At 42.6% G+C, this 72,089-nt stretch overlaps 2 protein-coding genes and 1 long non-coding RNA gene across 5 annotated transcripts; all 3 read left to right on the forward strand.

Moving 5' to 3' along the window:
* Positions 1 to 9,184: 9,184 nt before the first annotated feature.
* LOC117562412 lies at positions 9,185 to 25,342 on the forward strand. Its single transcript, XR_004571534.1, has 6 exons — positions 9,185 to 9,248; positions 18,080 to 18,219; positions 18,324 to 18,400; positions 18,508 to 18,879; positions 19,008 to 19,103; positions 25,082 to 25,342. It is a non-coding gene; the product is annotated as an uncharacterized LOC117562412 (long non-coding RNA).
* Positions 19,524 to 22,303, forward strand: LOC117562410. 3 transcript variants are annotated; one of them, XR_004571533.1, is made up of 3 exons: positions 19,524 to 19,624; positions 20,813 to 21,065; positions 21,179 to 21,664. XR_004571533.1 is itself a non-coding variant. In XM_034240241.1 (3 exons), exons 1-3 carry the CDS (start codon positions 20,647 to 20,649, stop codon positions 22,183 to 22,185), a joined length of 450 nt encoding a protein of 149 aa, XP_034096132.1. In that variant the 5' UTR covers positions 20,562 to 20,646; the 3' UTR covers positions 22,186 to 22,303. The 3 variants fall into 3 exon arrangements, 2 of the variants coding, with proteins under 2 accessions (XP_034096132.1, XP_034096131.1); XM_034240241.1 differs by lacking the exons at positions 19,524 to 19,624; positions 21,179 to 21,664 and adding exons at positions 20,562 to 20,667; positions 22,010 to 22,303; XM_034240240.1 differs by lacking the exon at positions 19,524 to 19,624 and adding an exon at positions 20,562 to 20,667.
* A 2,036-nt stretch (positions 25,343 to 27,378) lies between the features above and the next one.
* Positions 27,379 to 28,373, forward strand: LOC117562411. Its single transcript, XM_034240242.1, has 2 exons — positions 27,379 to 27,751; positions 27,909 to 28,373. The coding sequence occupies exons 1-2, from the start codon at positions 27,404 to 27,406 to the stop codon at positions 28,176 to 28,178; spliced, it is 618 nt and encodes a 205-aa protein (XP_034096133.1). The 5' UTR covers positions 27,379 to 27,403; the 3' UTR covers positions 28,179 to 28,373.
* The last annotated feature ends 43,716 nt before the right edge of the window (positions 28,374 to 72,089 follow it).

Consider the following 72,089-nt stretch of genomic DNA (forward strand, 5'->3'; position numbering starts at 1 on the left):
GCGGGGAAGTTGTGACGTTGACCCTATATATGTGTGTGAGTTGGGGTGTAGAGTGTGTGTGTGAGGATAAACCTACAACCTGTACATGTAACCTGTGTCCGTGTGTGAACAAATTAGTTAATAAACCCTCCATAACTTGAAGCCTGTTTCCGACTCCCTTTGTCGAACGTTACAATACTTTCACATGTGAAACACATGCTCTTTAATTTACACGTTGTGTTTAAACCACATGTATGTATTTTCTTATCTCTGTAAATTATAAATGGTGTGCTTATTATTTCTAATATTAATGTTTTCTAAATTAATTGTAGACCCCCTAATTGTCCAGTGCAGCCTCAGAATCTTAATACTTGGCCTTTGCCAATCCCAGCAAAAATACAACTCCAACATCTTTAGGTGAACTAAATAACATATTTCAATAGCTCTGAATTTCTGATGAGCATCTGTGTTTTTCTTAAATCAAATCCTTGAAATCCTATTTAAAATCTAAATATAATAATGATCTACTCATGTTTCTGGTAAAGACATACACTAATGTTATGGATTCAAAAACAACTAAAATCATGATACTGTCAAAATGAATGATTTCCTTGGTGAATCTGTCCTGTAAGGTACGTCATTCTCTGCTTGGATCGTGTGCAGAAATCCCATCAAGTGCACCTGGCAATACTGCTTCTAGCTATCAGTGCTTAGATATTATCAAGCTGAAAAAATTCATACATAATTCCAACATACTGTCATCAAATGTCTTTCTATTATGAATTTCAATTGCCCTTGTGAAACTAGTCTTAAATTCATTGCTATCCCCATAATGACCTAACAAATGTAATCTAGGGCTTTTAAAACTAATTATTTACCAGGCTAGAGACAGGATGTTGTGTAAATTAAATTCCTTCTCATTACATTACTATGTTTTAGATTAATTTAACTAATATGTTTGTTCTACATTTCAAACCCCACATACTCTAATATCTGTTAAAATATCCACATTACAAAATTGTTTCAATATCACAGGTCAACTTTTTTGGTATTCCCATTCTGGAATTACATCTCTCACAGTAGCCCCTTGGTCACTGCTTCTGCATCTGTGTTACCCGTTATAATTCAATCAATATTTAGAAACATGTCAACATTCATCAAACAGTATCTTATAGACATGGAGCAGGTTTATTCTAAAACTTTCATTCAATGCTCAGTTTGAACATCTGGGTTAGGGCGGCAGGTTTCTTTCAATCCCTAAATGAAAAATGTAAGTTTTTGACAGCCATGTTGACATTATACATTATACACACACTCCCCCTTTTTACACATGAAATCCTGTATGGGAAGAAAACCTTCAGGTAATCATTGATTATAAGAAAATACCAAACATTATTCACAAATTTACATCCATAATTTTTCCACTGTAAACACTCCAGTGAAAGGAAATGTTTCTCTCCATCTTTCAGTCCTAAAATAAACAGAATTTTTTTGCAAACCGCCACCTCCTGTGGGAGTAAAATAGCATCAAGTAGATTAGAAACGGGTCACATGTGCGGTTTTCCAATTTTGTGGAATTTTAGGAAACTTGTCGTTTCCCACAGAGCCCCAGCATAATGTGTTAGTTCAAAAACATGCTTGGTTAGTTATTGTTTTAGAATCATGCAGTTACACTGATCACATGCCGGCATTCATTCACACTCTCTCTGGTTGTCAAGTTTGGTCAGGTTCACCCCGGAGTCTTTGGGTGTTTCTCAATGTCAAGTACGCTTGCTTGGTAGCACATGTCTTCCGAGTCACTTGCTTCAGAACATTTCACTTCCTTATAGTACTACTACTGCAGTTTATTAACACCTAATCTATATTAAAATGTCTAATATATCTACTTCAGAAATCTACTTCACGCTACTGCACATAATAATCTGCGAAGCTCTGCCATGTAATTCATAATTCATTATATTAATTTATCTTCAATTCTGGTCCACTTAAAGAAAAATGTTTAACCTCCTTAACAGTGTGTGGAACCATGGGTGTCCGAACATGTAACAATTACTCCTCCTTCAAGGATTTAAAAACAGAAGTAATTTCATCAATGGTTTGTAGTTGAATTTAGAAGTTATCACTTATAGCAGGTATGTTTTTAATAAATTACATCTCTAAATTTCAGGTCATTACTAATTAAATGGATGACCATTAGGAGGTGGTGACGCTTGTCTTTTAAACTCATAATCTGGTGCCGTGCACTCCCTTTGAAGCTGCAAGTAAGATTTTTTTTAAAACAACTGCAGGATGGGTTGAGTGACCCATTCTCCCTATTGGTCGTCAATAATATGCCCCTTTACAATAGGTGATCCAAGGCCTCACATATTTTCCAATTATATTGCTTTTTCAAAATTAAATGTTGCTGTTTTTTTATATTAAACTCTACATCTTAAACAACAGTTATTTCCACATTTAAAGTTCTCCTATAGTAATGTAACTGCTACAATGGTGAAATCAATACTTCAGATAGAGATACTATATTTGGCTTGGTACTAGCTTTCCCTTTAACATTATCCATACAAATAAAGATGTGTCTGATCTCATAGAGTGGTTACTACCAGTCTGTGGTGGCCAGTGTGCTCTTCTTTGCCGTGGTGTGCTGGGGTGGAAATCACAAACACTAGGGACACTGGCAGGCTGAACAAGCTCGTGAGGAAGGCTAGCTCTGTAGTTGGAGTACAACTGGACAATCTGGAGGAGGTGGCAGAGGGGAGGACGAGGAGGAAGCTCGACAGCATCCTAGAGAACCCCTCCCACCCACTCCATGCAGAGCTAGTGAAGATGAGGAGTACGTTGAGCCACAGACTCATCCCTCCACGACACAGCACCAAGCTCCTCGGACAGTCCTTTGTGCCAGTAGCCATCAGGCTGCACAACAAGGGGTCAATATTGTAAAAAATCACTGGACATAAGTATACACGACAACACATGTTAATATATTAGTAGTAGACCAAATATGTAGATAGATATGTCACTATATGTACAGATGTCCATTTTCACTTTTCACTTGTCACTTTAACTAATTTCGTACTTCATAATTTAGATGACCAAATATATATATAGACAGTTATTTTACTCTTATTTTTACTCATCTCCTATTTCAGTCTTTTATTATTATCATTATTATTTAAAAAAAATTCTTGATTTTATTTTTGATTTTATTAATCTGTGAATCTGTGCTGTCCTGTTTTTTCACGCTTACCCAGTTGCTGCTTGTACAACTGAATTTCCCCACGGGGATTAATAAAGGTCCATTTTATCTTATCTTACTAAAACTCTCCCTTTAAACTGTAGATCAATATTTTAACAAATTAAAACACTACCAAATTCCCACATGAATAAAAAGCTCTAAAATAATAATTTGTCCATATGATGAAAAGATTGAAGAATATTTTCTACTCTGTACTCCAAAACACCCACTGCTTAAAGTGTAGTGAATATTTCCATCATATCTCTCCCCCTTTATCCCAATATACCTTCAGTGTGTTTAGGTTTATTTTCTCAATTTACTTTAATAGTTTCCTCTTTACTGCTATTTTTTATTTACCAATTGATTAATTTATGGGTATTAAAATTTGTTATCGTTACATATTTATCAAGTCAATTCAATTTCTTTACATTTGGTGTTTTGTCAGAGCCTGAGAAATGCAATTCAACATCTGGCTCCAGTCCAGCAGGTGGAGACAGGGAGCCTAGGGTCTGTGATTCCACTGAGAATGTGGTGCAAAGGAAGAGTGTGAGCCTCCTATTTAATGAGCTTAATGCAACGCACCTGTGAATGCACACTCGCAGCAGAGGACAAACATTTCCCTGTGAGAGAGGAGAAGAGACTCAAAGATTCGACCAAGGGTGCTGGTGGTATATTTTTGTAAATGTATTAATCTGTTTGAACCATGTTTGATTAGATGTTATTAGATATTATTTCTAGTCTTATGAGGTAAGAAGCTAAAATATAAGATGCTAGAATATAATTTACTTTGTCGAGATGCATTTACTTTTGATTAAATGTTAAGTTGTAATTTGATTATGGAGCAGAAATGAAAGTGCTTGTTAAAGGATGGCATGTTTTTCATTGAAATGTTAATTTACCTAAAGTTAATGAAAGTATGTTTTGTGTTAAAGGTTTTCAACCTATATGATGCATCGGGAGGCTAACAAGAGGCTGAATGAAGCAAAAAGGAATCTGCAATAAACTCAAAAGATTCAAATTTGAGTTGTCCTTTTGGAGTGAATCAAGCCATTTTCAAGTTTAGGCAGGAGTCAATCAAACAAACCAAATCACAACTTGACATTTGGTCCTTTTCATATGCGTTTGTGAATAAGTGTGTTTATGTGCAAACTCACTCATTCCGATTCCCTTCCCGTCTCCTCTGGTTTATCTCGAGCCGTGACCCCGGCCTCCTCACATTCTGCTCGACCAACTCCTCTGATTCTGACTTCTCCCCCTTTAACAGCTCTTAGGCGCATTCACACTGCGGTACTTTTCCCACAAAGGTTCATGTGAACTTAGTTCATGTGAACTATTTAGTTCGCATGAACTAAGTACAGATCGCGTTCACACTGGAAAAAGTCCGTGGGGGTGGATTAGGCAAATTAAGCCGCTGACGTCACTTCTTCTTCTTCTGCTTTGGGTTTACTGGCAGGCCGCAAACCACTTCACGGCGTATACTGCCGCCCAAAGTCCCCGGCCGGAAGTCCCCGGAGTTGGGGACTGGCTTCAGTAGAAGCTGCTGGGACTCCCAGCAGCTTCTACTGAAGCCTTTCGAGTAAATCGCCAGAACGCCGACACCTCCTCATCTCCACCGCTCCCATGTTTTATTTTGTGTTGCCATAAGTTAGTCTCTCTGCGTTTCTGCGCTGGGCTAATGCTAATAATGCTAATGCGAGGATAATAAAATGTCGGCTTCACAAAACTTTTTGGGAGTTTTACGGGGCGTGGTTTGCAATCCGCCCAGCCAATCAGAAATATAGCTCTTTTCTCACGAGAGCCGCACGACAGTCCCTGCTCTCTAGCAGGGACTTTCGTGGGGGTAAAAAGGTTCACATGAACTAATTTTAGTACCGGCTCTTTTTGGTGAACGCGATAAAAGAGTTCACATGAACTAAGTTCAAATGAACCTTTGTGGGAAAAGTACCGCAGTGTGAATGCGCCTCTTGAATCCATCCGCTGTAACTCTTTGAGGCAGCCATCTGCCCAGTTACATCTGCAGCCCCCATCATGCCACTGTTCTTGCACTGCTTTGCATTTCATCTCCTCCTTTACAGTCTCTTTGCTGTTTTATGGAGGGCGGACTCCGCTCTCATGTCCCACACTTTGCTCTTGTGCCAAATCTCATGGCTCAGCTTGGAACTGCGTGCCCTATCTGAGGGGCTGATGATAGTAGATCTCTGTCTGTCAGCATGCTGTTTGGTTCTGGCTGCCACAGGTGGAGATAGTGCTGGATGCAGTCTTGTTGTTGTTGGTTCAGCTCTGGTTCTCTGTCTGTTCAATGGAGAAGCAGCAGTCTCCTGCTTGGGTTAGGTCTTTGTTTGCTCAGGCGGATTGGGGTCTTAGCCGTCTGACAGGGAGAGAGTCCAGGTCTCCGGACGCATTACCTATAGAAATTATTGCACACTGAGGTTAAATAAATCCCACCCTTTCCCCTCTGTCTTTTTCTAATCATACTATCTGTCTTAGTTGTTAAATGCCATCTTAACAACAAAATGAATGTCTCCTAATGATATTGCAGAACTCCTTTTTAAAAATGTGTTCAACCATATTTACTCAAAGTAACTCTTTCAGTAAACAATTTTCTCCTATAAATTGAAATAATCACATGTTACAAACACCATATATTGCCCGTTTAAATCCCACTGTTACTTAGAACAACAGTAAAAACCAGCAGAGCATACTAACGGATAACAAATGTAAATTGACTCAAGAGTAGGCCTATGTTTATACTCATTACTTTTCGTGGACATTTATTTGTTATCTAAATGCCTTGTCCATGATCCAGATATGCAAATTGTTTGAGTGTAAACAGTAGCTAGCCTACTTAGCTTATTCCTATCGTTCAGAACAAAAAAGCAAGCAGCAAAGGTTAAGATGAAAGTGATTAAAATAATATACATTATATTTCAACAACAAAAATATGCTAGCCCGACGCTAACGTCTGACAGTCAGTAGAGGCTTCTCAATACTCAAATTTCCCCTCCTCGACTCCTCGGTCCTCCGGTAGTGACCCGGAAATTAATTTCAGCGCGCCATGTTGAAGGACATCTAATTTCTCTAAATGCACACCGAGGACCGAGCATCGATGAGGCTCTCTGGAGGAGCTCTAATCGAGGATACACTGATGGGTCCTCCACGGCTCCTCCGGATGCATTTCCGGGAACAGTGAGGTCCGTGCAGAAAGCAGAGCAGTGTGTATAATATATATCACTCAGTATAACAGGCCTACTCTCTTTATTTGCTTTAGTTTAGTAGATATCTACAAAGGGTCGATATTTTTATAATACCATTTAGTGCTTCACATAATAAAATACAACAACGGCTGTAGCCTGATTATGCTTTAGGAGCGTGTGTGTTGTACAGTGCGTAGATGCGGCGGACAGACGGGTCTCAGTTGGTTTGGTGTCCTATGCTTACTTTTAATATTTGTAAATACAACTTTTGGCCCGTAATTTCAATTCCCCATGGGGGGGGGGGGGATATATCCAGTCTCTGATTGTGTTACGTTATTATGAGAGTGCTCTCATACTTTAAATCGTATATATTTGTGTGTGTCCGCATCTGTATTCTGTAGCCTGTTATTGTCTTATTATACCGCACTCTCAATGAATTCAAAGTAAATATGTGGGGGAACAATGTTCAGCTGATCTAACAGAGATTATAAAATACCGCGCTATGACAAAACACTCAACAGCTGATGCAGCTGTTGCCACGTAATAATGAACGGACGTCGCTTTAATATGACCGCTCAGAGGAGAGGAGTTCTCATTTATTTAAACGTCTGCTGCTTCCCCTCCTCTCTCATCGGTCCTCCGCTCGCATCTCCTGTGGGCGGGACTAAGTCTCGAGGAGGGGAAATGTAAGAATTGAGAAGCCTCTAGTGTCATCATTACTTTCAGGAACTTCTTATGGTCACCTTTCCTTTACAATTCCACCCTCCGTCATCAATAAAGTTTCAGCCTATTCCTGGTGTGGGCTGGATAGGGTGGGGGTGGAGAGTTGACTGTCAGGATATTTCACAGTGTGTCTAGTTAGTCATGCTGGTGACAGTCTAATCCCACTCTATCCTCCTCATTCCTCCTTTCTTTATTATTTCTGTCTGTCCCCCAGACTGAAAAACTGCCTACTGACAATTCTCTATTTCAGATGCACAGATTAAATCAGGGCCATGGCTTTCCACAAACACTCTGTCCACAACATGTCATTCAGAGTAAAGCGAGAATGGAACAAAATAGTATAAACTCTCCTTGGCCTTCATGCTGGCTCTTTTGCAGCTCTCTCCAGATTAAGTGCTGCACCCTGACCTTTAAAACATCCCCTATTGAGCTCAGGGTAGCTCACAGGGGCGTGATGCGTTCAATAGCGCTTATTTCATCATCCCAGCGCCAAAGGGCAGAGAGTTAGTCAGTCCAAATTATCCCACTTTCTATAGTACATTTCCTCTGGCCTATGCTCTGCAAATGTGCTGAACTGTACCAATACTGCTGATTTTGAGATTGTAGCTATACATAACAAATGCTTAACTGCATTGAATACATTAATATACAATACATGTTTTTAAATTGAATTCTACCTTGCCTTCTAAATATGTATTTAAGGGCTGTCAGCGTTAACATGTTAACACCCTAGAGCAGTGGTTCCCAAACGGTGTGCCGTGGGATTTTGTGACAACCATACGCTATTATTGCAATATACAACTACACAAAAATAATTATTTTTTAATTTACTATATCAGTAATTTGTAGGTTTATATGTACGTAATCTGCGCGACTTGTGCGTCCACATCTCCACGTGCAGTGCTGCATAAACATGGCTGAGTCAGCGATAACTTTCGAGGGGTATGCCCATTATTTTGAGTTTGTCCGAAGAATAGACAGAAATGTGACGGTGAGGTGCAAACTGTGTCCAGGGGGGTATACTACGAAGCAGGATTTTCGCTTAGCCGGCTAACTTCAGGGAAAACTCGGGGTTTTCGGTCCTACGAAGCTGGTTCTCTTTTTAGCAGGCTAGATCTCCATGGTAACTTATGCTGTGCGGCTAACCTGGTCGGGACCAGGTTAGAGTTGCAGGCTAAGAGCTCAACTCAGTGAAAGCACTGCCTGCTGACCAATCAGAGCTCAGTGTGCGGAGTTTAAAGCGATCAAGTCATATTACAGGAAAAGCTGGCGTTGCAGGAAAGACGGCCGGCAAAAATCACCGACTGTGTGAACGTGAACATTAATAGAATATCACCTCCATCTTCAGAGCAATCTGACTATTATAACATTAGCGTTAAGAAAGCTTACTTAAATATCTGCCACAACATAAGTAACCGGATCAGAGTAACATTAAGTACAGTCCGCGGCATATCACATCATAATGTATCATATATTTCCTTATCTGAGTCAGCTGAGCCGTATCTGGCCGTGCAACACTCACAGTGTCACATACTGTATGCAGAAGTATTATTTTAAGCAACACATTAAGTTGACAAAACACTCGAGACAAATGTAATTAAAGTCAGATCGTGTTTTAGACGGGGCAGTGATATCATAAACCTGTTAATGTACGCATTCAAACACTTTTTTCTTTTACCAGCTGTATTCACCTTGCAGGTGTAGCTATGTGGCTTTTATCCTGGATAAAGTGTTTGAGTCATGGATGTTTAAAGTTTAACTTCTTCATATGTCTAATATTATAGTTGACTTTTCGTTCAGGAAGTATGACGTTGCGCTGTCAGTACGCTTCTCCATGTTTGTGATTGGTCGAATGCTCCAAATACCACCCCTTTCATGTGAACGCGCACCTAACTAGATAGGACACGACTGGTTTGAGCGATCCACTTGATAACCCGCGTCGTAGTACAGTTTAGCGAGAGCGCGTATGTTTTGGATTAGGCCAACCGGCTAACTCAAACATATCCAGGTTAGGTTGAACCAGCTTCATAGTACAGGCCCCAGGCCAGAAGCTGTTATCCACTGCTGGAAACACCACGTGGTCAAACCTCAACAAACACCTGCAAAGAACACATGCTAAGGTGAAGCTACCGCACACGCTATTTGTTGTTTGTTGATATCACGTAGTCTGTTCTTCTTCTCTGTCTTCCGGTTGTTGCCTGTTTTGAATGACAAATACACACTACCGCCGCCTGCTGGTAAGGAAAGTTATTGCAACTCACGCATGCGCAGTTCGTACGTGCTCGGCGAATAAAGTAACAAGTAAAGTAACGAGTTACTTTATGTAGATAGTAACGAAGTAGTGTAATATATTACTTTTTAAAAGTAATATATTACTTTTTTTTAGTAACGACCCCATCTCTGGAGTTGGCGTTCTCTACTCTGATTTACATGAAGAACAACAGGAGGTCACGGCTCTCAGTTGAACAGGACTTGCGAGTGGCCCGCTCCTCAGTGCCACCAAGGATTAAAAAATGATGCGCGCCCCGACAGGCACATGTATCTCACTAATTTGTAAGTCGGCAAAATATTTACAATAGCACATGTTTCAATGCTGATTGCTGAAATGTTACATTTATAATTTTAGTTCAGGACCATGGACAATGCAGCTTCCTTGCATTGACAGTTCTCTGTGCTGAATTTCTGCTGAGTTTCCTTTGCCTCATTTTTTATTTTGTGACCTGTCTGGTTTAAATGAGTGTGTTGCTGCTTTGATGAAGCCTAATTTGGTAAAGTTTCAAATTAATTTCTGAGATATTTCGTTAATAAATATTTCATGAGTAATATAGTTGTCTTTGTCACATTGTATTTGGCATTAGGAAATAATTATGTACATTTACAGATATTTTACATGATATGAGTGATAACACGTGTTATAAGGGCTATTTTGCACAATAGGTGTGCCTTGAGATTTTTACTTGTCCTTTGGTGTGCCTTGGGCACAAAAAGTTTGGGAACCACTGCCCTAGAGCAGTGTTTTTCAAAGGCGGCCACCAGGGGGGTCACGCAAAGTTTGCGGGAAAGGGGATTTTTTTTTTTTTAAAGTTACATTTTTTTTTTTTAGATGTTATTAATAACTGCATATCTATCAATCTGTTTAATTTGATGCCAATATTTTAATATATTAATTTATTAATATTGTATTTGTTTTTTAAATCACACGACCGCTCTTCAAGCCAATCAGAATCGAGCTGCCACTTCTGAGAGTGAAACTGAAGAGGCTTCTCAATACTCAAATTTCCCCTCCTCAACTCCCCTCCTCGGTTCCCCTCCTCGAGACTTAGACCCGCCCACAGGAGATGCGAGCGGAGGACCGAGGAGGGGAACCGAGGAGAGAGGAGGGGAAGCAGCAGATGTTTAAAGAAATGAGAACTCCTCTCCTCTGAGCGGTCATTTTAAAGAGACGTCCGTTCATTATTACGTGGCAACAGCTGCATCAGCTGTCGAGTGTTTTGTCATAGCACTGTATCTCTGTTAGATCAGCTGAACATGGTTCCCCCACATATTTACTTTGAATTCATTGAGAGTGCGGTATAATGAGACAATAACAGGCTACAGATGCGGACACACACACACAAATATATTTATATAAATATATACAATTTTTAAAGTATGAGAGCACTCTCATAATAACGTAACACAATCAGAGACTGGATATATCCCCCCCTCTCTCTGGTCGCTGAAATGGGGAATTTAAATTACGGGCCAAAAGTTGTATTTACAAGTATTAAAAGTAAGCAGAGGACACCAAACCAACTGAGACCCGTCTGTCCGCCGCATTTACGCACTGTACCACACACACCTACAGCTCCTAAAGCATAAGCCGTTGTATATTTTATTATGTGAAGCAATGGTCTTAGAAAAATATCGACTCTTTGTTTGTAGATATCTACTAAACTAAAGCAAATAAAGAGAGTAAGCCTGTTATACTGAGTGATATATATTATACACACTGCTCTGCTTTCTGCACGGACCTTACAGCTGTTCTCTCTGGAAACATCGCGACGCGATGAGAGCAGTTTCTAAAATAATATCCACGGGATGCATGCATAGCTGTCATTGGCTGAGATAAGTCCGGCCGTGCGTCACGCCTCCACCGTTCCCGGAAATGCATCCGTGGAGGAACCATCAGTGTATCCTCGGTTATAGCTCCTCCAGAGAGCCTCCTCGACGCTCGATGCTCGGTCCTCGGTGTGCATAGAGAAATGAGACGTCCTTCAAAATGGCGCTCTGAAATTCATTTCCGGGTCACTACCGGAGGACCGAGGAGTCGAGCAGTCGAGGAGGGGAAATTTGAGTATTGAGAAGCCTCTTGAGTATCTGCTCAGCTTTTGGAGCAAGTGAGAGCTAGTGAATATTTCGCTCTGCAGCTGGATGAGAGCACGGGTGTAGCAAATACTGTTGTTTATATATATATATATGAATATAAATGTTTATTTTTAATATTACTGTTGAATATTATTAAGGCATAAGTAGCTTTAAAAAATGCTAAACATATGTTAATTGTTCATTACTGTTCAAAATGATATAATATTATAAAGACAAATCACTTGAAAAATGCTTTAAAAATATATTTACTGTTGATATTACTGTTTAATATTGTGTTAAGAATGTTTATAACAGAAGACTAAGGCTGTCAGTCGATTAATCGCATGATTGTCCATAGTTAATCTTAAATTAATCGCACATTTTTTATCTGTTTTAAATGCACCTTAGAGGAATATTTTTCAAGTTTTTAATACTCTTATCAACATATGAGTGGACAAATATGCTTTATGCTAATGTTTATTATCATTTGGACAATGACAAATATTCTCATGAATATTAAACACAACAACCTCTGAACAATAGAAAGTGTGTGTGTGTGTGTGTGTGTGTGTGTGTGTGTGTGTGTGTGTGTGTGTGTGTGTGTGTGTGTGTGTGTGTGTGTGTGTGTGTGTGTGTGTGTGTGTGGTGTGTGTGTGTGTGTGTGTGTGTGTGTGTGTGTGTGTGTGTGTGTGGTGTGTGTGTGGTGTGTGTGTGTGTGTGTGTGTGTGTGTGTGTGTGTGTGTGTGTGTGTGTGTGTGTGTGTGTGTGTGTGTGTGTGTGTGTGTGTGTGTGTGTGTGTGTGTGTGTGTGTGTGTGTGTGTGTGTGTGTGTGTGTGTGTGTGTGTGTGTGTGTGTGTGTGTGTGTGTGTGTGTGTGTGTGTGTGTGTGTGTGTGCTGTGTGTGTGTGTCCGCGCGTCCACAGCACCTCCGCTTTTAGGGTTGACGTAGACTAAAATGTGACCCGGAGGTCCCCCGGTGTTGTTGCGGGAGTAGCTGCACTAGCTAACTCTACATTAGCAAAACAAACGCTTATTTTGTTTGCAAAAGGTGCGGCGGGCTTCCAACACATTACTCTCCACTGGTTTCAACCAAGCACTAAATGCGATGTTTTCCAACCAAATACGGTTGAACTTACACTTCCCCATATTTATTTGTAAGTAGATTCGAAGATACCTATTTTCTGACTGTTGCTAGGTTACTAGCTGGGTTTTCTCCGATAAGGGGCCGGGGGAAACAAAGTTAGTGATTAATGGTTCCATGTTGATTTATTTCAATACAAATTGTTGGGGGGGAACTGAAAGGTAGCAGCCTTGCTCTTGTTGTTGGGCCTGGTGAAAATGGACTGCTGTGCATTTAGCTGTCCTTTCAGGCCCCTCACCTTTTGGGAGCGTAGGCGAGAATTAGGAGGGAATTCCGTCTCGTAGCGTTTGTGCACTGTTTTGAAATGCAGCTCCTAAATTACCCTTCTTCGATAAAGCCACGCTTGCATTGCAGATGAGACAGATGGACTTTGAATTGGAATAGATAACAAAATAATCATCCTCCCACTCGGAGTGAAAATTATATATTTTGGCCTTTTTTGCTTCTGCCATAATTGCGGTCTTGTGTGTGTGCGGACTGTCACTCCTGTTGACACGGACAACGTCAGCGAACTACTGCCCACTGCCCACGCCCCGACACATGGGGTCACGCCGGCCGATCACAAAGCTTTGATACGTTCAAGTGCATTATTCTGGCACAGGAAGATTATGTTATAGGACATTAACGATAAAACTGAATATTGTTGTTCTATTTTTAGACACATCTCGCGATCGACTGGGAATCTCCCGGGGCACCCCTGGGCTATACTGTACTGTATAAATATGAAAAGCAATTCAAGCTAGACGTTCTTCTGGAAATGTTCACATCAGGCACCTTCAAGTTAAACAATAATACAGTAAACAATTAACACAGTAAATTATGTGGATTAAACCACATTTATTTTGTTAAAAATAAACTAAATATGATTTTTTTTGAATGATTAAATGTATCTTATTCAATGCAGAATATGATTATATCCGTGACAGTGGGAATCAAAAACGATATGCTACAGTATAGTAATACAAGATAAATCCCACTTGTTGTACCATGGCAGAGCAAGAAACACTCCAGCCTTTTATTTAAACTTGTTTAAAACATATCTAAATACATATGTGTGTCCCGGGCCATAAATGTAAGTATGCTGTCAGATAAAGCCACGGCATCTCAATTCCCGTATTGCTTTCAACCCACCAGCTTTTATGGAGAAACTAAGTTCTATAATAATTAACCAGAGGCATGTTTCTCACTATTTTATGCATAGAAACAACAGGCTACTGTGTGTGTGAGGAATCAGCTGTTTATTTCATATGAATTTCATTGTGGCAGCGTCCATCACTGCTCTCCCTGGTTGCAATACACAAAAGCCGCGTTCACACCGCAGTACTTTTCCCACTTTAGTTCCGATATAGTTCCGAAATGATGATGATGTTCACACCAAAAAGAGCCGGAACTAACATTTGTTCATCAGAACCTTTTTTACCCCCTTTTCCGTCCCTGCTGGAGAGCAGGTACTTTCGTGGGAGAAAAAGGTTCCTATGTCTGATTGGCTGGGCGGAGTGCAAACCACGCCCCGTAAAACTCAAAAAAGGTTTTGTGAAGCCGCCGTTTTATTATCCTCGCATTAGCATTAGCCCAGCGCACAAACGCAGAGAGACTAACTTATGGCAACACAAAATAAAACATGGGAGTGGTAGAGATGTCGGAGTTCTGGCGATTTACTCGGAAGGCTTCAGTACTTCTTCTACTGAAGCCAGTCCCCAACTCCGGGGACTTCCGGCCGCGGACTTCGGGTGGCAGTATACGCCGAGAAGTTGTTAGCGGCCTGCCAGTAAACCCAAAACAGAAGAAGTGACGTCAGCGGCTTCATTTGCCTAATCCTTCCCCAGGAACTTATTCCGGTGTGAACGCGATCCGTACTTAGTTCATGAGAACTAAAGAGTTCTCATGAACTAAGTTCTCATGAACCTTTGTGGGAAAAGTACTGCGGTGTGAATGCGCCTAAAGACAGCTAACTGTAAGCTTGTCACTCAGAGGGGGGTGGGGGCCATGGCTGATGGGCCATTAGGTGTGTAACACACCTGATCACCTGAGAGCTGCCGTTTCATTCAGCCTATTTAAAAAAAGAAATTAAAAAAAAAAGGTCTGATTTTAACATTGCACAACAATGAATTCAATGTGTGATTATTATAGCAGTAATATTAAACACTAATAATACAGTAAACTATTAACAATAGTATAATATTATAGCCGTCTGCCCATGGTGAGGTGACGAGGCTTTTAGTGAATTACTGAGTTTGGGCAAGTTAATAACGTTTTAATGAAGTTGACTACAGTGTATTCATATTTGTTGGTGCTTTCATGTCAATTCAGCGAACATAAACATAAATGATCATGAAGATGATGATTAAATTAGGATTAAAAATCGGTAGTGAGAGCTGCTGCATTTCCTCCCGTCGGATGTGATATAAAAACAAACCGATTATTTTTGTAGTTGTAAACTCACGTGGATTAAACCACATTTATTAGTGCTTTCATGTAAATTCGGCAAACATATGATGATTAAATGATCGCGAGGATGATGATTACAAATCGTTTGTATGAGCCAGTCTGCATTTCCTGATGAAAAAACAAACCGATGGTTTTGTGTAGTACGCCAACGTGGATTAAACAACATTATTTTGTTAAATAAAAACATGGGGATGTTTTGTAAATGATTACATGTCTCTTATTTAGCACATAATATGATCCTATCCGTGACATATGGATCTTAACAAATATCCACTATATCAGATACCTGTACTGTAGATCTATCAGCTGTTTATTTCACATGAGTTCCAGTGTGGCAGCTTTTTAATCACTGCTCCCCCTGGTGGATCCATGATCCATTGCAGCTGGTTTCATTATAATTAAATATATTTATCAAGGGGGCGTATCAAGTCCTGCGGGGGGGTTTTCCTTTCAGCAGGGGCCCACCCCGTGCAGATCACGGACCCACATGGGTAGGGGCGTACAAAATGAGGTGCTACATCTGTATATCGCATCTACTGCGATTTCAGCAAATGGTAAATGGACGCATTTGTGCAGCGCTTTTCTAGACTCTGTCACCCCAAAAAGCGCTTTTACATATACAAGTCATCATTCACACACATTCATAGAGAGAGAGAGAGGCTGCCATACATGGTGGGGTCTGCTCAGGGAGACTAAAATTCACACATCGTTGGCGATGCCATGTCGAGCAATTTGGGGTTAGGCATCTTGCCCAAGGAAACGTTTACTGCAAGGGCTGATGATTGGAACAAAGACCTACCAAACGTTGGACGACCAACGAGGGTTAGTCAGAGGGTGCGATGGTGAATACAAAAGCTGGACAGAAGTACTGCAGCTGCCTGATTACAAAGTGGAAACCTTGATAGAGCGCCATGATAACTTCACAGAGTGTTGAACAGCTCATGACCGGAGTATGGGCAAACAGTTGACAGTGTTACTGATGCATCTGCACTCCCAGACTAACCATTCTGTTGGCTGTCTGTGTAAATGGAGACATAGACATACACTATGTTAACCAAAAGTCACATGTTGGAAGTTGTTTACTGAGATGAGTCTTTCTTCAACATGTTTGTATACCTCTTGAACTCTTTGGCAGTTTTTGAATCTTTTTTATCATCCCTTCTTCATACTATTACACTTTAAAATCTGGTTGTTTTATGAGGGAAAGGATATAATTCAGCTAATTAACAGCTCTGTTTTTAGTGCAAAGCCTTTTAATACATCCATCTCCTATTTCTACTTCCAGAAAGCAAGCTGTACTATTCCACATTCAAATATTGATGAAACACATTGCTTCTTTGGGAGGTCCAATTCATAACTGCGAAAAAAAATATGCATGGGATGAATCTATCAAACATGAAAATCAACATTCCTTTTAAGGACGTTTTTTCACCTGTAACTGTTTGTAATTTTCCATCTTGGGAGTAAATGGAACAACACATGAAAACACCATCTGTTGGTTGAACGTCATGATTATTTGAATGTAGGCATAAAACATCCAAGAGCTGGCACTCCTTTTTCCCTTTTGCGTTCTCTTCATTTTCAATCTTAAAGGAACATCAAGTAGAGTAGTTACTCTGAAACCGCAGGTTTTTTCCTTCATATGTTATCCTTGCTTTTTTTTTTTCTTCTAGGGGTGAAACAATCTATTTGTTCTTGTGTGTACTTTTCAAGCATATTCCTCCAATAGTATATAGTATAATAGTAAGGAGCTGAGAGGCAGGGTAGTGGGAGGCACCTACGTTCCTAACAGGTGGCTCCACCCTCTCCCAATTAGCAGTATTGGGAGCAGGTGTGGAGACCCACACTCCTGGTGCTGATCACTCCCTCAAGGGAGACAAAGCCGACAGAGTTGTTCATTTAAAATTAGTCCTGAGACTATTTAATAAAATCTGGAGAAACTGAGTTTTGCCAAGTAGTTGGAAAATGCTACCATTTAATAAGCCAGGGAAGGATCCTTCTAATTCTAGTAACTACAGACCCATAGCATTAACATCACACTTGTGTAAATGGATGGAGAAGATGATAGTGCAAAGACTATCACACGTTTTAGAACAAAGAGGATTACTGAGTAATTTTCAGAGTGGTTTTCGTAAAGTCCACAATAGATGCTTTAGTTAGAGTAAGCAATGAGGTGGAAAATACACTGAAAATGAAAGAGGTTATGACAATAGTATATTTTGACATTGAAAAGGCTTATGACTCTATGTGGAGGGATGGGTTACTCATCAAATTAAGTGAAATGGGTATTGGAGGGAGAATGTTTAACTGGATCATGGCTTTTTTAACAGACAGGAAATTCAGAGTCCAAGTAGGGGCAGAGGTTTCGAAAGAGTTCAATATAGAAAATGGTATTCCCCAAGGGAGTTCAATCAGCCCGATATTGTTTAACATTATGATAAATGACATATTCACTAATTTGGACGGATGCATCAAATATGCGCTGTATGCAGATGACGGCTATATAGATGAGGGGAAGAAATGTACCATATGTGTTTGAGAAGATAGGCAAATCTATAAAGAAAGCGGAGAAGTGGTCATACAATTGGGGTTTCAAGCTGTCAGCAAGCAAATCTTGCTACATGACATTTACAAATAAACGTAAGATGGAGACTGAGAAGCTTACCTTATATGGAAAGCCGATATTTAATATTTAAATATCTGGGGTTATGGTTAGATAGTAAATGTACATGGAAAACCCATATTAAACATTTGGAAACAAATTCCAAAAAGGTTCTGAACCTATTAAGAGCGGTGACATGATGTGACTGGGGGACAGACAAACAGGCATTAATTGACATCTATAGGGCAATTATGAGTTTTAGGAAGTTCTTTAAATAGGCTACGTTTTAAAGTCCGGGCAGAAAGTCTCAGAAGCGATATTAGCAGTACAATTCATAATGAGATTATCATAATGTGTAGGTGATGATTTAAGTTTTAAGTAAATGTGTTCTGTGTCCTGATTATGATTTTAAAGGAGGATCAAAGTAAACCAACAGCAGGAGGGTCGCAAACAAGGACAGCACCAATGGTTTGGCCCTGAGGAGGACCATGACGGTCAACCAATGCCAAAAAGGAGGCGAACTGGAGATAAACGGAAGCGGAGTTCGGTCACTGGTTTGTGTTTTTATTTTGTTTGTTGTTTACATAAATTAATTGTAGATAAATAAATTCACATTTTCTTCAAGCAAGTTATTAAATGCATCTTCACTCTTTTGCAGGTGCTTCAAGAAGCGTAGATCTTGTATGTACTCTACTAGTTGTCAAGAGAGCGAGACTGGGACCATCCAAAGCTTAGGTATGTTTTTCCTATGCTTAATGATGATTGTTTCCCAACTTATCATGTAGTGGTTAGCTAGATTTACCCTTGCTTTATATATGTACTTTTTCTACTTCATTTTTAAGGCTCCTTCATACAAGAGGTACAAGAAGTTCTAGGAATTCCTAGTGAAGAACCTCCCTCTTCACAGTGGAAGGAACGACAAGCATCCACCTTGGAAAAGTGGACGGTGTTAAGGCCTTTTATGGTTAATCAGATATTATCTTCTGAGAAACCTAAAGAGGGGGTTTGCCAACACTGTCGACAAAAGGTTGCAGTCGTCACATGTCAAGATTGTTTGCCAAGACCTCTTTCCTGTACTGCCTGTGATGTTACCATACACCAATCGAGTGTACTCCACAACAGATCTTCTATGGTAGAAGGGTTCTTAAGGCCACTGTCACCATCCACTCACATCACAGAAGATGAGGGAGGAAAGTTCTCATACCATGAAAGAGGTACTTTTTAAACTACAAGTCACACAGGACTTTATAGTATATACTACTATTAGTAAATTAGGTTAAAAAAAACGCTAATAATAAATTACCTATAACTCTAATTGACTATTTCAATTGTTGCTTTCTAGAATGCTTCATACCGATAATGCATCCCTGCTGCGATTGTGCTACTGGGCAAACAAGTATTTCCAAAGGAAAGGAAGTAATTTTGATTGGAATTAATGGTAAGAACATTTCAAGACTTTTCTCTTTGTTTTTTGTGCTGTTATTTATTCCACTTTTGAGCCAGGGATTCAAATGCATTTTTAGCTCTTTGTCACACGTAATTTAAACTATCACCAATTAAATCAAAGAAATGCAAAGCTCTCAAGTCTCACGCATTTGGCGTGAGACACACGCATTTCACTCCATTCACACGCTCACACGCCACACCTTGTATTTCTCACGCAGAGATTTATTTCCAAGTTGCGCCGCAATTTTGTAAACAAACTAGTACATAATCACTGTAGCCACGCATCAACCAATCAAAAGAATGTAAGCTGTCGAATAGCCAATTAGAAAATAACATGGCTGTATCCGGGTAGGATTTAGACATTCCGCTACAACATTACATTCTGATTCCATTCCAATGATTAAGACGCTCGCTGAAGAGTAACCAAAGAGGACGGCTGTCACATAGTCACTCACTGACATTTTGCGTGGCTACAGACTGCTCGACGTGGGAGAAGACCATATTTTCAGTACAGTAAGTCATCTCATCATTGATTTCCGTTGTTATGGAATATATGTCCAGGGAGCTTTTAGCTAACAGTTTGACTGACTAGACTAGAGTATGCATGAACTAGCCTAGCTAGCCGGTTGAATCCCTGCTAGCTAATTTCAGCAGCTATTCTGACGCTTGTTTTCTTCGGAATTTTGCGCCTACACTAACTTATTATAATGATTATTATTGTTATTTATTATTATCATTGTTGTTATTGTTATTGTAGTAAGCACCAAGGCTATTTGCTCCCTTGTTGGACTGTCCCTGTGTCTCCTATTTTCCCGGTGTGTGCGCGCGCCAGGCCTGGAAATTAATTTTTCAAAACATTTGAATATTTACACAACACATGAACATTTACCAGCCACTGGGGAAAATCTACCAGCCATTCAGTAGTAAACCAATGGTACATTTGTATTATGTATTTAAAATCTACCAGCCACTGTTATGTTTTACCAGCATTTGGCTGATGGTTGGTGTTCATTTCCATCCCTGGCGTGAGTGTGTGTATATTTTATCAGAAAACAAAGCATATTAATAATTATTGCATTTGTCTTTCAAAGATGTCAGGAAAGAGGCAACTAAGCATTCTTTCATGCTTTGAAAACAATCAGCTCCCTAAAAGGTGACCAGGTCAGAGGACACTGTAGAGGAGGCAGTAGAGGAGGCAGTAGAGGAGACTGTGGAGGAGGCAGTAGAGGAGGCAGTGGAGGAGACTGGGGAGAACCCATTGGAAACAGAGAAAAGGAGAGGATTATGTGGAGCAGCCACATATAGGTGTTCCTTTTAAGAAGGAGTGGTCAACTCGATGGCCATTCATCACAATGGGAACCACCAGCTCCTTCTACTGGTGCTCAGTGTGCAGACAAGAGAACTCATGTGCTCATCAAGGCGTGAGGGACATAAGCAGGCATGTGGAAGGCAAGGGACATCGGGCCAAAGAACAGTCTCTAAACTCAGTCAGCAGTATTGCACAGTTCTACGTGCCAGAAACTTCTGTTGGAGGCATGAGTGTACAAGAGGCCAAGGTACATACAGTATAGTGTAGCACAGGAAAACTAAAAAGCTGGCGGCAATGTTTGATGAATTACATTTCTCTTCAAATTGATGGTCATATTACCTTGAAAACGTATTTAAGGTTATGAGGTATGTAATCAGTTGTTTCTGTTGCAGACCAGGAGGGCTGAGGTGAAGGTTGCTGTTGCAATGGTGCAGCACAATGTTCCCTTTGCCGTTGCTGACCATTTCAGCCCCTTGTACAAAGAATGTTTTAGAGACTCCCCTACAGCTCAGGGCTTTAAGAGCGCAAGCACAAAAACAACGTGCCTCATAAATGAAGCAGTGGCACCTCATTTTAAGAAGGAACTGGTGATGAAGATGAGAGAGAATCCCTTCACACTTGTCACAGATGGCTCGAATGATACTGGTATGTGCTTAACAACTTCTATCAGTAATTAGTACTTATTTTTTATCCATTTCTACATGCACTCATACAATTTGAACAACATATTGTTTTAGTTATGGTCCTTATTGTTACAGGTCTAGAGAAGATGAATCCTCTCACTGTCAGAATCTTTGACACCAACAAAGTTGTGCACAGGTTCCTTGATATGTGCACCACCAGTGGGCGGAGCTGTGGCACCGCTGAAGTGATCTACACAAAAATCAATGACACCTTGCAGGAAAATGACATCCCTTGGAGAAATTGTGTAGGTCTCTCTATTGACAATGCCCCTGTAAATACAGGTGCCAGAAATTCAATCTCAGCCAGAATGTTGAAGGAAAATGGCAGTATTTACATCCATGGATGCCCCTGTCATATCATCCACAACACTGCCAAACATGCGGGGCAGAAGTTTATGGAAGTAAGTTCAAACATGTACTCTCTATATTACCAATCCGTTAAGCCCAATGCCATGTAAAACAGTTTGCTGATAGTGTTGCAATAGATACTTGAATTCATGTATTGCAGATATCCGGATTTGATCCAGAGGATCTGACCGAGGATGTTGGGTACTGGTTTAAAGGAAGCACCAACCGTAAAGGTTACCTGGCAGGTTTGTGATTCAACCAGCTCTACTGTTATACAACAAAATGCAGACATTTTTAATTTGTTTACTGTTCATGTTATGTTTTATATTTTCCATAATGTTATGAATTCCATGAGAGCGAGTACATGGAAATGCTGCTGCACATTTCAGTGCGATGGTTAAGCCTGGAGAGGTGCATCAAACGAATTATGCGACAGTATGGGCCACTTACCAGCTATTTTAAGTCTTTAAGTATGTTGTTTGTTTCATTGACAGTAATACAGGTGCATTACACCAGACTAAATGTGTACTTTTAAGCACTGACTGTGTTTATTTACAGATGAGAAACAACCAAGATTTAGAAGGCTGGTGGATGCATTTTCCAACCCCCTGACTGAAGTCTACCTACTCTTCTATCAAGCGACGCTGCCAGTGTTCACCCTACTGAACCTCCTCTTCCAGAGAGAAAGGTCTTCCATCTTTCAGCTCCACGGAGAGGTAAAATGCAAGGGTTAGGCCATCCTGCTGCCAAATACAGTATGTCTGCTTGAATTGGCTGATATGTCCTTTTTCAAGTAATACATGGAAATGTTTTATGAACTACAAATTTGCAGATGACAAAGTTCATCAAGAAACTGTGTGCGTGGTTCATGAAGCCGTCAGCACTACAGGGCCGACAAGTCCATGACATCCTCTACAAGGACCCACTAAACCAACTGCCAGGTAAAAGTTTCATATGAGGAGATACACCTGTATTCTCATTGACCTCAAATATACTTTTTTGGGAAGATTGTTGTTATTGGGCGAGTTGGGTGATATCTCTGTTATGGCTGTTAAAAAGCATAAATGTGTGTAGGCATACCATGCTTGTGTAGTTTATGGGTAAAATGGTATGCTTACATAGAGGAATACCTTCAACCACTTGCACTTATTGTGCACATAGTGCTCAAAACTAGACAGACTGAATCTATACACTGACTGTTTGTCTAGTTTTGAGTTAAATTGCCAAGTGAAATCCCTGTCTCGACCTGATGCATATTGTTGAAACTACCTGGACTTAATTTGCTTCTCTATCTATTTCTGTCTGGTAGGAGAAAAACTAAATGTTGGCTTCACCACCAGAGCTACCCTCAATAGGTTCCTTGAGGCTGGAGACATCACACCTCAGGAGGTGCATCTATTCCAACAGGCAGCACTGGCATTTCTGGTCAGGGCTGTGGAGTATGGCATCAATAAACTCCCTCTGAAGGAGGCTCTTCTGAGGCATACAAGATTTGTGGATGTGCAGCAGAGGACTGAGTGTGGAGTGGAAGATGCCTTATACTTTATAGTAGGGATGTTCCGATCGCCAATTTCGGGGCCGGAATCAGTATCGGCCGATACCGATCGCCGATCCGATCGAGTGGGCGGGGCCTAAATGGAAGATTTAAACATCACTTTAAATCTTCCATTTAAAACTCAGTTAATGGGGCTCATTCACTGGAGCTTCCACAAACGACAATCAACTTAATTATTACATTCAAATGATGTACATTATTCAAGTTTACATTCACTTTGGATAATAACACGGGAGAAATTAGCGGAAGCGCTCTCTTTTCCTCTCTCCCTCCCCCCTCTCTCCCTCTCCTGACAGCCTGTCAGTATCTCATGCAGCTCACTGATCCAGTAATGAGTGACCCGACAATGAAGAATAAATATATTTATAATAACTAGTTTAGCTTGTTCCAGAGGTAGATAAAATAGCTACGTGTGTTAGGTCTAACTCTTACGGTACGTCCACACAGCAGCTTTTCAAAAATCTTGAAAATCTTGGAGCTGGGCGTGTCTGAAAGCTTGGGGATTTTTTGCGAGCAACGCGACCAACAACCAATCACATGAATCTCCCGCCCCCGACATACAAAGCAAAAAAACCCCGGGGATTTTATGCGAGCAATATATATATATATATAAACTCCCCAAACAGGTGAAAACTTACCAGTTTCACCCACTGTCTCTGCCACCTCCCTCCATGCCTGGTTCCTCCAGTTTGTATCCCGTTAATAGTTCTGGTCGTAAAGAACCGGGTGATTTGCTACCGTAATTTCTCATTTGGAATATGAGGAAATTAACTGCGGTCTGGTTCTCCCTGTGTGTGTGTTTCGCTGCGCTTACCTGTCCGGCGGGCGGAGCTGCAGGATTTCTGCTTCACACACGTTGCATACCGCTATTTTATTGTCTTTTTCGGACACCTTAAAATAATGCCAGACCGGTGAAGCCATTTTGGCGAGCTTGTTTTGCCGCACACAGAGAAAAGTGTCATGTATTTTACGTCATGCGATCGGCTCTCGCGATCGGCATGTTTAGAGAGCACCGATCGATCGGTAGAGAGTGAGTATCGGCCGATATCGATCGGTGACCGATCGATCGGAGCATCCCTACTTTATAGACAGGTAAGGGTTTCACATTTTCCAGGATTTCAATACTTTGATTGAATACATTAATCAGTTCTTTACACATGGTGCTCTTTTTAGATTTCAGGAACTACTATCCATGGGCCGGAGGAACAGGACAAGGTGTGTGAGGAGTTCCTGGAATATCAGCTGATGGATATCCCCATGCCCCAAGATCCCACCACCTTTAATGTTGAGGAGTTTTGGGGGAGTATGTCCTCAATCAAGTGCAAGGTAATAAATATTTGGCACCACATGACATACACATAATCAATTGAAATCAAAAGCAAAGCATTTGAGTAATAGAGTCTCTTGGTTCCTTGTTTTAAAGGTGACCGGTTTGAGCCAGTTTGGGAGGCTCACTAAAATAGCTCAACTTGCTCCCTCACTCTAATGCCGACGCGGAGAGGGTTTTCTCGATGTTTGGACTGAACAAGACAAAAACTAGGAACAGCTTGGCCCTAGATGGAACACTGTCCTCCATCATGACAGTGAAGATGGCAGGCCTGGAACCAAACTGTTTCAGATGGGAGCCACCAACCCCAGTGCTGAAGGCCTCAAAAACTGCCACCAACACCTACAACAAAAAACACTGACACACACACACACACACACACACACACACACACACACACACACACACACACACACACACACACACACACACACACACACACACACACACACACACACACACACACACACACACACACACACACACACACACACACACACACACACACACACACACACACAAAATGTGTGTCTTCACTAAGAATGAAATAAATATGTTTTTATTTGTATGAATTTATGTGTCATTTATCAGATAAGACCACCGTCCCCACCGCTGCCAAAATCTCACTCTGAACTCTGTTCAAAACTTGAGAGCCCTGTAAATGTATGAAACTACCATTCAATAGAAACCATTTATTGTTTGTAATTGATACTGTATCATAGTAATGATTTGTCTCTTTAAATTTCAGGGCGATACAATCTGTTCCTTCCACAACTAAACTGCACCTGTGGAAAGACTTGGTCGATAGGCAGAGGTGATCTGGTTGAAAGTGGCTGGTTGAAAGTGGCTATTGGCCAGCCACTGTCAATTTTGAGACCTTGTACGCAGTGGATTTGTTCACTACCTACGAAGATCTCAAGATCACTGCCCCTGGAACGCCATAGCAAGCTTTTGTCAGCATGCTTGAACATCGGACAAAGCTCTTCGGTCGGGTGAGTACAAGATGGAAGTTCAGTCAGACAACTCACGTGTTCTTAATATGTTTATTAGAAGCAGCATATAGTTTGGCGTCTAGGCTCGGGCCTCATCACTCCACAGATGTACAAAGAACATTGAGTGATGATTAGATAACTATCCCCGAGCCTACAGGTGGAAGCTGGGGTGGTGGTGGGGCAGGCAAGTAGCAGCAACATGAAACACAGCAGGAACATGACAATACAAACAATACATAACAATTACAAATAATTAGAAGTTCACAAAAGACAGCAGGAATTATAACAATATCCATAATATCTATATTAAAGCATGGGCTGGCTTGGTGAATAATGTGGGAATGCAAATAGTGGAAGAATAGGCTTTGTACATTTTCGTCTGAGTGTGGCGCTATTGGTTGGTATGTTTTATGGAATTTGGATCAAGCATCTGTCACAGTTCTGTTTAAAACTTTTAAAAATGTAATTGCATTCATCTTTAAAGGTGGGTAGGTAAGTTTGAGAAACCGGCTCGAGATATACTTTGTGTTATATTCCATGGAATGCTCTTAACATCCCGATAGCAATGAATATCTTAAATGCTTTGACAAAAAATCCATAAAGAAATGTCATCTGTGGAAGCCGTAGTACTGTAAAAAGCACGACCAATTATTTTAGCCGGCCCGGCTAAAGTAACTGGATGGCCTACCTGCCTGTCAGCCTTCCATCTGTGCACAAACTTATCTCGTGCCCTCATTGGTCATGTGCGCGTTCGTGTGTGTTGGAGGAGGGGCTCTGTAAGGAAGTGGCAGATTTTTTCCGGCTGTGTATTTTCAAATTCGAGCGCACTCGAGCTGGTTTCTCCAAAATTACCTACCCCACCTTTAAAAGACTACTTTTATTGAATGAGAGTTTTACCTAGCACAATGAGCCTGGGGTGGTGGGAAGGGAGAACTGACACAAAGCTACAACCCTCGATGTTGTAAGTAGTAGTAGTAGTAGTAGTAGTAGTAGTAAACACATACGTATATACAATATACAACAATACGCATAGTGCAATTAGCAGTACCAGTAATAAAATAACTGAATAAATAAATAACTAAAATGAATAGTGAATAAAGTGATATGTGAAAAGTAAAATTACAGTGAAATGAAATGACAGTGCGTTCCTCACCACTGCGATCTGGCTCCTCTGTCCTCTTGACTTGTGGGTCTGATTCCTCACGACTGACGTCTGCCTCTCTGCATGGGCCCTCTCTCCTTATTTCTTCTGCCTCACCCTGGCTCCTCTGTCAATCAATCAATGTTTATTTATATAGCCCAATATCACAAATGTTACATTTGTCTCAGTGGTCTTCACAGTTTGTACAGAATATCAGAATGACAATACGACACCCTCTGTCCTTAGACCCTCACATCGTACAAGGAAAAACTTCCGGAGAAAACCCATAGTTTAAAGGGAAAAATGGGAGAAACCTCAGGGAGAGCAACAGAGGAGGGATCCCTCTCCCAGGACGGACAGACGTGCAATAGATGCCGTGTGTAAATTGAAAAGATAATACATTTGCAACATAGGTAGTCCAAATGTTTGGAAATGCATGTGTGTATAATAGTAAGATGAATCCACGAGGATATCCATCCAGGACCTATGATCCAGGACCACAGCCACGACTCAAGATCCAGGGCTCGCGATCCAGGACACAGGGCCGCAGGATCATCCATGACTCCGGATCCCGGCGTATATAGACACCAAAAAGAAAGAAATTTGGGGAAGCTGGGTTAATCGGAACATGAGAGTACACAGGTATAGACAGAGAGAAGGAAGAAGTAAGATGTCCCCCGACAAACTAAGCCTATATCAGCAAAATTAAGGTCTGGATCTAATCAGCCCTAACTATAAGCTTTATCAAAAAGGAAGGTCTTAAGCGCACTCTTTAAAACGGATAGGGTGTCTGCCGCCCGAACACAAACTGGAAGCTGATTCCACAAATGTAGAGCTTGATAAGAAAAGGCTCTGGCTCCCATTGTACTTTTATGGCGCGTTTCCACTGCAGGCCTCGCTCGGCCTCGCTCGGTTTGGTTTAGCCCGGCTCACTTTAATGCTGCGTTTCCATTACAGTTTAGGAACTGGGGTAGTTACCATAGTAACGCAGTGTAGGCGGGGCGATCAACTTTTTGGCGGGCGGAGCGACGCTGCATACAACTGCCGTGATGTCATCTTCAATGCGACACAACTCACAAAACACACAACAACAATGGAGGATGTGGAAGCCATCGTGTCCTTGCTTCTTGGTATGTGGTTTTTTACCACAGCAAGAAGGACAACTTTGTTTCGGAAAAGGCTGCTTATAGCAAGACGTAATACAGAAGAAGCTGAGGGGAGACTTATGGCAATCGTACAACGCGGGAGAGACTACTCCAGGACGACTCAACGACAACGCTACTCGGTAAGCTAACGTTCGCTAACTAGCAATGTGTTTCACGCTCACTATACGACCAAAGTGTTTCACGCTCATTATATGACAAAAGTGTTTCAAGTATTTCATTAATGTAGCTACCACTTTTACGTATTAAAATATGTATGCTTTTGTTTGTGTATTTCAGAAGTTAGGTTGCCACCGCAGACCATGTGTTTGGATGCTTGACCGAGCAACCGAGTGGTGGGGTGTGATTGTTCCATCTTTCACACACACTCAGTGGGTGGAGAACTTCAGGATGTCTGAGGAAACCTACGTATACCTGTGCAACAAACTGCGGCCAGCGATGGAGAGACAGGACACAACATTCCGCGAGTGTATACCTCTAAAGAAGAGGGTGGCCATCGCACTGTGGAAGCTTGCGACCGGCTCAGAGTTTGATACGCTACCTGAATAGCTAAATATTCATTGTATACAGGAAACTTGAATGTTTTGGTAAATAACATCATGGTTCAGTAAGTTGATATACATTTCTTGTGTTTGTAATTATAAACACGACATTGAAAGATTGTGGGCCATTAAGGCTAGTGACGTTTTGTTTTTATTATTACTACATTGTATTGAACATAAATAAATCTATTTTTCTCTTTCACATATGTTTGTCAAATGATTTAAACAAAAAAATGTTATCAGAATTGACTATTTAGTAAATATTTGATTTTCAAGCACCAGTAAGTACTTCCCCATAATAAGAACATTTGAGCAAATATGAAAGTAAACATACATACAAATGATATCTTATCCCCCTTCTCTTCCAGTTTATTTGTAAAAGGAAATATTTTACTTTAAGTAATGTGTCAGTTACCAAATAATGTTTTAGAGGAGGACCTCAAGCAAGCAAACTCAATTTCTTGCTTTAAATCTCTTCTTAAAATTAACTTTTATCTTATGGGCTTTTTCCTAACTGATGGTGTTTCTTATTGCTTTATAAATGCATGTATGTTTATATCTAGATCTTAATTGGGCTATTTTTACAATTGTTTTTGAGTGATATTGTAGGCTTTTGTTTTTAAAGATCCACAAATATTATTAGTAATGGTATTAGTTGTAGCCTATTTTTATTTAGGACAAATATAGGCCTATAACTTCTGCCTCATGTGAATCTGAGTTTTTGTTCTGCTGATTTAAAGCCCTTTAATTGTACATTTCAGTTTATGATTGGATTCCAAAACTGTAATGTTGTGTGTGAGTGGCAACCCAGTGACTTTGTTTACATGCTCACGGAAATCAGTTTGTTAATCAGATTATGGCAGGAAATCAGATGATGCATTTAACAGTACTTTATTGAATCCCAATTTGGGAAGTGTTTTTTGTTGCAGCATAAAAAGGCATGGCATTGTATGTACAATAGAAATAAAAAAAATATATATATTTGTTGCAGCAGCATAAAAAGGCATGGCATTGTACAAATACAAAATAAAAAAATGTTTGTATTGCAGCAGCATAAAAAGATATGACATTATAAAAAAAAAAAAGGAAAGATAAGAAATAAACTGGAGGAACGTCGCAACTTCGTCAATCGACCACGGTATGTTTTTCTTTGCCATTTTCTTAGGTTTACAAAAATGCTGCAAGCGTCCCTTAATATATGCGACACTAGGGATTAAGTCGCGCGAGAATTGTGACGATTCTCTCTGACCAATCAGAGTCGTCACTAGTTTAGCATATTCCGCCCGGTTGTTGGCCCCGCTTGTTAGCCTCGATAGAACCACGATTTAGTCGGGCCAGAAAAAGGGTGAAAAAGTAGCCTCGGGCCAAAACTAGGCCAAGTGGAAACGCAACCAAAAACGGGCCCCGCACGGCTCGGCGCGCTTAAAGCGAGCTACCCGCTGCAGTGGAAACGCGCCATTAGAGACTCTAGGAACAACCAACAACCCTGCATTCTTAGAACGCAATGCCCTAGTAGGACAGTAGGGTATAATGAGTTCTTTAAGGTAAGATGGTGCCTGCCCATTAAGGGCTTTGTAGGCGAGAAGAAGAATTTTAAATTATATCCTGTGTTCCATAGGGAGCCAGTGTAAGGCAGCCAGAACAGGAGTAATGTGGTCCCTTTTCCTAACTCTGGTTAGTACATGAGCTGCAGCATTTTGAATCAGCTGAAGCGACTTGACTGACTTCTTGGTACACCCTGATAATAAGGAGTTACAATAATCCAGCCTTGAAGTAACAAATGCATGGACTAGTTTCTCTGCATCATTTTGAGGCAAGATATGCCTGATTTTTGCAATGTTACTGTGAGGAAGCGCACACTATTTGTTTGTTAAGAAAGGTAGTACATGTTTTTTTCTGAGTTGTCTTTATTTCAGTTAAAGTTATAAAAACAGTTTACATAGACAAACTAATAAAATGCGTCTAAATTCGTTTGTCAGTCTGTAAAACACACAAGCACCAAGTAATCACCATTTCCTTTGTTCAGACCTGGAGGCCATCTTGTCCCAGTGCTCAAAGGGGGAGCACGCCTCCAAAGTACTCCTTATATGTGCCGTATGAGTAGGCGGTGTCTTGGACGCGATTGGTCAGGAAATGTGTGATTTTATGAGTTTCAATTAGGTTAAAAACTATCCGTTTTAAGCAGACCTTGTTGTTCTTGAAGGTATAATATTTATGGAAATGCAATAATGAATTTACTTAAAGAGCCTGTGACAGCATCCCAACAACTGTTGTGCAATGAAATATTGGGCTACTAGTAATCTCGAACCGTCAGTTTAAAAAAGAAAAAGCGATACCGTTCCGTTAAATATCAATAATTTCGAACATCGCGGGGAAATTCCTTCGACTCATTTTGAAGTTTTGGGGGAAGCCGGATGTGGCGTCAATGCGGGAACGCTTCACTGTGCGGCGAGAGAGCCAAACACGGACAAAGTGTGTTGTCATGCGTATAAATGGTGAATTACTGAGTTTAGGCACGTTAATAACGTTTTAATGAAGTTGACTACAGTATATTCATATTTGTCAGTGCTTTCATGTCAATTCGGCGAACATAAACATACATGATCGTGGTGAAGATGATGATTACATTAGGATTAAAAATCGGTAGTGAGAGCTACTGAATTTCCTCCTGTAGGATGTGATATAAAAACAAATCGATTATTTTTGTAGTTGTAAACTCAAGTGGATGAAACTACATATATTAGTGCTTTCATGTCAATTCGGCAAACATATGATAGATTAAATGATCGTGAGAATGATGATTAAAAATCGTTTGTTTGAGCCGGTCTGCATTTCCTGATGAGAAAACAAACCGATGCTTTTTGTAGTTGTAGTACACCAACATGGATTAAACGTGTGGTTTTTTTACCACAATGTTGGGGAAATTAATGGATAAAATGCACGGATTATTATTATTATTATTCCCACTCCGATTGGGACACTAGGTCCACCGTTTCCCCGAAGCGAGGCTCCCCCCGTTGACAGTTTACGTGGGCTGGGTGCAGTCGCGGACTGGCCATCGGGACGAATCCCGATGGGCCGGTACCGAAGTGGGCCGGTCGGATAAGTCACTAGCACATCCCCCATAGGCGGCGCGTGAGGCTCAGGTTTGGGAAGGCTAAATAACTTTTTTTACCTGACGCTGCCCGCCTCCGGGGTCTATAGAAAAGAGATCAACTCAGTGTGTGGAGTTTAAATCTCTCAAGTCATATTACAGGATAAAGGAAATACAGTTTAAACTGCCGTAGGCCTATGCAGAGAAGACGCCGACGTGTCGCACTTATCATTCATATTACATCATCAATCAGATCATCGATCATATAATATCATAATATATCATATATTTCCTTATCTGCCGTATCTGGCCGTGCAACACTTACAGTGTCACATACTGTATGCAGAAGTATTATTTTTAGCAACACATTATGTTGACGAAACACTCGAGTCAAATGTAATTAAAGTCAGATCCACTCGTGTCTTTAGACGTGAACGCGCTCTCAGCTGGTGAGAGAAACCCTGGCTTGATTTACCGAGTTGATAACCAGCGTCGTAGGACCGCTTAGCGAGATCTCGTTTGTTAGTTTGTTGTTGTTAGTTAGTTTGTTACTCAAACATATCCAGGGTCTGTTGAACTGGCTTCGTAGTACAGGGCACAGGTGGCTGGCAGCGCTAATGTCAAAGACACACACATTGCATTATATTTGTATTTTACCAGGATGCAGTGACACAAATATTTACATATTTACATTTACTATCTACAGCACCCGCCGCCCCTGACATCCCCCACTCCCCCCGTTGACAACTTACTAGCGGTACCGAAGTGGGCCGGTCGAGAGTCCCGGGATGATTTTTAGTCCCATTCCACCACTGGCTACATGACCGTATTATCGCCCATATTGACGCACCTAATTCCTAAACTTCTAACAGATACAACATAAACCGATCCTTCAGCCTCATATGAGCTCTCAGACACGTTCAAAATGAAACTGTCATCGCTGTCTGAGCTTGCTGCTGTGTGCGCCGTCGTGCGTTTACATGCAGATGCTGGGATCCTGAACGGTGCAGCTGGAGCGCTGTGCCCGCAATGACGTCACGCGTAATTTGGCGGGACTTGAAGAATCCCCGAGCAGATCCAGGAAATGGTCAACATTGAAGGGCAGATTAATGGTTATCAAAGTACAAATATCCAAAATCAGTTCAGTAACGGTTTTCAAGGGGACAATATTTACTCAAATTGATGGGTTTGGATGATGGGGGAAACTCGTGTCACAGGCTCTTTAAGCCTTTAGGGTTTTATTAAAGGTAGACAACAGTGTTTAATTTTGTATTTAACCCTTCACTCCACTTTCAGAACCATGACCTGATTGGCCAGGTTGGAGTGGGAAGGCGGGCAGTCTCCTATAAATGTGGTTGGGAAGAGAGGGGAAGGGGCATTCGTTTTTGTGTTTGTTCCTTGCTGGTGAATGCAGCTCCAGGCATGCAGTTTGTGTTTCTGTGGAATAATGTGGAAGGCTAAGAATAAAACGCCTGTTTATTTTTTGCAAGAAAACCCTCTCTCCACGTATCGTTCTTTCACCTGCACCTCACATCGTAACAATTGGTGGCAGTGGTGGGATATTTAAACGCCTGTGAGGAGTCTTAGAGGACAGAGTGACTAAATGAGAGGTGGAAGAGGTCGTCAGGCAATGGCCACAGCCTTGCCAGACATGGAGGAAGAAAAAAGACGAGGGAGAATGGAAGAAGAATCTTAAGGGAGCCGTGGCAGCTGAAAGTGAAGAAGATGAGGAAGAGCTGGTGGTTCGCCCCAAAGTGTTTACAGCCCATACTGGGGGTGAGGAACTCTCTACAGTAAGCTTCATGGAAGAAATTAGAGAGTTTGTGCACAGGTCTAAGCAGACTGAGGCAATACTTTTTGAACAGATGAAACAATTAAGAAGTGACATGGTTTCAAAGTCAAGGCAGGACTCAGAAGTATACTATGACCCTGTTCAACAGCATCCCTATGCAATGCGTGCTGATAATCCAAGGCTACAAGCTGAAACCTCGACACACCTGCTAAAAGCTGAGCCACATGGAAAATTCAATCCACTTCAAACTAGCAGGCCTGCCTCCTTATCCGATTGGCCTGTCCAGCCTCTGTAGAATATTGATCCACCAATCCGGACAGCAAGGCCCTATGTAAGTGAGCCAAGGATACCTGACTTCAAAGAAGGTGATGACCTAGAAAGTTGTTTTGTTCGGTTTGAACGGATGGCCAGAACATGGGGGTGGCAGCCATTTGAGTGGGCCGCCAGAGTAGTAACCTTGTTGACAGGAAGAGCTCTTGAGGCCTATGCTGGAATGGATGAGGAACAGTCAGAGTCATATGAAGCAGTTAAAGCAGCAGTGTTAATGAAGTTTAATGTGACTGAAGAGACTTACAGACAGCGGTTCCGGAGCACCATTTTGCCAGTGGGAGAGACTGTAAGAGAAACCTACAACCGTATTAAGGGGCTTTACAAAAGATGGATGAGACCGAACAGCCGTACTAAGGAGGAGAATGGAGAGACTATCGTTTTGGAGCAGTACCTCCGTGTGCTTCAACCAGACGTCCGCACCTGGGTCAAGGAGCACAATCCTCAGACTGGGGAAGAAGCGGCAGAACGGTATGCAGCGGCCCACGGGGAACCTTCAAAGAAAAGAGTGACTGTTGGGAAGCCAAGGTATGGGGAGAGCAAACCTCACACTTGGCCAACTGTTGAGAGCATGGACACTGGGGTTGGTAAGAAACCTGCATATCCAAACTTAAAAACGAACTTTATATGTTACTACTGTCAGCAACCTGGTCACAAGGCTTCATTGTGTCCATTAAGAAAGTCTAAGTCGGTTGAGATGTGTTCGGTACCTCGTGCAGAAAGTGTTGACCATGCTAATGTTACTGATAGTGGAATTGTTCCACATTGACATGTAGTAGATGTCACTGTAAATGGTCAAGCAGTGAAAGCCCTAGCTGACACTGGTAGTTCACAAACCTTGGTGAAGTCCAGCTTACTTAGCAATGCAATAGCTGATTTTGATGGCAGGGTAAATATCACATGTGTTCATGGTTGTAAAAAAAAGATTACCCAACTGCAGATGTTATCATTGAGGTTGAAGGGCAATCCTTTATGCTAACTGTTTGTGTGCTAGAGCACCTAGCTTATGACGTGATCCTTGGAGATGATTTGCCAATCTTAGACCACTTGGTACAGCAAAACTCACTAGCGTACTCCTATGTAGCTACGCGCTTTATGACTAAGGGGTTAGAACCTTTACCAGATGCAGATGATAGTTTGTGTGAAGGGGGTGATAAGCTTAAGAAAACAAGGCGACAGCGCCGTCAAGAGAAAAACAGAAATCACGATAAGGCTAAATGCCCTGAGCTTACTCTCCCTGTAACTCCCCTCATAGAGCCTCAATGGCAAATCCCAGATAACTTCCGAGAGAGTCAGGAGAATGACCCATCTCTAAAACCTCTATTTTCAAAAGCATGCAAAGTAGATGGGGAGGAAGATGCAAACACAGGGGGGCTGAACAATCTAATTGGGGATCCCTTCATCATAAAAGACAACCTTTTGTATTTGGCAGACATAGAGAAACCTAGGCTAGTTATTCCTAAAGAGTTTCGCCAAGTAATCCTGCATGTGGGTCATACTGTGCCATGGGCTGGGCATCTGGGGCAGGCAAAAATGTATGACCGCATTGCTCAGTGTTTCTATTGGCCAGGATTATACAGAGAGGTAATTGATTACTGTAAAACGTGTCAGGTTGTGGCTCCTACCAAACTTTCAAACAGAGCCCCTCTACAACCATTACCAATAATGAGTGTACCTTATGAAAGAATAGCCATGGATATAATTGGTCCTCTGCCAAAAAGTAGCAAGGGTCACATGTTTGCCCTGGTTATTTGTGATTACGCCACCAGATATCCAGATGTCTATCCATTGCGTTCCATTCAGGTCAAACATATAGTGCGGTGTTTAGTAGAGCTATTCTCTAGAGTGGGCATCCCTAAAGAGCTCTTAACAGATCAAGGTACCAACTTTATGTCCCATCTGATGAAGTCACTGTACTCGCAACTTGGGGTTAAAGGGATCAGAACAACTCCATACCACCCTGAAACTAATGGTCTGGTAGAACGTTTTAATGGTACACTGAAACAAATGTTGAGAAAATGTATTGATGATACTGGCAAAGATTGGGATAAATGGTTGCCGTTCCTTTTGTTTGCATACAGAGAAGTGCCACAGGCTTCAACTGGTTTCTCCCCTTTTGAGTTGTTATATGGCAGACAGGTCAGAGGCCCTTTGGACGTGCTGAAGGAGAACTGGGTGGCTGGTGAGGCAGTGGCAACAACAACCAACAGCATCATCTCTTACATTCTACAGATGAGAGACAAACTGGACAGTTACAGAGAAACGGTCAAAGAACACATGCATGAAGTTCAACATAAGCAGAAGGTGTGATATGACAAACGTGCTCGAGAAAGAGAGCTGAAAGCTGGCCATAAAGTCTTGATACTGCTCCCTACAGGGCCAAGTAAGTTACTAGCCAAGTGGCAATGCCCTTATACAGTAACCCGAAAGGCAGGCCCTGTGACCTATGAAATTCTCTGTCCTGATAAAAGAAAGTGCAAACAGTTGTTGCATGTAAACCTTTTAAAAGAGTATCATGACAAGAAAAACCAGAAGGCAGGTAGAGAACATGTTCTGATGATCCAAGATGTCCAGCTGGAAGAAGAGGATGCATTGGAAACAGAGGAGGCTGACATGGTGCCGCACAGAGAGAAGTGTAAACCCCAGGCCCCTCCGGAGCATCTGAGTTTGGATCAGGGGCATTAACTGGGTGAGCTTAAACAATCTTTCCCAGCATTGTTCTCAGAAAGACCTGGATGCACTGTTGTGATAAAGCATAACATTATACTGAAGGACACTAAACTTGTTCGCCTGAGGCCTTACAGGATTCCTGAAAGAATGATGGAACCACTGAGGAAGGAGGTGGAGTTAATGTTGGACATGGGAGTCATTGAACCATCTAGAAGTGAGTGGTCAAATCCTATAGTGCTTGTTCCTAAGAAAAACACCACTGAACCTCGATTCTGCTCGGACATGAGGAAGCTGAACAGCATTTCCTGTTTTGATTCATACCCTATGCCGCGTATTGACGAGCTACTGGAGAAGTTGGGGAAAGCTAAGTACATCACAGCTTTAGACCTCTGTAAAGGTTACTGGCAGGTGCCTCTTGAGCCAGCCTGCAAAGAGTATACAGCTTTTCAGATTCCAGGAATGGGTTTGTTTCATTACACTCTACTACCCTTTGGTCTTCATGGAGCGCCTGCAACCTTTCAAAGATTAATGGACATTGTTCTTAATGATTGTACCAGGTTTGCAGCAGCCTACCTAGATGATGTGGTAATCTACAGTGAATCCTGGGAAGAACATCTGCAGCATCTTAAAGCTGTGTTGGGCAAGATACAGGAAGCCGGGCTAACCCTGAATGCCAACAAGTGTTCCTGGGCTCAAGAGGAGGTGAAATACCTTGGATACCTGGTTGGACGTGGGCAAGTACGACCACAAGTGGAGAAGGTAAAGGCCATACAGGTAATACCCAGACCTCAGACAAAGAAGCAAGTGAGGTCCTTTTTAGGCCTGGTGGGGTGGTACAGAAGGTTTGTTCCCCACTTTGCTATATTAGCTGCCCCACTTACTGATCTAACAAAAAAATCTCCCACTAAAGTGGTGTGGAATGATGAGTGTGAAAATGCCTTCCAGGCATTAAAGAGGCAGATCTGTCAAGCTCCTGTGTTGCAGAGCCCGGACTTCACAAAACAATTTCTTGTGCAAGTTGATGCCTCTGGTGTTGGACTAGGAGCAGTGATAGCCCAAGGAGAGCCTGGCGAAGAGAAGCCTATACTGTTCCTGAGTAAGAAACTGTTTGACCGGGAAAAAAAGTACTCTACGGTGGAAAAAGAGGGATTGGCTATAAAGTGGGCTATAGATTCATTGAAGTATTACCTTCTTGGAAGAGAGTTTGTGTTGCAGACAGACCACAGACCTTTGAAGTGGATGCATCTAAGCAGGTGCCTAGCCCTCCAGCCATACCAGTTCACCATACAGTATTGTCCCGGTAAGAACAATCTTATAGCTGACTATCTTTCTCGTTTGCCTGACCTGTGCAAGCCAGAGGGGGAGGAGGTGTGAAATGTGAGGAAGCGCACACACTCCCTCACTAACATGTTGGTCTTAACTATTTGTTTGTTAAGAAAGGTAGTACATGTTTTTTTCTGAGTTGTCTTTATTTCAGTTAAAGATATAAAAACAGTTTACATAGACAAACTAATAAAATGCGTCTAAATTCGTTTGTCAGTCTGTAAAACACACAAGCACCAAGTAATCACCATTTCCTTTGTTCAGACCTGGAGGCCATCTTGTCCCAGTGCTCTATTGCCCCTTTCACACCAGCGCTTTTTCAGCTCCGGCTCGGAGCTGGAGCCTGAAAAGCGCCGGTTTTTCCTGTTCACACCGCAGCGGCGCCAGCTCTTAGCTCCGGAATCCGGTTCACTTCCAGCTCCAAAAAATTGTCGGTCTAGAGGCAAGAGCTTCGGAGCTAAGAGGTGGCGTCGCTTACGTCTCTCTTACGTCGAGGCGTGCAGGAAACTAAACCCTCCTCCCCTGAACATGGGTCGACTGTCATGCCTGCCTACAAGCAGTAGTGCTTATAAACACACTTTATAAAGTCAGGCAACACTAACCAGGCTTCGTGTGATTCTGTTTATTTGTACCTTACTTTGACCATCCGTTCGCTGTTATTGATCATTGTGGAGAGAGGCAGACGTTTTGTTTTGTATTATAGCAGCTATCGGATGGAATCAATACATGGGCTGCACAGGTTATCGTGTCCGACTATCACAAGTAGAATCATAATAAAAATACGCCGGTAAAATGTGCCTGTAGAAAACGGTTTATGCCACAATAGGATAGCAATAGCAAGTAGTCAGTTTAGCTTCGGTTGCTATGCTAACATCACCCATTTTATACCAGAGAAACTTTCATAACAGCGTTATGATGCCAAACAAAGTCAATTCAGGCTGACACACATTCACTTAACTGGGGATATGTATCAGCTGCTTGTGTGAGTCGGACAGTGAATACTTTAGAGCGGCCGCTGCAGTGTGAGCTAACCGGGAGCTAACGGGGGAGAATAAACTCCCGTGGAAGAGCAGCCAGCACTGCAGCGGTCGGTAAATGCTGCAGAAACACATTAATAAACAATGAACCACGGCACTCTGGAGCAAAGTATAAGGTTGGAGAAGTCGTTATTCAATTTATTCTGGCTTCGTGTGATTAAAAGCAACACGATCATTGACCCGACGCAGTTCCCCGTTGTTGTGAGCGCCGTAATGCCGTTGGGGAGCAAATCAGCAATGTAAACGGTGACGTCATGACGCAGCAGCGGCAGCACCAGTCGGGTGCTGGGCGGTGTGAACAGAGCGGGAGCAGAAAAGGGAAACCGGAGCTGAACCAGAAAAGTTCTAGCTCGGAGCTAGAAAGGGAAAAGCGCTGGTGTGAAAGCCGCAAAAGGGGGAGCACGCCTCCAAAGTACTCCTTATATGTGCCGTATGAGTAGGCGGAGTCTTGGATGTGATTGGTCAGGAAATGTGTGATTTTATGAGTGTCAATTAGGTTAAAAACGATCCGTTTTAAGCAGACCTTGTTGTTCTTGAAGGTATAATATTTATGGCGATGCAATAATGAATTTACTTAAGCCTTTAGGGTTTTATTAAAGGTAGACAACAGTGTTTAATTTTGTATTTAACCTTTCACTCCACTTTCAGAACCATGACCTGATTGGCCAGGTTGGAGTGGGAAGGCGGGCATTCTCCTATAAATGTGGTTGGGAAGAGAGGGGAAGGTGCATTCGTTTTTGTGTTTGTTCCTTGCTGGTGAATGCAGCTCCAGGCATGCAGTTTATGTTTCTGTGGAATAATGTGGAAGGCTAAGAATAAAACGCCTGTTTATTTTTTGCAAGAAAACCCTCTCTCCACATATCGTTCTTTCACCTGCACCTCACATCGTAACAGTTACGTAGATGGAAGTAGGCGGTCCTTGAAATTGATTTTATGTGGGTGTTAAAGGATAAATCCTGATCAAATATAACACCAAGATTCCCTACAGTCTCACTGGAGGCCAAATTAAAGCCATCCATAGTTAGTATATCTTTAGATAATTTGTTTCGTAGATTCTTCGCGCCAAGTACAATAACTTCAGTTTTGTTCGTGTTTAACATAAAAAAATGTAAGGTCATCCACGATTTTAAGTCCTTGAGGCAGTCTTGAATTTTATTTAGATGATTAATTTCATAAGGCTTGATTGATAAATATAGTTGAGTATCATCCGCATAACAATGAATGTTTACAGAATGATTCCTTATAATATTGCCTAACGGAAGCATATATAATATGAACAAAATAGCCCTGTGGCACTCCATGGCTAACTTTGGTTTGCGTGGAAGATTCATTGTTGACACGTACAAACTGAGAGCGTTCAGATAGATAGGACCTAAACCAGCCTAAAGCAGTTCCCTTTATGCCAACTAAGTGCTCTAATCTTTGCAATAGGATATCATGGTAGATAGTATCAAATGCAGCACTGAGATCGAGCAAAACAAGAATAGAGACAAGTAGGGTTGGGTATCGTTTGAATTTCCACGATTCTGATTCCGATTCTACTTTTCGATTCCGGTTCTCAATTCCGATTCTTTGAGGGGCAGGGTAAAACAATTATACATGCTTCTTCCACCAAAAAAATTAAATTTATTCGAGAAACTTTTACACAGGTTAGTTTACAGTAATATTCACATTAATCGGTCTGTTTATATTCACTGCTATGTAACCTGAGAACCACTAAAGCTAGAACAGTCCAACTTTTAAAGGAAACCCCCCCCCCCCCCCCCCCATTTAAAAACTATAGGTTACTTACGTAACCCCAGTTCTCAGAGTAACATGAAGTGAGATGTCTCACTATGGGATGCGCCTCATCGCGGAGCAAACAGAAGCATCAATCTCATTACGCCAATCCTGATTGGCTGGTGATCTTGACGTCAGCGTCAGGGAATTCACCCCCTATAAGTAGATTGCGCCACGACGCATGCGCCATTCAAAATAAGCACCTCTTCTCGCTTCACCATAGCAAGGAGGGCCGTCTAGTGAGACATCTCACTTCATGTTACTCTGAGAACTGGGGTTACGTAAGTAACCTATAGTTCTCATTCATAACACTCCGTTCGATGTCTCACTATGGGAAATTGTACCTCCCGTATTGTCAGACGAGCTTATCTCGAAAATCACCAAACCAACCAGAAACTTAACAGGTAGAGCTCTGACTCAACCAGGTGCCCAGCACTGCTTGAGTCACACTGGGAGCAGAACGTCCAGCCTGTTAAGAGGCGGACAAAAGTGAGCGGCGAGGACCAGCTCGCCGCTGCACCAATGTCTTGGATGGGAGACATCCTGGACAGAGTCCAGGATGCAGCCAGACCCTGAGTCGAAAGAGCTCGCGGACCCGAGGGTGCCTGCGAACTCTGACTCGTATGAGCCCCAAAGCAATTGCTTCCACAAACCAGTGGGAGAGCCGTTGCTTAGTAACAGGCTTGCCCTTATAAGGGTTAGCCCAGGACACAAGGGGTTGGTCATTATGACAAAGCACCCTTGATCTGTCCCTGTACGTGCGTAAAGCACGGGCTGGACACGGCAAATCCGGCCGCTGTTCCCCGGAGGAATACAGTGGCGGGGAGGATGCCTCAATGTCAAATGTGGTACCTGAACCAACCGCCTTAAGATAAAGGCAGGGTTGGGCTTCAACCACACTCTGTTTGCCCTGGGGCGAACTGAGTGCATGAAGACTGTACAGATAGTGCATGAGTGCCACTGGCTCGCTTGGCAGCTGCCAGGGTCAGCTTCATGTCACACTGTATTCAGATTGTACCACTCACGAGCCAAGCGCTCTGGGTGTGGGTGAAAGATCGCCCCCCCCGCTTGGGACAGTATGTCTCTGCGTAGTGGGAGCTGCCATGGCTGCCCGCACAGCAGCTGATATATCTCCGCTAGCCAGTACATAACTGGCCAGTGCGGAGATATCAGGATAAGTGTGTGGGGTTGCTCTCTCACTCTGGCCAGAGTTGGGGGTATCAGAGCCAGGGGTGGGAACGCGTACAGAAGGCCCGGGGGCCAATTGTGCACGAGTGCATCCACGCCTAAAGGTGCATTTAGATCGCGCATCGAAAAGAACAGCTGACACTGAGCGTTGTCTTTTGATGCGAACAGATCCACCGCGGCTCTGCCGTAACGCACCCACAGCTGGCTCACAATCCTTGGATGTAGAGTCCAGTCTGCATAAAGTGGTATACCTATGGACAGTATATCTGCCCCGAGGTTCATCACTCCCGGTACGTGCGTCGCTCTCAGAGAGAGGAGACGTCTACCGCTCCATAGGATCAGTTTGCGCGCCAGTGTGTGTAACTGGAGAGAACGCAAACCCCCTTGGCGGTTAATATACGATATTGTGGTCATATTGTCTGTCCTCACAAGGACGTGATGTCCCCTGAGGAAAGGCAGAAAGCGTTTTAGGGTGAGAAACACCGCTAAAAGCTCCAGGTAATTTATGTGCGCCCGCTGGAGGTCTCTGCTCCAGAGACCCCTCACCGGGCGACCTTCATAAATACCTCCCCAACCTGTCAGACATGCGTCCGTGGTGACCACTTTCCGTGAAAGGACAGCACCCATAGGCACACCTCGTACTAGAAAAGTCGGGTGCAGCCAGTGGCGCAGTGCCATTACGCATTTCACAGTAACCATCACTCTAGTTTTAGGGCGGCCACCCAGCGCTGAAACTCCCTCATGTGTAAGCGTCCCAGTCGTACGACCAGGATGGCTGACGCCATGAGCCCCAGCAATCGCAGGCATGATCTGAAGAGAACATGTTTGCGCAGCTGGAAAAGAGCGAGACAAGCTCTGAAAGCTTCCACTCTATCCGCTGACAAGCGAGCTGAAAAGGGCACCGAGTTCAGGTGTAAACCCAGGAAGAGTATAGTCTGCGCGGGGCACAACATGCTCTTCTCTGTGTTTATTATGAAACCCAGGTTGAGCAGGTGCTTTACGAGGACATTTGTCTGCGTAACAGCCTCCTGCTCCGACTGTGCGAGAAGCAGCCAGTCGTCCAGGTAGGTCGCCAGGCGAATACCCTGTTGTCTTAACGGGGCTATCGCGGCTTCCGTACATCGTACAAACACCCTTGGACTGAGAGACAGACCGAAGGGGAGTAGTCTGTATTCATAACAGATCCCCTGAAATGCGAATCTCAGATATTTCCTGTGTGGGTAATATACTGGGATGTGAAAATACGCATCTTTCAGGTCGACTGATGTAAACCAGTCGTCTTGTCGCACGAGCCGCAGCAGAGATGTGTGAGTGAGCATTCTTAACTTATATCTTTTTAGATATTTGTTCAGAGCCCTCAAATCAAGTATTGGCCGAATTCCGTTCCCTCCCCGTTTGGGAACGAGGAAGTACTTGGAATAGAAGCCGCCCTGACTCTGCTCGGCGGGTACAATAGATATAGCCCTCTTTTCTAGGAGAGAGAGAATCTCTCTCTCCAGAATATGGGCTGACTCTCCTTGGGCCTGCGAATGCAGAATGCGCGAGAAGCGAGGGGGGGTGACAGCGAATTGGAGTCTGTAGCCCTGTGTTACTGTCTTGAAAACCCAAGCAGATGATGTGAGCATCTTCCACTGCATGCTCCTTAGAGCCAGTGGAGATGTCACGTCTCTTCCCCTCTGAGTCTCTATTTGTTGTGTTATGGGGCCCTCTAGTGTCTGAACACAGTGGTGCCCCTTTTCGACAATCCCCACCGACACTGCGCATGCGCATGACGGTGGTGCCTTCACAACCCCAGCCGGCACTGCGCATGCACGTGGCGGTGGTGCCTTTTAAAGCCCCAGCCGGCACTGCGCATGCGCGTGACGGTGGTGCCTTCACAGACCCGCCTGTAATCCGCCTTTTGAGAGATGCCGTAGCTGCTCTCAGAAGGGGAACAGTTCACGGGCTGTTTATTGGTTTTATTGTTTTTCTTATCATTTTTTTTGAGCTGCGCCCTCGGCCTGAAGCCTGGATGCGTCAGCGGCAAATGTTTTATGACAGAAAAATCAACAAATTTGTGACATGTGTTTGTGCGGACTTGAGGATGGTGTTGAGGCATCTCTCGAGGGCGGGAACACATTTAGAGCTGGGGAACCGTGGACTTCCAGCTCTGTCACAGAGGGGAGAAGGAGGGGCTGTCACGCCGCTCGCTTCTTCTTCCTCGACTGCTGGCCGAAATTCTGGGTTGGATGCGCCTGAGCTGCAGCCGGAACCGGAGATTTTCTAGGCCAGCTCGCCCTCGTCTCCAGCCTGGGCTGAGGACTCGGGGCGGGCTGCGACCTCTGCGTTTTCGGTGTTTTAAACCGAGCAGGGTTCGAGGCAGCTTGGGCGAAGGACTGCTGCTGCGAAGGCAGCGGCTGGACCCTTCGAGGGAGGCAGAGGTGGAGTGCCTCGTCCTCCTTCTTTTTCGACTCACACCTCCTTTGCATGGAAGCAAGAGCGGAGCCGAAAATTCCCTCGGGAACGATGGGCATATCCAGCACTTCCTCCTTTTCCCGGTCTGGGAGGTTGGTGAGGTTGAGCCATCTCGCTCTTTCCTGCACCACCATGATCCCCATTGCCTTGCCCGTGGCCTGGACGGCGCAGCGTTGGACACAAAGACAAATGTCTGTGACCGCTGCCATCTCGTCCAGAGTGGCTGCCCCCGGGTTACCCGACAGGTCCTCGCAGAGCTCCGCTTGGTAAGCGGTTAGCAGCGAGGACACATTCAGGGCCCTGGCGGACAACGCTGCGGCTTTGTAGGACCGTTAAGTCATTGTCGACTGAAATCGGTCCGACTTTGCCGGCAGCGTGGGGTTCCTGCTTGGTGACAGGCCCATCCTCGGTAGGAGGTGGGCTGCTACCAGCGGTTCCATGGGCGGTATGCGGAGCAGGCCGAGCTTCTCCATTCCGTCACAGTCTAGGGAGGAGGCACCCTGGATTGGGTGGTGTCGGTCTCTCCACGAGACCGACACCTCATCCAACATCTCCGGGAAGACCGGAAGGAGTTGCCTCTTTGTCCGCGCTGCTTGGGGAAAATGTTTCCCTTCGTAGCGGGACCTGGAGGTCTCCTTGGCCATTTCAGGCCATGGGATGTCGAGTCTGGCCGCGGCGCGTTTACACACGGCCTGCAGGTCCATGCTCAGACAGGGCGAAGCTGGTGTGCTATCGCCCGGGAGAGCAGCCCTCGCTCCAGGCTTTGCAGCCTGAGCCGATGACATGAAGATGTCCTCTTCATGTTCATCCGACTCGGACAGGAGGAACACCGAGGCGTCCTCTTCGTCCTCATCGTAGTCCAGCTCAAGGACATCCTCCGCGGGTGAGACCATGGTGAGGTCTAACCGGGAGCCCCAGCTTGGTAAAACGTGGGGTCCCGTTCCCGCGTGTCTTGCCGTCACCGGGTCCCGGCCTGCCAGGGCGCGGGATTCCGGTTCTGCAGCCATCGCAGATAATGAGCCCCAGACCGACACGGAGAGGGGTTCACTCTCTGTGGCGGATGCCCCCGCGTCTTGACTGCCGGCCGGCAATGGGGGGTTCCTGCTCCGACAGGCTAGCTTGGCGTGCTAGCCGTCGGCGGAGGCTCTTCACGGTGAAGCGGACACAATGTCCGCACGAGCCGGGGTTGTCGATAGCGCCTCGGGCGTGTTCCAGCCCGAGGCAGGACGAGCAGACCTGGTGTGTGTCTGTGCCCGAGATCTTCAACCCGCAGCCACAGAGTCGAGCCACCGAGTCCCTGACTCCTCTGGTGTGAGGGAGAGAGGCGTCCATCTTGTTCGCCTCGTGGCGTGGAGAGGACCCGCTCTCAACAGGTAGGTTGGGAGAAAAAAAGGTGTTACCACCCTGTCCTTAATTCGGAGAAAAGGACGGTGTGGGTCCTTTATTCCCGGAGAATACTGACTGGTGTGACAGTATGCTCCTTTAATCCTTTTCTCCTCCGTGGGGAAGAGAAAAGAAAAGAGCTTCCTCGCTACCGTGGTGTCGATAGTGAGGGAGCGAGCTAACGCTAGCTTGAAAAAATCAGACCTACCTTACTTTCCGGGGAAAGATAACGGTGAGGTCGATTTCAATACTAACTGGCGTTAGTATTACCGTCTTCCTGCGAAGCAGAAGGAGTAGCCGGCGAGCGCCCGTCGACCAAAATGGTTATTTGGGTTCAGTCTGTGGACCGTTAAGCTTGTCCGGCTACCATAGAGATGTGCTCTGAAGCGAGAAGAGGTGTTTGAATGGCACATGCGTCGTGGCGCAAGCTACTTATAGGGGGTGAATTCCCTGATGCTGACGTCAAGATCACCAGCCAATCAGGATTGGCGTAATGAGATTGATGCTTCTGTTTGCTCCGCGATGAGGCGCATCCCATAGTGAGACATCGAACGGAGTGTTATGAATGAGAACAGTTCTTGTTGAGAAAAACAAGCATATCTGCCTTCTCAGGCATACCGGGAAGAAATGTTTGAACATTTTGAAGTAAAATGCTTCAATCTGGTGCACTTTAAGCAGAATTACTAGAGACTAGATCTAGGGGGTACAACTCTAAACACCCATATGAAAAAGATCGGTTTACATTTTAATAATTAAATAAGTATGTGAACATAACCAATAACAAATACATGTAACGTATTTTATTTTTGTTGTTCATTCATATCTTATTTTACTATTTTATTTATGCATATTTTTGTATCTCTCCAGTTTAAAACGATATGTCTGGTTTACTGTCCTATAGTATACATTGGAATGATTTCAAACCTGTTTTATCCCAATAATTATAAAGGAGTGCCATGGAAATATGTGTTTACATAAATTGTGATCAAAACGTTTGAGACTCACTGAGATAACTTAGACTAAAGTGAACTATCTAAACACTCAGTCCTTTACCTCACTGAGCTGTAGTTATCAGCCTCAGTCTGACTGGAGAGGACTCTCCTCCACATTATTGTAGAAACATCTTCTTCTTCCGTTAGAGCAGCTAGCACCAGATGCTAATAACAACAGCGCGTACAGGGAAAATGAAAAGTGTAACCGGGATGAAAAGGGTGTTACATTTACTTAATTATGAATGTTGTTACATCAAGGCCGAAAATTAGGATGAGCACCAACGGCCAAATATTTGTTTTCCCTCCCAGAGCTGTCAGCGCAGCGCCTCCACAGATCTGGCGCCCTAGGCGAACATCTATAACGCCAGTGCGACGGGCCGGCCCTGGTCTCAGGTTAAGCTGTAGGAAGTGTAGGTACAACGCTACATTTCCCGTCCCGCCGCAGTCATACAGTAGGCTACGGAGAGCGGCGAGAAACATTTCCTCAAGCATCAAAAAGCGGAACAGAAATTCACATGTCTAAATGATGCCGTTGGAATCGAAATGTTGGAACCGGTTCCGGTTCGGAACCGGTTCTCGGTACCCAACCCTAGAGACAAGTCCCTTGTCTGAGGCTATTAGAATGTCACTTGTGACTTTAACCAGAGCTGTCTCTGTGCTATGATGTGTTCTAAAGCCAGACTGAAAATCTTCAAATAAATCATTGTTTTTTAAGTAATCACACAGCTGTTTTGCGACCGCTTTCTCACACATTTTTGAGAGGAACGGAAGATTAGAAATAGGTCTATAGTTGGCTAAAACCTCTGGATCGAGGTTGTGCTTTTTAAGAAGCGGTTTTATCACTGCTACTTTGAATGATTGTGGAACATAGCCTGATAATAAAGACATATTCATAATATTTAATAAAGAAGTGCTATTTAATGGAAAAACTTCCTTCAACAGCTTAGTTGGAATTGGGTCTAACATGCATGTTGATGGTTTAGAAGAGAGAATCATTGAATTTAATTGTTCAAGGTTAATGGCTGAAAAGCATTCTAGTTTACTATTTAGTGTAATATTAGAACTTACGTTTCCGGGAGCTGTTGATAACACGATACTGGTCAAAGGCAAGAGGTCATTAATGTTGTTTCTAAGAGTAACAATTGTATCGTTAAAAAAGCACATAAAATCATTACTACTGAGTGCTATGGGAATAGAAGGCTCAATCGAGCTGTGGCTCTCTGTCAGCCTGGCTACAGTGCTGAAAAGAAATCTTTCATTATTCTTATTCTCATCTATTAATGAAGAGTAGTAGGCTGCTCTCGCTTTACACAGTGCTTTCTTATATTCATTGAGAGTAATGTGCCAAATTAAACGAGATTCTTCAAGTTTAGTGGAACGCCATATCCTTTCAAGTTGTCTCGACTTTTGCTTTATTTTGCGGGTTTCGGCATTATGCCATGGAGCTAATCTATGTTTTATTTTCTCTGTTTTTTCAAAGGAGCAACAGAGTCTAATTTTATTCGCAGCGCATCTATAGCACTATCAACAACATGATCAATTTGGGGTGGTGTACATTTTGTATAAGTTTCCTCCCTTACATGCAGACATGCTATCGAGTTAAGTATTGGTGGAATCTCTTCCTTCAATTTGGCTATAGCACTAACAGATAGGTTTCTGCTGCAGGAGCTTTTGACTAATGCTTTGTAGTCTAGTAACAGTACTTCAAAAGTTACTAAGAAATGGTCGGATAGAGCAGGATTATGCGGTTCGACTAATAGTTGCTCAATTTCAATACCATAAGTCAGAACAATGTCGAGAGTGTGATTAAAGCAGTGGGTTGGTTTATTTACACTCTGACAGAAACCAACAGAATCTAATATAGAGTTAAATGCAACAGTAAGGCTATTTTTATCATCGTCAACATGAATATTAAAGTCACCTACGATAATTACTTTATCTGTTTTAAGTACCAAAGTTGATAAAAACTCAGAGAATTCTGATAAGAATTCGGAATAAGGACCTGGTGCACGGTACACTGTAACAAATAAGATTGGCTGCAAAGTTTTCCAGGTTGGCTGCGTAAGACTAAAAACGAGGCTTTCAAAGGAGGTATAATTTAATTTTGGTTTAGTATTGATAAGTAAACTTGAGTCAAAGATTGCTGCAACTCCACAAGTCCTCTGTCCTCTTGACTTGTGGTTCTGCAGGCTTAGTTCGACCTAGGAATTGCAACAATGCTCCTGTAAAATATATAGTTATAGTATTATGTGTCAACATTAAAATAACATACATTGGAGAGCAAAATGTGAAATTCCATTGACTGTAGGCTACATATTATCCACACAATTGTCAGCAGGAGCAATAACAACTAAAATGTGAACTAACTTGAATGCATTAGTCCACAACACATAGCCTAACTAATGTTAGCCTACATAGTTACTAACATCAGAACACATAGACTAACTGTGGTTACATTACTTAACCTGAATTGATAATAGACTATAACCAATTTAAACAGAACAGATCTTAATGTTTGCCTTCTTATACCATTTTGTACAATAATTTGTATGAATAAGTTCAAACAAACTAAAACTTACAGCTGATTAATAACGGTATCTAACTTGAGTTTTTATTATATAAAAAACCTGTTGAAATACTACTGTTATTTTTACTGTCCCCCAAAAGCACGTCGGCAGCCTCCAGGAATGCTTCGTTCACAACTCCGCCGTCTTTGAAAGACTTCATGTGTTTCGCAAGAACGTGACTGACACACTAAGATGCTATGGTAGCAGCCTTGCTCTTGTTGTTGGGCCTGGTGAAAATGGACTGCTGTGCATTTAGCTGTCCTTTCAGGTCTCTCGCCTTTTGGGAGCGTAGGGCCAGAATTAGGAGGGAATTCCGTCTCGTAGCGTTTGTGCACTGTTTTGAAATGCAGCTCCTAAATTACCCTTCTTCGAAAAAGCAACGCTCCCATTGCAGATGAGACAGATGGACTTTGAATTGGAATAGATAACAAAATAATCATCCTCCCACTCGGAGTGAAAATCATATATTTTGGGCTTTTTTGCTTCTGCCATAATTGCGGTCTTGTATGTGTGCGGACTGTCACTCCTGTTGACACGGACAACGTCAGCGAACTACTGCCCACGCCCCGACACATGGGGTCACGCCGGCCAATCACAAAGCTTTGATGCGTTCAAGTGCATTATTCTGGCACAGGAAGATTATGTTATAGGACATTAACGATAAAACTGAATATTGTTGTTCTATTTTTAGACACATCATCGATTGGGAATCTCCCGGTCGATCGCAATCGACTGGTTGGGCTCCCCTGGGACTATACTGTACTGTATAAATATGAAAAGCAATTCAAGCTAGACGTTCTTCTGGAAATGTTCACATCAGGCACCTTCAAGTTAAACAATAATACAGTAAACAATTAACACAGTAAATTATGTGGATTAAACCACATTTATTTTGTTAAAAATAAACTAAATATGATTTTTTTTGAATGATTAAATGTATCTTATTCAATGGAGAATATGATTATATCCGTGACAGTGGGAATTAAAAACGATATGCTACAGTATAGTAATACAAGATAAATCCCACTTGTTGTACCATCGCAGAGCAAGAAACACTCCAGCCTTTTATTTAAACTTGTTTAAAACATATCTAAATAAGTATGTGTATCCCGGGCCATAAATGTAAGTATGCTGTCAGATAAAGCCACGGCATTCCAATTCCCGTATTGCTTTCAACCCACCAGCTTTTATGGAGAAAATAAGTTATATAATAATTAACCAGAGGCATGTTTCTCACTATTTTATGCATAGAAACAACAGGCGTGTGTGTGAGGAATCAGCTGTTTATTTCGTATGAGTTTCATTGTGGCAGCGTCCATCACTGCTCTCCCTGGTTGCAATACACAAAAGCCGCGTTCACACCGCACTACTTTTCCCACTTTAGTTCCGAAATGTTGCGTTCACACCAAAAAGAGCCGGAACTCAAATGAGTTAATCAGAACCTTTTTTACCCCCTTTTCCGTCCCTGCTGGAGAGCAGGTACTTTCGTGGGAGAAAAAGGTTCCTATGTCTGATTGGCTGGGCGGAGTGCAAACCATGCCCCGTAAAACTCAAAAAAGGTTTTGTGAAGCCGCCGTTTTATTATCCTCGCATTAGCATTATTAGCATTAGCCCAGCACACAAACGCAGAGAGACTAACTTATGGCAACACAAAATAAAACATGGGAGCGGTGGATATGAGGAGATGTCGGCGATTTACTCGGAAGGCTTCAGTACTTCTTCTACTGAAGCCCGTCCCCAACTCCGGGGACTTCCGGCCGCGGACTTCGGGTGGCAGTATACGCCGAGAAGTTGTTTGCGGCCTGCCAGTAAACCCAAAACATAAGAAGTATTCATTTGCCTAATCCTTCCCCAGGAACTTATTCCGGTGTGAACGCGATCTTAGTTCATGAGAACTAAAGAGTTCTCATGAACTAAGTTCTCATGAACCTTTGTGGGAAAAGTACTGCGGTGTATTTCGTGTTCTGGATTATTTGTTTTTTGTCTAACATTGTTTCGTGCAAGTGACAATTGTTGTCGTCTTTGTGGTCGTTTTTATCGCTGTTCTTTTGCCATTTTGAGATTGAAATTTCCAGCGAAAAGGCACATGTATAATGCAAGTGACAAGATGCCCCCTGGGGAAATCAATTTCTTACCACTCAGGTCTGGAATAGAACATCATTAATACTATTTAGTAAAGCTCCGGAGAAGGTCTATTTTCTTGAAGAAAATACAACATAAAAAAACAATCCACGGCTTTGGTGTGATAAATACGAACACTGGGAATTTGAAGAACAATCTCATTGCTCAAACAACCCCGAAGCTCTCATTAGCTGAAGGATTGTTTGACATACAGGTGTAAAGAAGCAGGAACATAGATAGGGAGGGAGACTCGAAGAGAAAGAAAGATAAATGCAGGCAGGGGTAATTTTTGAGCGAGAGGAAGACGGATAGAAAGAGAGAAAGAGATCAGCCTTTCAGATCGTTATCTGCTTTAGCTCTCAGCTTCAAATACCACCGAGCTGAGCTGTGCTTGAGTAGCTTAATATATATGTGTGTGTGTGTGTGTGTGTGTGTGTGTGTGTGTGTGTGTGTGTGTGTGTGTGTGTGTGTGTGTGTGTGTGTGTGTGTGCGTGCATGTGCATGTGTGCACTTCCTGTGTGTCATTGTCTTGGTGTTAGAGAGGTCGAGCGGGGGTTTAATGAGTGTTCAGGCCTCTGGATCAGAGTGTTTGCACCATAAAGCCTGCAACTGCCAAAAGCTTCCTTTGTGTGCACTATTTTTTTGTTTCGTTTTTTCGTGTGTGTATTTAGCTGGTATTGTTGGCAGAGCAAAGTGAAAACACTGACACACACTCAGGGTTATTGTGCTGAAATAAATCTGCTGTTGTATAATTTGAAGAGATCACTTTCCACAGGCCGCTGTTGTGTGAAGTGCCGTGCCACAGAAAGCGTTCAGCCTCTCCACTCCTGAATGGCAGCACCGTTGCCTGTAAATCCCCGGGTCCTGGAGCTGTTGCTAAGAAACTACTACTTGCAAGGCTGTTGATCTTTAGATAGGTGGTGGGGAAAGCACTTCAGAATAAGGGCAGCATTAACAAAACTTTAATGCGTGAAATTTCCAAAAGGAGTGTTCCTCTCAAATGATTTGCAACAATGACTATCCTTTTAAGGAAGATGTACATTTGCTGGACTTCCTGTTATGTCTTTGATTGCATTTTAAGCAAACAAAGCCACTGTGCTGCCTCTGATTGGATTGTATTTGTTAATTTGTTCGTGAATACAAATGTTTAAAGGGCAAGGCTGATGATATTCAACATGCTTCTTATTGACCAAACCAACCATTCTATTGTTTTGTTCTATAAAGCCAAAGCCTGATATAAGGTATTCCTTGACGGTGCTTTAAACCCTCTTCAGACCCAATATGTATTAATCCACAGCTGAAAATAGTCCCCAATAAATGCACTTCTATTCAGTAATGTTTTCCTATAAGACTGTAGTGCCCAGTAATTGAAGGAACCACTATTTTAGTTGTCTTAATTAGGCGCCATGGGGCTAATGATTGAAGGCATGATATAGCCCAGCACAACACCTTCATCACACTTGCCGCCACTTGTTTGTACCATTTTCAGGCGATTTGTAATATGTTCTAGAAAAACGATGCGATTTTGGATATTTGTGGAGTTAGGTGGTCCGCGAGTGTTTTTTTATTGGTTAAGTGGTCCTTGGTATGAAAAAGTTTGAGAAACACTGGTGTAAAGGAAAGAATGAATCTTCCATCCTTCCATCAGCAAGGGCATTGAAGATTAAACGTGGCTGGGTCTTTCAGCATGACAATGATCCCAAACACACCGCCCGGGAAACGAAGGAGTGGCTTCGTAAGAAGCATTTCAAGGTTCTGGAGTGGCCTAGTCAGTCTCCAGATCTCAACCCCATAAACATTTTTTGGAGGGAGTTGAAAGTCCGTGTTGCCCAGCGACAGCCCCAAAACATCACTGCTCTAGAGGAGATCTGCATGGAGGAATGGGCCAAAATACCAGCAACTTACAGCAGACTTACAGAAAACGTTTGACCTCTGTCATTGCCAACAAAGGGTATATAACAAAGTATTGAGATGAACTTTTGTTATTGACCAAATACTTATTTTCCACCATAATTTGCAAATAAATTCTTTAAAAATCAGACAATGTGATTTGCTGGCTTTTTTTTTTTCTTCTCATTTTGTCTCTCATAGTTGAAGTGTACCTAGGATGAAAATTACAGGCCTCTCATCTTTTTAAGTGGGAGAACTTGCACAATTGGTGGCTGACTAAATACTTGTTTGCCCTACTGTATACCAGCACCTTACATAATAGCTACGTTCAGTGGCGGACTGGGACTAAAAATCAGCCCGGAAATAAAATATAAAATCCCTCCGTTGCCTTCTGCACAAAACATAGTGGTTGCAACAACAATAACAGCTAGCGAACATATTAGACAGACAGCATTGTTGTCGTTTAGGTGCTTTTTTTCTGGAGATAGGCACTTCTCAATCCACTCCTCCATAGTAAGGCCACCCCGGAGGTCGAAGTTAACCTTAAATGTTTCCATCTTAAGCTTTGTTAGTTCGTTAGTTTCGTAACGGACGTAATGTAACAGTTGTACGGTTGTAGCTTTTCTCAGACCCGGAGGGATACTGACTTGTGAAAAGTAACTACAATTATACCCGTGATATGCGCTCGTTATATCACGGCTAAGACACATCAGATTGCTTGATTTGACTTGTCCGTTTTATAAATATATACTAACTGTGCTTACCCACCCCCCCCCCCAAACATTTTTTTGTTAATTAAACAAGTGAAGTACATAAAGTGAACGCACCAGCAAGGACACCAGACCTCCTATTGGTTGAAGGTTTTGACAGGGTTGTTGCACAAAAGATCCGAGCGCGCACAGAAGAAATCTGAGAGCAGACATTTCACGAGCGCACAGAAACAGCCTGAGTGCGAGGAGAAGGTTTTAAGCTGGAACACAGGAAATCTGTAAGCAGCAATATATCTGAGTGCAAGCGTACAGTTTGAGCAGAAGCAGAGCAAATCTAAGTGCAAGCAGGCACTATTTGAGTGTGAGGACAGGGTTTGAGGGAAATAAATACATGTTCTGAACGTTGTTAGAAATTAAAATCAATGTTTTTAATGGCATAAAGTACCTTAAACATACCGTCAGTTTAAATGCTGTTTTATACTAAAAAACAGAAGTTCTTGTGCACAACCAGTTGATAAGCTTTTATTCTGAAAATCCTTCATCTCCGGTTAGCATTTAGCATGAGGCTAATATACCATTTACTATAGAGGTGAATTTAGCAGCGATATGATGTTGCACACCGAAACCTACTGATTTCGACACTACAACTATAGACGTTGAGATCTTATTATTGTTGAATATTAAATGAAGGTACAGTTTATTTGAGTACGTTATTGTTTACAAATGTGGGTAGCATGAGACAGCATCCGGAATCCAAACTGCCGTGAAGTATTTCCTGTATTTTTTGGAGTATTGATTACAGCGTTTAGAATGTGTTAAATGAAAAGTCATGACAGAGTTACTGTAAGGAGGAGAATAGGCGTGTTTAGATATACAGTATATTGAATGTACAATGTCTGTATCCTCTGATTACGTAACAACGGACATTAAAACGTGGAGAGCCGGCCCGCAGGGAGGAGCCAACAGAGGATATATAAACAGCTGGACCAGAGGGGTTCGGGCTGTTTTCTGCCTGAACATTCTTCTGTTTGTAACATTACCTCGCCATATTTTTAATTAAAGTAACCACATTTGAACCTTCTCAGAGACTCAATTAGTCTCCTTTTTTAAAGCTTCTCTCCTGGACGCGAGAATAAAGAACACAGATAACAACGTGAAATCAATAAAGTATGCTCTCAAATTAAAGACCACGCTCTTGAATAAAGATAGGGAATAACCCCCATATGCATATGGCAGTTTAAACTTTATTTCCTTTATCCTGTAATATGACTTGATAGATATAAACTCTGCACACTGAGCTCTGACTGGTCAGCAGGCGGTGCTTTCACTGAGTTGATCTCTTATTTGGATCATAACATGCTCCGGAGCAGGTTAGATGTTCAGCATAAGTTACAATGGAGATCTACCCCAGTAAGAAGTGAACCAGCGTCGTAGTACCGGAAACCCAGAGTTAATCCTGAAGTTAACTCGCAAACCGCAAATCCTGCTTTGTAGTACAGGCCACTGGAATTCCAAGAACAATCTCAATGCTCAAACAATGAGGATATGCTCCTCCTTGCTGCATTGACAGGAGGTCTTCTGGATGGTTTTGTCTACAACAGCTACTGGCAAAGCTTAAAATACTCTTATTCCTTCATATACATAAACATGAATCATTGTTATCATCAAAGCTTGTGTTGTATGTGCACAATGCATGGGTTATATGGCTACCTATGAAGGTAGATATGGTGCAAAATGCGAGAGCTTGTAAAACCTGATGTGAGCACTTGCAGAAAAAATGTGTGCATACATTTACACTTCTATCAAATATCCACGTATCTGTGAACCACATTTGAAGTCACAGAAGAAAAAAAATGAACTTAGTGGTGAAATGTTCACTTGCAGAACTTTTTTTTTAATGTTCCATTACAACTGCAACTTGGTTATTACAACCTCTCAAATCAGTCATTACAACTTCTAACTTCTACTAAGTTAATTGTTGTCTTCTTCTGTGACTTCAAATTTGGTTCACATTATGTGGATATTTTATACAAGTGTAATTGTATGCACACAAGCTCAGATTTTTTTCTGCAAGTGCTCACATCAGGTTTTACACGCTCTCGCATTTTGCACCATATCTACCTTCATACTACCAGCCTGCTGTATCATACATTTGTCCAGGTTTGGGCAGTAACGGATTACATGCAACAGGATCACATAATTAGGTGTATGTAAAAAAATAAAAGAAGCTCAGCGCAAGTTATTTCAGTAAGACTGTTTCCCATGCTCTCATTCACAATTCTCTCTCACTCACTCGCCTTTTCTTTCAATAAGCAAGGGCGCATCATACCCCCAGCTAAACCAATCGGCCCCGTCTGATCCCCCACAAGCTAATCACAGCACACCCGGCAAACGTTTACATCTGCTCTTTTTCTCCCCTGCCAGCATCTTTCAGGAGAATTGATGCAACCCTCCTCCACCTGCAGTTTCATCAGATCCAGGGCCTGTCTAGCCCTGAAGAACCTACATTACTAAGGATTTTAATTTTCCTTCAGCACTTCACCACCACCAGTGTCTAGACCCCGGGGGGGTTTCTCTTTTCCTAGTCGGCTTCTCATCACCCTAAATCCATCACAGTATGATGGGGTCTAATCTCCAAAATGTATATTACCCCTTGGGCAATAAATATGTTATCAAACTAACGGAATAAGTCTCTCCTGATTGAACTGTTTTACCATAAAGGTTAAATTGTTCTTACATAATACACTTCATTAAGAAAACATCTTAATAATAGCCTACATTTAATTTATATAGCGCTTCTCATCTACCAAGACAAATCTCGAAGCGCTTAATCTTATTGATTTAAATTTGTTCTTGTATTTATTTGAATCGCATTTGATATTCCAAAAGGAACTCAAAGTAATCAAGTTATTACTTTTATATTTTGATACTCAGATTAGGTTACTGATTAAATGTATTTTTCAGGTAATTAAGTTACCCTCCCAACCATATATTTTTCACCTTAGGTCCTTTCTTTTTTGCACTGGCTATAATGTGTTTGCTGAGGGAAGCATGAGTACTAACAGACTACATGGCCAAACAGACAAAGAGCAGAAACATCCTAAAGGAAAAGCAGCATATTGATTAATGAGAGAGATGTTAGCCTTTAAAGACACTGTGATGCTTACTCCAACACAAACACAAGTTATTGAACACAGAAGCATCCTGGTTGAGATTTGTTTTTCCCAGACATTTTTCCTCATCTTTTAAGTTTTCTTCGACGGAACTGTGTTATTATGAGGCTGTTTCCTTTTAAATGATTCCAGTAAACAACCACAAATATTCCTTTGATGTCCCCCAATAACAGCAGCTGACAAAACAATCTCATCAGCAGATGGAGTTGCCTCGAATTGTACATGTTCAAAATTCCATTTCCCCCAGCACTTGTTCAGTGTTTGTTGACACAGTTAAAAAAGTCGAGGTTAATTTGGTAAATTGAGTTTGGGTCCATCTGATAATGACTATCATGCAAAATTATCAAAAGTTACAAAACGTCTACAAAAAGCACACATGGGAGAATGTTTTATTATTGGCTTTTATTTGCATATATTTAGAATTGTATGCTTGCCTTGACCAAATTTAACATTTTGGAATTATATAGATGGGCACTGAAAAAAATGACTCTAGGTTACGTGAACAATTAAATGGAATCAATTAGAGGTGTACTACTTAAAGGTCCCATGTCATGGCCATTTCCACTGATCATAATTCCATTGTTGAGGTCTACTAGAATAGATTTATATTGTGCAATTTTCCAAACTCACATTGGTTTCTCAAACAGCATCTCTGTAAACTACGTGTATTCACTGAATCTCACTCTCTGCCTTTAACGGCTCGTTGTAGCTCCAATAGCTCCAGCCCCCACCCTCCCTGTGAGCATAGTGTGCTCTGATTGGTCAGGACGTTGTGAATCGCGCTAAACTCCGTGGAGGTGTTGTTTCCTTGTTTAGCGATACACAGCCAAACTCATCCTGAGCACACACAAAGTCACAGCCGAAGTAAAAACAATAAATGTGGCTTGATATTGAGTAAGAAGAAGGTTGATAAACGCTGTGAGAATGGGTCTGCAGAGAGAATGGGTCTGCAGAGAGAATTTCGCCACGATCCCAACTGTCTGTTATCAGCCTGCAGCCAGGGAGGAGAAATCAGCAGAGCTGCTTGCACTGAGTATGTGTGAGGAAATCCGTGGATTGGTCAATTTGGACCAATCAGCGGGGGCTTAACGTAACGGCTCTGCGGACGTAACGTAACGGCTCCACGGATTGGTCCATTTCGTTCCGGGTACGGTTGACATCATGCATACCCGGAAGAATCAAATGGACAATGACGTATCAACGAGGCGTTTTGGGGAGGTATTTTTTGTTTTAGAGTTTTACTCGCTACAGGGTGTACTTTGAGGGTTTTGACTCTGCACACCGTTTACATGCATACAAACCTTCATAACACACAAGGGGACGGGTACTAACCAGAAAAGCATGACATGGGACCTTTAAACGCTGCCCTTATTTTCCTCTATGTTTAGCACCACATTACACAGTTCTGTCCTTGAAACTTCTTGGAAGTTATTAAAGAATGACAGACATGTTAAATAAAGTGACATATTTCATATTTTTTATCCTGTTTGACATTAAGCAAAGGTAAAATAAGTACTCACTTCATTGTACAAATACTCCGTTTTTATTAAAAGTTATGCATTCAAAATCATACTTAAAGTGGACCTATTATGCTATATTAGAAACATATATTGTAGGGCCATACCTATGCAAAACATGTCTGTGAAGTGTTTTGCTTAAAATACCAAACAGTTCACCCATTGTAGCCATGCCTCATACTGCTCATTAGGGGTGGGCGGATCGATCCCAAGATATCGATACTTTACATTACATTGCATTTAGCTGACGCTTTTATCCAAAGCGACTTACAATAAGTACATTCGACCAGGAAGACACAACCTTGAAGAAATCAGAATCATATAAGTACATCAGGTTTCGTAGAGCCAAACATTTCAAGTGCTACTCAACTGGCTATAGATAAGCCAGTCCTTTATTAGTATATAAGTGCTCTGTTAGCAGTTCTTTGTTAGTGATTCTATCGCTCGAAGTGGAGTCGAAAGAGATGAGTTTTCAGTCTGCGCCGGAAGATGTGCAGGCTGTCCTGATGTCAATGGGGAGCTCATTCCACCATTTTGGAGCCAGGATAGCAAACCCACGTGTTTTTGCTGATGGGAACTTGGGTCCCCCTCGCAGCGAGGGTGCAGCGAGTCGTTTGGCTGATGCAGAGCGTAGTGCACACGCTGAGGTGAACAGTTTAAGCATGTCCTGGATGTAGGAAGGGCCAGATCCATTCGCAGCATGGTACGCAAGTACCAGTGTCTTGAAGTGGATTCTAGCAGTTACCGGAAGCCAGTAAAGTGAGCGGAGGAGCGGAGTGGTGTGGGAAAATGTTGGAAGGTTGAAGACCAGACGAGCCGCTGCATTCTGGATGAGCTGCAGAGGTCAGATGGCACATGCAGGTAGACCAGCCAGGAGGGAGTTGCAGTAGTCTAGGCGTGAGATGACGAGAGCCTGGACCAGAACCTGCATTGTTTTCTGGGTCAGCTGGGGACGTATTCTCCTGATGTTGTAAAGCGTGTATCTGCAGCAACGGGTTGTAGCAGCGATGTTTGCAGTGAAGGACAGTTTGTTATCTAGGATCACACCCAGATTCCTTGCAGTCTGAGTCGGGGAAACAACAGAGGTGCCGATGTTGATTGTCAGGTCAAGAGTGGGACAATCTTTTCCCGGAAGGAAAAGCAGTTCAGTCTTGTCAAGGTTGAGCTTGAGGTGATGAGCAGACATCCACTGAGTGATGTCAGCTAGACAAGCAGAGATGCGTGCGACGACCTGGGTCTCTGAGCGGGGAAAGGACAGAATTAGTTGGGTGTCGTCAGCGTAGCAGTGGTATGAAAAACCATGCGGGCTAATGACTGATCCGAGCGAGTTTGTGTACAGGGAGAAGAGGAGGGGACCAAGAACAGAGCCCTGAGGGACCCCTGTAGTTAATTGACAAGGGTCGGACTCTGACCCTCTCCAAGTGACCCTGTAGGTACGGTCTTTGAGGTATGAGGTGAAGAGGGAAAGTACAGAGCCTGAAACTCCAAGTTTTTGAAGAGTGCGAAGGAGGATCTGATGGTTCCGATATTACGTTACGTTTCAAAATATCGATACTAGAGCCAATAGGATCGATACTTTTATACTTTTTTTCCCCCTCTCTCTACTCGTCAATTTCATCAAAAAATATGTGCAGACGAACACAAGTATATGCGCTCTTTTCTTCTCTCTTCACTGCTGTTCTCCTCTCCTTGAGGCTCGCGCACGCGCAGCGCGCTCCTTGTCTGAATGCCGATTATCAAGCTGACAGCCAGCAGGGCAGGACAGCAGCAGCCAGCGACTCGCGAGTGCGACACACACACGCGCATGATGGCTGAGAGGAAGAGGAGCGTTGTGTGGAGCTATTTCACAACTGTCAATGAAAACTTAGCGAACTGTGATGTGTGCAAGAAGGCAGTTCGCTACTGTGGCCACTTTGTATTGTTATTTTTCATGTTTGCAGTGCACTGATCATGATGATCATGACATGGAGGGTAGTATATGAGAGAGATGATATTGACAAGGCCTATGGTGAATTTCTAAACATCTTTAAAGCACTTTAAAGGACAAAAACTGTCCTGTGAAACAATGCAGAGAGAGACACAAACAAACTCACAGTGCATGGATCACTAATGGCCTAAAAAATGCCTGCAAAAAGAAAAATACACTATATAGACAATTCATAAAATATAGAACTTCAGAAGCAGAAAATAAATATAAAAGATATAAGAATAAATTAACCAATATTCTGAGGATATGTAAAAAATAATACTATAATAACATATTAGAGAATAATAAAAATAATATGAAAGGTTTATGGAAGTGATAACAGCAGAAATGATTAAAGTAAAACATTGGTTTGACACAAATAAATGATCATTAAATATAAGCAAAACAAAGATTATGTTATTTGGAAAACATAAAACAAATCCACAGATACAATTAATACTAGATAACATACACATAGAAAGAGTATATGAAATGAAGTTCCTTGGTGTGGTTTTAGACTACAAAATCAGCTGGAAACCTCATATCACTCATGTAAAAGCAAAACTGGCTAAAACTATCGCAATATTGGGAAAAACCAGATACATTCTGGACCACAACTCATTGCATACTCTATATAACACACTAATATTGCCATATCTGATTTACTGTGTGGAGATTTGGGGAAACACGTACAAAACCAACCTACAGCCATTATGCATCTTACAAACAAGGGCTATAAGAGTTATCAATAATGTTGGATATCTTGAACACACTAATGTATTATTTTTGAAGTCACACATATTGAAGTTCACTGATCTGGTTAAATTTAAAACGGCACAAATCATATACAGAGCCAGACATAATCGACTTCCTAGGAAATTAAAAACATTGTTCGTAGACAGAGAGGGTGGGTATAATTTGAGAGGAAATCTACATTTTAAACAACTCAAGGTCAGAACAACTGTGAGAAGTATGAATTTAACAATCTGTGGGGTGATTTTATGGAATGGTTTGGAGCAGGAGTTAAAACAAAGCACAAGCATAATTCAGTTTAAAAGGATGTACAGAAACACTTTTTTGTAAAAATATGAGAATGAAGAAAGGTGATTGAAGATGAGAAATTATTGTATATGTATGTATAAATGTAAACGTATGTAGGAATAACTTGCATAATGATTTAAAGGACAATCATTGATCAAGTAAGGGGTGGGAATTAATAAGCATTTAATTCCTCCTACTCCCTTTCGGACACATATAATATAATTAATATTTAGACTTTTTGTGTTTTTTATTGTTGAATATACAAATATTACCATGAATGTGGATAAATACTGTATTATAACAATACGGTATTCTGTTTTTCACATTTGTTATTTGTTATTTTTTAATCTGTTTGAAATAAAGACTGAAAATGAAATAAAAAATTCTAAAATTAAAAGGACTTTCGGGCGGCACCAAAGTTGTTCTGGAAAACTGTCCGACACCTCAGGAGGGGGAAGCAGGGAACCATCCAAGCTGTGTACAGTAAGGATGGGACGTTGTTGACCTCAACTGATGGAGTGTTAGGGCGTTGGAAGGAACACTTTGAGGAACTCCTGAACCCGACAACTCCGCCCTCTATGTTAGAGGCAGAGCTGGAGTATGACGGGGGATCAACACCAATCTCCCGGGGGGAGGTCACGGAGGTCGTCAAACAACTCCACAGTGGCAAAGCCCTGGGGGTGGATGAGATCCGCCCAGAAATGCTGAAGACTCTGGGTGTTGAGGGACTGTCATGGTTGACACGTCTCATCAACGTTGTGTGGAAGGCGGAAACAGTACCGAAGGAGTGGCAGACCGGGGTGGTGGTTCCCCCATTCAAAAAGGGGGATCAGAGGGTGTGTGCTAATTACAGAGGCATCACACTACTCAGCCTCCCCGGGAAAGTTTACTCTAAGGTACTCGAAAGGAGGGTCAGGCCGATTGTCGAACCTCAGATTGAGGAGGAACAATGCGGATTCCGTCCTGGTCGTGGAACGACGGATCAGCTTTTTACTCTCGCAAGGATCCTGGAGGGGGCCTGGGAGTACGCTTATCCGGTCTACATGTGTTTTGTAGACTTGGAGAAGGCGTATGACTGATTTCCCAGGGAGTTACTGTGGGAGGTGCTGCGGGAGTATGGGGTGAGGGGGTCTCTACTCAGGGCCATCCAATCTCTGTACTCCCAAAGCAAGAGCTGTGTCCGGGTCCTCGGCAGTAAGTCGGATCCATTTCAGGTGAGGGTTGGCCTCCGCCAGGGCTGCGCTTTGTCACCAATCCTGTTTGTAATATACATGGATCGGATTTCGAGGCGTAGTCGTGGGGGAGGGGGTCTGCAGTTCGGTGGACTAAGGATTGCACCACTGCTTTTTGCAGATGATGTGGTTCTAATGGCTTCATCGGTCTGCGACCTTCAGCACTCACAGGATCGGTTTGCAACCGAGTGTGAAGCGGCTGGGATGAGGATCAGCACCTCCAAATCTGAGGCCATGGTTCTCAGCAGGAAACCGATGGACTGTCCACTCCAAGTAGGGAATGAGTCCTTACCCCAAGTGAAGGAGTTCAAGTATCTCGGGGTCTTGTTCTCGAGTGAGGGAACAATGGAGCGTGAGATGGGCCGGAGAATCGGAGCAGCGGGAGCGGTACTGCAGTCGCTTTACTGCACCGTTGTGACGAAAAGGGAGCTGAGCCAGAAGGCAGAGCTCTCTGTCTACCGGGCCATTTTCGTTCCTACCCTCACCTATGGTCATGAAGGATGGGTCATGACCGAAAGAACGAGATCGCGGATACAAGCGGCCGAGATGGGTTTTCTCCGCAGGGTGGCTGGTGTCTCCCTTAGGGATAAGGTGAGAAGTTCAGTCATCATTGAACCGCTCCTCCTTCGCGTCGAAAGGAGCCAGTTGAGGTGGTTCGGGCACCTAGTTAGGATGCCACCTGGGCGCCTCCCTAGGGAGGTGTTCCAGGCACGTCCAGCTGGGAAGAGACCAAGGGGTAGACCTAGGACCAGGTGGAGGGATTATATCTCTTCGCTGGCCTGGGAGCACCTTGGGATCCCCCAGTCAGAGCTGGTTGATGTGGCCAGGGAAAATAAAGTTTGGGGCTCTCTGCTGGAACTGCTACCGCCGCGACCCGACCACGGATAAGCGGGAGAATATGGATGGATGGTAAAGAGGTAAAGAACTCAAAGCTATCAAAGATGACTTCTAGGATCTACTAGGACTCTCCATAGAATCACTAGGTTCTACTAGGTAATGTAACAGATCTCTGGCAAACAGGCATGGATATAACGACAAGACAAGACGAACCAACACAAGACAAAGGGAGAGAAGGACTATATATACACATTAGGTAATGGGGCACAGGTGGACACAATCAGGGGCGGGCACAACAATCAGTCTCACAGGTGCCACACGGACAGGAAGTGCCGACACCTGGAAAGAGAGAGTAAAGTCATTAACATAAGACAGATAGACAAACACTAAAAAACACAACAACTAACAGTGAAACAGCACTAAAACCTTACATGTACAAATAATTACACATGGCGCTCTCCAAGAAGAGAAAAGTGGAGAGTGAGAACAGAGCTTTTAACCCTGAGTGGACATACTCATTCATGTTCATCCTGCCCACTGGGAGCACAGAACCAGTGTGTCTCATTCAGAGACCGTGGCGCTCATTAAAAGTGCCAAAACGCCACTATCAGACAAAACACAAAGTGTTAGACCAAACATTCCCTCTCAAGTCAGAACTGAGGTCACCAAAAATAAGCAGTCTCAGAGCCCAATATGATCAGTCCACCAGGATCAAAATTAAAACTAAATATCGTTCCAGGCTAACCAATGAGCACCTGCATGTGTGTATGAGAATGGCCCTGACACCATTTCAGCCCAGATTTAAACTCCTGGCAGGACAAGCTCGAGCTCAATTCTCGCACTAAACAGAACAAAGTGAGTGAGGGACTGCAATATAAGAGGGAAAGAAAGAGAAACTTTAAAACTGTTCAATTGTTATGATGTGTAAAGACTGATATTGTTCTATAATCGGCTGAAACTGTTAAGTCATGATGTGAAACGGTTAACAAAGAAAAAGGGAAACTCAAGCTGCTGCTACACTTTATTTTATTTATCTAAAATTAAGCACTTTTAAGATGCACATCTTTTCAAAAGCTATTTTATTTATTTTCTCCTATTTTTAAATGCAGTCAGAGAGGAACATTACACATATCCACAGTATATCTGTATAGTTCAATGTTAATTGACAATAAATATTGTTGTTTAAGAATTGTACTTTCTTTATTTGATTGGCAGTCAGTTGTTGATTACATGCAGACGTTGATAAAGCTACAGGCTACTTCAATATATATCACACTAATTCATAAAGCAAGTTAGACATTTTGATGTTCCGGACCTTTGCATGGGGAGATTTTCTCTAACTGGACCTCATTGAATTTTAGTTGAATACCCCTGGACTAGTGCGTTGGTTTTCGGATCAGGGGAGCACAGGTTCAAACCCCACTGCAGTCAGCATGTCGTTGTGTCCCTAGGCAAGACACTTCACCCCAAATGGCTCCTGTGGGGATTGCCCACAGTATTGAGTATGTAAGTCGCTTTGGATAAAAGATTTTCAAAATTAAAACCGGGGACATTTTGAGTTTTGCGGTCAATATTTCATTAACATATCCAATTTTCTTCACTGTTAAAGAAAAAAGGGGGACAATTCTGGTTTAATGTAATTCGAACATTTGAACTGTTGGATACAAACAGAAGGAAGATAACTCATATATGAGACTTCAAAGGTCTTTTATTTTGAAACTCTACATCAGATTGTCCTAATTTTCTCTGAATGACTAGATGGGGTCTCCTGCTATCACCCTGAAGTGAAATAAGTATTTGATTGACTTCGAATGACTCTTTGATTATGGACGGTTTCCATTAAATAATAATCAAAATATAGATGGACAATAGATCTAATTTGAGATTTTAAACAGCATACATTTTAAATTGTGCTTCAGAAAGTAATGTTATTTTAGGAGTGTTGTGAGATGGTGTCAACATCAATTCAAATTAGTCACCCAGTGGAAATGTCAGATATGTCTTCATGACTGTATACTTACATTTTACATTCACTCAGTTATAATGTGGTAGTTATACGTAGTTTGTTTTAAATTATTATTGATCACATTATATAGTACATATTTCTTAGTTTAAGCTCCAGTATAAATGAATATGTGTGGTGTGTTTTTTAGGTATATTTGTTATTGACCGAATAAACGCTTTTATTTTGAAGGCAGTTTTTACAGGCCTCTAACGTAATGCATAGGATATTCGCGCACCGCAATACAACGTGCGGGCTGGCTTGACCACAGTCTGTTTACCCAGTGTTTCCTGACATGAAACGTTTTATTTCACCTTGCTATGTGTTTTTAACGTATATTAAAAAACGGGGACATTTCCGGGGACAGTTTCAACCAGGGACAGGCCAATACAAACGGGGACTGTCCTCGGAAAACGGGGACGTCTGGTCACCCTAGTCCAGCGTTTCTTTTAAATTACATTTTTTGACCTCAGGCGGGAATCGAACCTGGGTCCTCGCGGGCGGTAGTGGACTGTTACAGCTGGAGACTCGCAACTCCGGTGGACTTTCACAGCGCCGCTGCGCCGAAGCCTCGGCGGGTGTTTGCGGCGGCAGATGCGGTACTGACGCTGTGAAATTCCACGGCCCACCTACCGTTTTTGAATATGCTTATATTGATTTTGAGTTTTCTCATGGCAGTTAGAGTATAGGGGACAACCCAAGGGACTTTACTTCCTCTTGACACCGTCGGTTATTTACAAAAAAACACCTAAATATACTTGTTATTGTGCTTCTGTCTTTCTGTGTCTTTCCATCTGCACCGTAAACTCCCTCACCCTCTCTCTTGATCGCCCGCTCACGGAGAACACTTCACGCTTTATTGTAGGATTTCTGCCATGTCTCCACTTTAGTTTGACCATCTCTGTTATTAAGTGTCTGTGCACGTCCCTGCTGCTTACACTAAAATACTAACTCAAAAATAGTAACTCAAAATAAAACTTGTGTATTGATTTGTTTAGTGAACCTTTTGGCGTTGCAGTTACAACTCTCCGCCAACAGATGGGGGTGCTGCAGCCCACCTTCCCGCATCCATGTAACGGCCCTCATAGAAATGGACCGGAAATGTGCGGCAAACTCGTCTATTAATTGCAGCGGGAGGCATGAAAGTGTAGTGGGCGATAGGATTACCAATATGGATGCATTTGTGACACGCAATAAAAAGGCTGGCGATTCAGTACCAGCGGCGAAAAAGACAGCTAATCCACCAAAAAGTCAACCCAAAAGAAAATATGACGACGGGTATCTTGCTCTTGGATTCACTGTGGCGACCGTGGGAACAGAGGACAGACCCATGTGTGTACTGTGTCTTCAGCCGCTAGCAGCGGACAGCATGAGACCGAACAAATTGCGAAGACACCTAGAGACTACGCACCCCAGTCATGCAAATAAGCCACTTGATTTCTTCCAAAGAAAATTGACAGAATACCGTCAGCAGGAGCATCACATGATAAAGGCTACTTCAGTGAATAGTAAAGCCCAAATGGCCTCATATAAAGTTGCACACATAATTGCCCAGTTAAAAAAACCACACACAATAGCCGAGCAGCTCATCCTCCCCGCGGCAATAGATATGGTGTCAATCATGCTGGACGAGACAAGCGCAGCCAAATTGAAGGCTATTCCACTGTCAAATGACACAATTGCCAGACGCATAGATGACATATCTAAGGATCTAGAAGAGCAACTGCTTGACAAACTGAAACATTCACGTTTTGCCTTGCAAGTGGACAAGGCAACTGACAGTAACAAAGACTGTTTGTTCATAGCATACGTCCGCTTTGTCGATGCGTTAACCCTGACCGAAGATATTCTGTTCTGCAAGTATGTCAAAAATAGGGCCACAGCTGTTGAGCTTTTCAACATTCTCAACACTTACCTGACCGAACATGACATACCATGGGAAAACTATGTGGGCTTTTGCTCGGATGGGGCACAGACGATGGCAGGGAAAATAAATGGCCTGCAGGCACTAATAAAAAGGGTTGCGCCAGATGCGCAGTGGACGCACTGTGTTATTCATAGGGAAGCGCTCGCATCAAGGCAGCTCAGTCCCGATCTGAATGAGATTTTGAATGAGGTTGTGAGCGTGGTGAATTTCATCAAAACCCGGCCCTTGAAAGCGCGTCTGTTTTCCGCACTTTGCGAGGAGATGGGAGCTGATCACACAGCTGTGTTTCACAGCGAGGCAAGGTGGCTTTCCCGAGGCAAAGTGCTGACGCGCCTGTTTGAGCTCCGAGCGGAGATCCGCCTTTTCTTGGAGGAGGAGCACATGTATGAAGCTGCAAGCAAGTTCACTGACGAACATTTTTTGATGAAGCTGGCTTATCTCAGCGATGTCTTTGGAAAGCTCAACGAGTTAAATCTCCAGCTACAAGGCAAAGACAAACACCTACCTCACCTAGCAGATAATATCACTGGATTTACCCGAAAGCTGGAGGTATGGGGCAGGCGGCTCGACCAAGGAATAATTGATGCCTTTGAGAGTCTGAGTGAGATCGCTGAAACCATTGATTCTGGAGCCACTGCTGTGATCCCATGTATTAAGCAGCACATCACATCCCTGCTAAGCTTATTTCAAAAATATTTCCCAACCAGCAGTGCTCAGTATGACTGGATTATGGATCCATTCCATGCAGCAGGTTGGCATTATATGTTATGATTTCATGTATTTTACAAAAATATATAGCCAACTTGCTATATGTTGTTGTCAAATAGAGATATGTATATTTAACAAACAATGACAAATAAGAAATGTATTTATATTCTATCTGCAGCACCTGCTGATTTCAGCTCTGCCGAAGAGGACCAGTTCATTGAGATGACCTCTGACTCCACACTGAGGCTGAAGTTTACAGCTCAGACACAAAGTGAATTCTGGCTTGGAGTGGAGAGGGAGTATCCAGTCATTGGGCAGAGAGCTGTGCACATTCTTCTTCCCTTCGCCACATCTTATCTCTGTGAGATTGGCTTTTCAGCTGTTGCAACAATGAAAACCAAATACAGATCTAGGCTCAACATTGAGCACGACCTGAGAGTGGCATTATCAAGCCTGCAACCACGTTTTGAGAAGATGTGTAGTGCAAAACAGGCTCATTGCAGTCACTGATAATCCAGTGATGAGACTCATGCATTCAATTTGTTATTTTCATTGCTGAATGTATTGATTTGAAGAGCCCTGTTATGTTATTTGTTATAAGATGTATAATGTCCATTCATTCTGGAATTTGCACTTTAATTTTTTCGATTTCTGAGCTGTTGCTTGTTATTGATTTTCTCAGTTTTTGAACTGATGTTATTTATGTTATTTGTTATAAGATGTATAATGTCCATTCATTCTGGAATTTGCACTTTAATTTTTTCGATTTTTGAGCTGTTACTTGTTATTGATTTTCTCAGTTTTTGAACTGATGTTATTTGTTATAGATATATTGTTATATTATTATAGAACTATACATTTGACAATTTTAAGCTTGGACTACCATTTTATTGGAGCGATTAGGGACAGGTGGGGCTTGAAAAGGCCCACCTGTTCAAAGTGGGGAATGACAGAAAAAGTTTGAGAACCACTGCCCAACAAGTAACATGTAATGTAATGTTTAGAAAATAAAAACCCACCTCTGGGTACATTTGGGTGTATTTGCCGTATCTCTGGAACACATTGGTCGATTTTGATGATTGACACCACTTTTTAACCATTGGAGCCAATAGAATCGAGGGGGGGTTGTTACGCCCAGGTCTAGGGGAACTTAGGCGCAGCACAAAATGTGCACTCTCCCCACTCTTCCCACTCCCAAGAACACGGACACTGAGTCAGACAATGCCGTTTGGTAAATGTAATTACCAAACAGGAGTAACAAAACCATAAAACAAACACAACACAAAAATCTTACCAAACGAAAGAGAAAATAAACATACAGGCTTCTTACCTACTCTACTGTAAAAACAGGAGAAAACGAATATTCAAAAGAAAAGGGTTTTGCACTCCTAAGAAAAAAGTAAAGCGTGTCTACAAAGACAGGTTCAGTAGCTTTTCATACAACAGTCTCACGACACAAGAGAAGAACCGGTATAAATAAGTATTAGCACAACAGGACAGATATCGTACGCAAATTTGTGTTGGGAGTAGGAGAAGTCAAGTCAGAGAGAGCGGCCGAGGAACTGCACGGCTGCACCTTAATATCCTCCCGTCTCCCCAGGTGGACTAATCAGCATGCAGAAGGTAATCAGCTAACGGGCACCACCTGCTTGCTCACACACACAGACACAGGAGGAGGGAAAAATGTACACACAAATGACCTAACGACCCAGGGTCGTCGTAACAGGGTTCCTAAATCCACCTAAACATTACCATTGACGAGTGAGAGTGATGTGCACGCAGTTTGCCCAAAACCGAAAGCTCCGTTACATCATAAATGTTATGATGGGTTATCAGTAATCATTTCAAAGTGACACAGACATTGGATTAACCTTCAGCAGTGTTTATATGCGTTTTAATCAATCAATCAATCAATGTTTATTTATATAGCCCAATATCACAAATGTTACATTTGTCTCAGTGGTCTTCAGTGTGTACAGAATATCAGTATGACAATACGACACCCTCTGTCCTTAGACCCTCACATCGTACAAGGAAAAACTTCCAGAGAAAACCCCACAGTTTAAAGGGGAAAATGGGAGAAACCTCAGGGAGAGCAACAGAGGAGGGATCCCTCTCCCAGGACGGACAGACGTGCAATAGATGCCATATGTAAATCGAAAAGATAATACATTTACAACATAGGTAGTCCAAATGTTTGGAAATGCATGTGTCTGTAATAAGAAGATGAATCCACGAGGATGTCAGCAATCTTGTGGGAGCCATCAGTGAAGTAGTATGGTGAGAGTCTGGCAGGACCGCAGAGACAGGTTCAGCCACGACTCGAAGTCCAGGACTCAGATCCAGTGCTCAGGATAGAGGATCCAGGACACACGACCACAGCAACAGGATTAGCCTCGACTCAGGATCCCGGCGTATATATGGACACAAAAAAGAGATTTATTTATTTTTTATTTTTGAATGCCCTTGAACACAACTTTTGATCAGAAAACAGCAAAGGTAAGAAATATTTGCAATTTTGGCCCCGTAAAGTGAAGTTCAGTCAGACAACTCACGTGTTCCTTAATATGTTTATTATAGCAGCATATAGTTTGAGTTTGGCGTCTAGGCTCGGGCCTCATCACTCCACATATGTGACCTGCTCTATCGAAATCAGTCGCATTGACCCGAAGACACATTTTGAGTTGTATACACTGTTGGAAAGAAGATATTCCTAGCTTTCTAATGATATCAGTATTGTTTTTGTACGTCAAATTATATAATGACTGTCACCGAGTCATCATTTTGAGAAAAAGGCCTTCACAGTTTTCTCTTCTCTGGAATCCATCGATCTGATTGATTATTAGCTGAGCAAATTATCAAAATACTACGGAGGGAAGATATTTTCGTTTGGATTACTGGTCTGGGGGAAGTGTGTGTGTGTGATTTTGCATTTGTGTGTATTGTGTTTGTTTCCCGGGGAAAACACTCACGAGAAACTGAAGTTACCTACTGTAACTCCAGCTTCTATGATTATTGGCATAGCCCTCTAAGGCTATCGCTATTGGGTAATCCCCCTGCGCATCCGCGCAGCACTGAAAACACTTGCAGTCCACGCCCGCCCGGCCTGAAGATTATATCACCTGATATATAAGAAGTGTGTTAAATTTGAATGGCAGAAAGTCTTGTTGCAGTTTCCAGATATAGAGAGGTACATAAGTGTCTTTGTTAATCATCAATGGTCTTTGCAAATTAACAGGGGAACTCCAAGGGACATTTTCCCCAGATATAATGCAGTTACATTCTTGTAGTTAATGATGCATATCCTGCAGACCTATAAAGAGGCCTTGATAATTGAGTCACACAGTTAAGGTCTGAATTATCAATAAATGTATTCAGTCCAGTAAAGCGGACTCCGAGGTGAAAGGAAGTTCACAGAAGCCCTTAAGCTACAAGAACAATTAACTTCTGTTAATGATAAAGATGGGTGTGTGTGAAAGTCTCGCGCTGATTTGCTACGACACGCCATCGTTTTGCATCTCCCAATGAGATGACCTGAAAGGAGGAGCATCTGATCCAGCTCCTCCTGTTTTGTTTTTGTATGTAACCCTGTTCTGTCTTTGGTTCGTTCTCTCTTCCTCCTGCTGACAAGACAAGTAAGTTATCTCCCAGTGGGAGGAACCAGAGCCGGGGTAATCCGGATTACTTCGTAATGTTGTGTTATTGTATCTTTTGCCATTAAATCAGCATATTTGTTATAACTTTACCCTGGTTGCTTGGAATTCTTCCTCTGTTAATCTGACCCATTCACAAAAGGACGCGCGGAGGCAGAGGGGGGGGGGGCCTTAGAGCCCCCGCCAAAGAATGACTTCTGCCCCAACAGGCCCGACAATCTGCTCCCATACAAAATAACTTTTCTTCAGCTATTCGTGGACCCAGTGGGGCCCAGAACTTAGAGGGCTACGCCAATACTCATTGGAGTTACAGTAGGTAACTTCAGTTCTATTTCATATAGGCTTCACCCTCTAAGGCTATCGCTATTGGGTTAAGGGCGAAGCATGATGTAGTCTGCGCCCCACTGGGTCCGCCCGGTACCAGAAGCACAGACACACCCGCTCAATAACAACCCATGCCTATTGCGCCATGCGTAATGGCGCATCACCGTCCCTGGAATATAGCACAACATGAATATTCTCCATGAGGGGACGA

The sequence above is a fragment of the Gymnodraco acuticeps genome, unplaced genomic scaffold (assembly GCF_902827175.1).
Source record: "Gymnodraco acuticeps unplaced genomic scaffold, fGymAcu1.1, whole genome shotgun sequence".
Classification (NCBI taxonomy): Eukaryota; Metazoa; Chordata; class Actinopteri; order Perciformes; family Bathydraconidae; genus Gymnodraco; species Gymnodraco acuticeps.

Excerpts from the sequence above, each read along its gene's own strand:
- LOC117562410 (XM_034240240.1), top strand. The coding sequence starts at position 20,647 with ATGAGTGTACAAGAGGCCAAG. Across the intron at positions 20,668-20,812 it reads TGAGTGTACAAGAGGCCAAG|ACCAGGAGGGCTGAGGTGAA; the intron begins GTACATACAGTA and ends TTTCTGTTGCAG. Across the intron at positions 21,066-21,178 it reads AGATGGCTCGAATGATACTG|GTCTAGAGAAGATGAATCCT; the intron begins GTATGTGCTTAA and ends TTATTGTTACAG.
- LOC117562411 (XM_034240242.1), top strand. The coding sequence starts at position 27,404 with ATGCTGCGTTTCCATTACAGTTTAGGAACTGGGGTAGTTACCATAGTA. Across the intron at positions 27,752-27,908 it reads CTCAACGACAACGCTACTCG|AAGTTAGGTTGCCACCGCAG; the intron begins GTAAGCTAACGT and ends TGTGTATTTCAG.